The 72,089-nt window shown below is 37.5% G+C and overlaps 1 pseudogene; it reads left to right on the top strand.

The window, feature by feature from the left end:
- The first annotated feature begins 42,588 nt into the window (after positions 1-42,588).
- On the top strand, positions 42,589-50,976 carry LOC140502516 (heat shock cognate 71 kDa protein-like; annotated as a pseudogene).
- The last annotated feature ends 21,113 nt before the right edge of the window (positions 50,977-72,089 follow it).

Raw genomic sequence — 72,089 nt, 5'->3', positions numbered from 1 at the left:
GCTTACTTCCCTTTTTATCAATTTACATATATCTTTCCATGCTTCATTTCTTACAGCACAACAATAGTTCACTGCATTCATGTACCACAATATCTTTAGTCATTCCCCAGTTTTGTTTCCACTTCTTTGTTATTACAAAAAAAAAAACAAAACATGCTTCTATGAATATCATGATGTATATGTAGACTTATTTTTTATCAGTGGCCTCCTTGGAATGTAGAGTGAGTAGTGACATCTCTAGTACAATAGGGAGGAATATTTTAGACTTCAGTGTTAACTCTTCTGAAATTATGATATCCCACGGTTTTCATCAATAACGCATTACTAGAATACCAGAAAGTTTTAAAAAAAAGTAGCTTTAAAGTAGATCTAAATTCACAAACGCCAAATTCTCTCTTTTCACTTAATTCTAGACCCAGTCCATTTTCTGATAATAGCATTGTCTTGTCTTGTCTAAGATGCATATATTGCAGTATTTATTTAAGGGAATTTTCATCCAGTTGCATGCATATTGTAATATGAGAAATATGTATTCATCTATCACATTGTTTTTATCTCCCCCCCCCCCCCCACCAATTTGGATAGTTAAATGGTTCTCTTTCTTAATGAAATTGATTTCAGTGACACTTTACTGTTTCCTGAGGCTTGAAGTAATGGACACGATCTCATCTAGGGCCTTTGGAGAACATCTTCATGAATAGGAAATCCTTCTTTTGTCTGAGTCTTATGCAGAACACCTTTCATGAAACAGAGAAGCATATTTCCCTGCTTAATATCTTGCTACCCCGAAGTTATCTCTATAGTCGCACCTGTCATTGTCTTGTGTGATATTCAGCTATGTATAAGAGATATCTTGTTTGTTTCCATTCTTCATTTTACTTTTCTGAATCAAATATTTTCTGTAAAATCAGTAAACAATAAACACAGTAGGAGCTTTTATTCTCTGTACCTCATATAGAGGCAACTGTGGGCTGCTGTAGAAAATACCTACAAATGCCTGCCAGTTCCTTTTGTATGTTTTCTTTTAAGATGCCCTCATTATATATAGATAGATAGATAGATAGATAGATATAGATATACATATATAGATATAGGTATACATATATAGATATATAGATATATATATATTCTATATATTCTCACAAGTAGTTGTGAGAATATATCAACAATACGGTTGATGAATAATAAATGTTTCTTGAATTGGTTTGAATGGATCCTGGAGCAGAAGCAAGAGTATTTTTTAAAATCAGATCTTGAATCTTTGTATACTTTTAATGTGTAAAATATGCATGTGTGGGTTAGGCTGCATTGTACACGTTGTAAAAGAAACCAGTAAATGCTGCTGTTATTTATAACTACTGAGAGCCAACAGGGAAAGAAAAGGGCCATAACAATTTAATTTTATTACAAAAATTAATACAAATTACAGTTACTTATGTAAACCACTTACCATTTATGTCCATTTTAAATGTAATACCATAGCAAAAAATGTGTATCAGATTGAGTTTTTGCAAATATTACTTGATGACAACACTAAGCTGCACATGTAGCATTATTTAAAAGGTTGATATCAAATCCAGATTTTATACACACACAGAGCATACACATGTGTGTATATGTGTCTATGTGTACATAGATACATATATGCACATGTATACACATATACATGTATGCATATGTATATATGTACCTGCATGTATATGTATGCATACATATAGAAATACACTGTGTGTTTTACTTATATATATGTATGTGTGATATAACTATAGGTTATATAAAGTTAATATATATAATTATTAAGAAATAAATACTGTATTATATAAATACAAAATACATTTTAAGTATAAAATATGGATTAGAAATATATATATGATAATAACTATTTAAGATTATTAAGAAAAATTATGGAAAATATGTTTTGGTGATCAGTATGAAAACTTCAAGGGTGGGGGCAGAAAAGAAAACAAGTATTTGTAACTGTACCTCATGTATCAGCCACTTTGCTAAGCTCTTTTACAAATGTCATCTCAGAACCCTATAAGGTAGGTGTCATTTTTATTCCTTTGAGGAAACTAAAGCAAACAGAAGTAGGTGACAATCCCAGGGTTAAATTGTTTCTAAGTATCCAAGGCTTATTTTGAACTCAGGTCTTCCTGGCTCCAGACTCAGTGCTTTACTCATTGTACAACACAACTATATTTCTCTCAAATTCTAGAACTTGGGAATTCATTTCAAAAGAATAAAAGAATATTTGGCCCTTCACGAATAGTTTGATATACATCAGGTATGATTATGCTTCTATATGTTATATTCTCTCTTTTCAATAGCTGGTCATTTAGTCAATCAACATTTATTTAGGACCTACAATATTTTAGATGTTGTACTAAGTGCTGGGTATAAAAAAATAAGGAGCAATCCTTATTCTCAAAGAGTTTACATTTGAGTCAGGTATGTTAGTTTGGTTAGATTTTAGGGTGGCAGGGTAAGAGTATCAAATGATGCTTGAAAAATAGGCTGGGGCAAGGTTGTGAACTTTTTATTTTATACTAGTGACAGTAGCATGACACTGGCATCTATTGAGTAAAAGATTGATAAGTGTCATGCATTTGAACCCACAATTAAAGAAAATCACTTTCTCACCAGTGTAATGAATGGGCTGGAATGTAAAGCAATTACATGAAATAACCTATTTAGGAGGATGCTGAAATAATCTATGTGAAAGATGACGTACCCCTGAACTGAGATTATATTAGTAGGAGTCAGATGGGGGTCAGGTCAAAAGATATTAGAGAGGTAGAATAGAAACATTTGGCAAATGATTGGCTATTTGAAATGAGTGAGGATGAGGTATTGAGGAACTAGTGCTATGAATCTGGAAGAATTGGATATTTATGTTACTTCAACAAAATAAGGAAATTTAGAAGAAGACTAGGTATTGGTTGGGGGAAAGAAAGAAAGGTAGCAATTATTTATTAAATACTTTCCTACCAGTTGACATGATAAACATAGGGGACACAAGTACATGCAAAAAAGGAAGACTATTCCATACACTTCAAAAAAGCTCAGAGACAATGTGGCTAGGAATACCTACATGGAGGCATGGTATCAAGGTCTGGAAAATCAGAAGCAGAGCAAGGAGGAAGATGAAGTTTGGGTCAACCCAACGTGGAAGCACCAGGAAGAACACACCAATGGGATCATGAAATGTAAAGAAAGAGCTCATTGTGAATGGCCTGATTTTTTCCTTAGAATAAGAATGAGAACTGGAATGGAAAGGTGGATAAATGTGAAAAGCTGAGGAGGAAAGAGAAGGTTTGGAGTACCTGCTTTGGGAAGTAAGGTGGGAAATAATTTATGGAGGACAGAAGTACTGTACTTTTTTAATGGTGCTTATTTGTTTTGTGATGTTGTTGAGCTTCCATTCTTTTTTAAAATTTTAATCCTATTTATTTATTTTTAGTTTTCAACATTCATTTCCATAAGACTTTGAGTTGCAAATTTTCTCTCTGTCTCTCCCCTTCCCTCACCCCAAGACACCATGAATTCTGCTTACCAGTTACCTCAATCTACCCTCCCTTCTATCATACCCCTCCCTTACTTTATCCCCATCTTCTCTCTTTTCTTGTAGGGCAAGATAGATTTCCATAACCCATTATCTATATTTCTTATTTCCCAGTTGCATGCAACAATTTGTTCCCAAAACTTTGAGTTCCAATTTCTCTCCCTTCATTCCTCCCCATCCATCCCCACTGAGAAGACAAACAATTCGATATAGACTATACATATGGAGTTGTGCAAAAGATTTCCATAACAGTCATGTTGTGAAAGACTAACTATATTTCCCTCCATCCTATCCTGCCCCTCATTTATTCTTTTCTCTCTTTTGATCTTGTCACTACCCAAAACTGTTTACTTCTAATTACTCTCTCCTCCAATTTGCCCTTCCTTCTATCATCTCCCCACACCTCCCTTATCTCCTTCTCCCCTACTTTCCTGTAGTATAAGATAGATTTTCATACCAAACTGAGCATGCATGTTATCCTTTCCTTAAGCCAAATGTGATGAGAGTAAGCTTTACTTTTTCCCTCTCACCTCCCCCTTTTCCCTTCCATTGAAAAAGCTTTTTATTTCCTCTTTTATGGGAGATAATTTGCCCCATTCCATTTCTCCCTTTCTCCTCCCAATATATTCCTCTCCCACCCCTTAATTTTATATTTTTAGATATCATCCCTTCCTATTCAATTCACTCAGTGCTCTCTGTCTATATGTATATAATCCCTCAAGCTACCCCAATACTGAGAAGTTTCAAGAGTTACAAATATTATCTTTCTTTGTAGAAATGTAAACTGTTCAACTTTAGTAAGTCTCTTTTGATTTCTCTTTCCTGTTTACCTTTTCATGCTTTTCTGTTGAGTCTTGTGTTTGAAAGTCAAATTTTCTATTTAGGTCTGGTCTTTTCATCAAGAATGCTTGAAAGTCCTCTATTTCATTGAATGACCATTTTCCCCCTGAAATATTATACTCAGTTTTTCTGGGTAGATGATTCATGGTTTTAATCCTAGTTCCTTTGAATTCTGGAATATCATATTCCAGGCCTTTCAGTACCTTAATGTAGAAACTGCTAGATCTTATGTTATCCTGATTATATTTCTGCAGTACTCATATTGTTTCTTTTTGGCTGCTTGCAATATTTTCTCCTTGATCTGGGAACTCTGGAATTTGGCTACAATATTCCTAGGCATTTTCCTTTTGGGATGTGTTTCAGGAGATGATTGGTGAATTCTTTCCATTTCTATTTTACCCTGTGGTTCTAGAATCTCAGGGCAGATTTTCTTTGATAATTTCATGAGAGATGATGTCTAGACTCTTTTTGTGATCATGGCTTTCAAGTAGTCCCATAATTTTTAAATAGTCTCTCCTGGATCTATTTTCCAGGTCAGTTGTTTTTCCAGTGAGATATTTCACAGTCTTCTATTTTTTCATTCTTTTGGTTTAGTTTTGTAATTTCTTGGTTTCTCATAAAATCATTACTTTCCATCTGGTCCATTCTAACTTTTAAATAACCATTTTTCTTCAGTGAGCTTTTGATCCTCCTTTTCCGTTTGGCTAAATTTGCTTTTTAAAGCATTCTTCTCCTCATTGACTTTTTGGACCTCTTTTGCCATTTGCATTGTTCTCTTTTTAAGTATTATTTTCTTCAGAATTTTTTAAGTATCCTTTAGCAAGGTGTTGAGTCTTTTTCATTATTTTCTTGCATTGCTCTCATTTCTCTTCCCAATTTTTCCTACACCTCTCTTACTTGATTTTCAAAATCCTTTTTGAGCTCTTCCATGGCCTGAGACCATTGTGTATATTTTGGAGGTTTTGGATGCAGTAGCTTTGACTTTTATGTCTTTCTCTGATGGTATGATTTGTTCTTCTTTATCTGATGGGATGTAATAAAATACCTGACCACCAAGAAAGTAACTTTCTCTAGTCTTATTTTTTCCCTTTTTTTCTTTGGAATTTTCCCAGCTAGTCACTTGACTGAATCCTCTGTCAAGTGGAGGGTATACTCTGGGAACTTGTACATTCTCAGTTCCTCCAAAGTGGCACAATCAAGGCAGAGGAATTTACTCCTCTCCTGACCTGCACTCTGGTCTGGGAGCAATGACAAGCATTTCTGCCCAGAATCTGCAAGTAGATTCTGGGCAGAAATCAACTCCAGAGCCTCCATCAGCTCCTCCAGGCCAATGCTCCTCCTCACCCTAGGGCTGCCCCTCAGGACTGATACCCAGATCAGCTGCTTGATTACCCCAGGGTATTTAGGCCAAGGGCTCTAAAAATTAAAACTACTGCCACCCTGGGGCCGGGGCTAGGACAAGACCCTTCTCCCTCCTCACCCAGGTGAAAGAGTTTTCTGACCTTTGAAGCTGTCTTTGGTGTTTGTTGGTTTAGAAATCTGGGAACTGCAGCTGCTGTCCATGATTCTGACCCCTGAAGCCTGCTCCAGTCCTGTCCCTGCCATACTAGTTGGCCAAGGCTAGGCTGCACTCCCCTCTGAGTCCATGAGATAAAACTTCCAGACTGCCTTGGACTGGAAATCTCTTTCACTTTGTCTTTTTGTGACTTCTGCTGCTCTAGAATTTGTCTGGTGTCATTTTTGCAGGTATTTTATGGTATTTGAGGGGAGAGGTTCTACAGGTTCATCCTACTCCATCATCTTCTTGAGCTTTCATTTTTTAAGAGGGCCAATGACATCAGAAGGCTGATGTCTTGACTTCCAAGTTAACTGGATTTTAGTGAGGCAGGATGAGGCAGAGTCACCTTACTCTCTCCTCCAGAGTCATTGCAATCCTGTGGCAAGACATAGGTTAGATGCCTAGTGATGGTCTTGGATACAATGGGAGACCTTGGCCTTTCGAAGCTAAGGTCTTTCCCAATTCTCAGCTTATCTGAGACAATGCCCGTTCAGTCATTAAAGGCTAGCTAAGAATTGAGTCAAAATGTGACCTAGTTTGTTTTCACAAAGGAACTGATCTGAGAGAGCAAGTTCTATTTGAAGTTGGAGACTATAAATTTTGATCTCCTTGAGGAAAGGGACTATCTTTGGCCTCTTTTTTTATCCTCATAATTTAACAAAGGACGTGACATATTTGGTGCCTAATAATCTTTATTGACTGAGTATCCCATCAGAATAGTTGTGTGACTTTCTTCCAATCGTTCAGCAACAAAGAAGTAAAAACAAAAGAGGTGCATGGTGAGAGGTAATCCACATTTGGGAAAGCATAGGACAAAGAGACAAGGTATTTGGAGTAAAGGAAAGTACTGACTTGAATTGGTTAACTATAGGGTTAAGATTTTTATAAATAATGGATAGATGGATGAGTAAAACTGAATTAATTTTACTCCTACTACATGTTAGGTACTTAGATAGGGAGAAAAGTTAAGTCAGATAAGGGGTAATGATCTGAGAAATGATTGTGGGGAAGAGGGATTGGAGGTAACTGATGAGGATGAAAAATAGCATTAGGAAGGTTAAGTATAGAGATAGAATGATGGACTACGATCAGGAAGGGGAATGATATATTTTTTTAAGAAGAGAATAGTGAAATATAAGGTGTGACTATGCATATGTGACTGAGGTGGAGTAAAGTAGTAAATCATAGGATTTAAGATTGAAGAACTGAGAGGCTTGAGGTTTTGAAGAAACAACTTTCAAGCATTAGGGTAAGACATGAGGAAACATGGTTTATTGACAGTACTTACAAACTCAGCTTCACAAATGATTTAAATTTATACTACAAGCTACTATCACTGAAACAGTTTGAGAGTGGATAAGGGTAAATACATTCCCACTGGTGGGAAAACAATTAGTATGAAGCATATTTTGTATGGGTAAAAGATAAGACATGTCGAGCTATTTTATTATTCTATTATAATATAACTGTAGAAGAAATAGTTTCAAAAGAGTAACATTTGTGGGGAAAAGAGCTCCACTCTTTGAGTCAGAAGTTTTTATTTTCTCTGGGCTTTAGTATTCCAATGCATAAAATGAAGTCCCTGGATTAAATGATGTTTAAGGTTCCTTCCAACTTAAATCCTATGATTGTATCATTATAACACCTGTTTTGGAGAACTGAATCTGCTACTTACAAGCTGTATGACCTCGAGCAAATTAAGAGAGTCTCTGAGGTTCACTTTCTTCAATTATAAAATAGACATAATGTTAGTTATTATTTTGGGGAAATTTATATTATGATTATATGATATATGACATGTTATATAAGCATAATACATAAAATATTATTTTGGGGAAAGTATGTTTTACTTCTTAAATAATTTTTAAGTGTGAGTTATTAAGTCTTCATGTTATATTTACCTATCCTAATCAATCAATTCAAAAACTCTGCTCTTTTCATGTGGAATTTACTGTATTAGAATATTAAAATAATGTCAATATTATCTTATATTTCATATTTAGGTAAATATCTATAAAATTTTATTTCTATAATGTCTTCTCTAATTATTTTAAATATAAATTTAAAATGAATATCAAATTTCATATTATATCACCAAATACAAATGATTAGATAAATATTTGAATGTTTTAGCATCCTCAGTAATCTCTCTGACTGCCTCTGTCACTCTCTCACACACATACTCACATAAACATTCAATGTAAGATACATGAAGTTAAAAAAATTGGAGAATAATGCTTTCCTCAAAAAATAAAACTCCTCACATTGATATTTTTTAAAAAGATTATATTTTTCTCTCCATTTCAGAAAATTTGGGGTATACAAAGTATGAAAGAAAAAATCTGTAATAATTAACTCCTTGAGTTCAACAGGTCTGCAAATCCATTGTTGGTGTTAATCTTTTTCAAATAAGTGTGCTGATAGCCTGCCTGGAAATCCTAATTCTTGCTGTCACATCACAAAGAGGGGGACAAAGTGATGTTTATCCTTTCCATAAGAGTATGTTCCCATACAAATTGTTTGAATCAGCAATTTTGATAGCATTTTCACTAGGGAAGGGGAGAGTGGTTAAGGATCTAGTTATTATATGAGTAAGACTGATTAAGTTATATGATGCATATGAAATATTATATGGAAGACTTAAATGTATAAAACCCTTTGATAGTAAAGTAGAAAATGGGGCAACAGAGAAAACCAAATACTGAAAACACGAAATAGGACTTACAACATGGCCAACCTGAACTCCAGTTCTCTACACAATGCAACCACAAAGCAATAATGTCTTGTAAAGGTATGAAATGAACTACAAGTGGCTGCACTGCAAATCTGAAGTGGAAGGAGTGACCTGAGGCTGATGACTGGCCCTGCTATGGCTCTGGTTGAATGAGCTCTAATTTGACCCTCAAGTGACAATGTCCCTGAAGAACAACAATGAGAAGTAAAGGAAGATGGCCATTTCATCACAGGGCTTTTAGAGATACGCTGACCCAATGTCAAAATCAAAAGAAGGGGGGAAAAATTGAATGCACTTTCAAAAAGGTGTAAAACCAGAAACATTTAGGATTGAGTTTGTGGATATCCAGTCAAAATTTTCAGTGGAGAAAAAAATTATCAGTGTGAAAAAAGTCTTGTGGTTATCAAAACAACCTCCATGGATGTTTTAAATTTTGCATTTTCTACTCCAGTGATATTGAAATTCATTTTCTTACTTTTAAAAATTTTATCATTTTTAAATTTTGTTTTCATTTTATATAAACTTTATTCCCTCTCCCTAGAAAGTCATCCAAATTAAAAATAAAAACAGTTTTTCAAAAGTAACCAACACATTGAGTTAGAAACTGTGCAACATTATGCACTCACCTCTTTAAAAAAAGAAAGGAGTCACATTTATTCTTATCTTTTCAAGGACCACATGTTGTCATTACTTTTTTACAGTATTCACTTTCATTTCTTTTTTTTTCTAATTTTCATTATCATAAAATTCAATAGATACTTATTATACACCTATTAATATGGAGCGTCATGCTAGGCACTTGGCAAGTCAAAACAAATAAACAACAAACAAGAACATATGTTCTCTGACCTTATAAAGATCACAATATTGTTGGGAGACATAGAAATAAATTATTTTACAAGTGCTTTGTTTGAGTTGTGCCAGGTTATGAAGGTTTTTGAATGCCAATCCAAGGAATTTGCATATTGTTAAATATGCAAGAAGAAAACAGTCAACAATTTATTCAGTAAGAACCTACTATATACCTAATACTATATACCAAACTCTGGGAATTATGAAAAAAAAGGCTGAGAAAAGTTTCAGAAGTTACAAATATTATTTTTCCATGTAGGAATGGAAATAGTTCAACTTTACTAAGTCTCTTATTATTTCTTTTTCTTGTTTAGCTTTTCATGCTTCTCTTGATTCTTGAAGCTTTTCTCAGTGTCTGGATAGCTGGTAGGATTATATACATACACACACACACACACACACACACACACACACACACACACACACATATATATATAGAGAGAGAGAGAGAGAGAGAGAGGCGGGAGGAGAGAGAGAGAGAGCACAGGGTGAGTTGAATAGGAAGGGATGATATCTAAAAAAATAAAATTAAGGGGTGGGGAATATATTGGGAGGAGAAAGGGAGAAATGGAATGGAGCAAATTATCTCTCATAAAAGAGGCAAGAAAAAGCCTTTTCAATGGAGGGGAAAAGAGGGGAGGAGAGAGGGGAAAAGTGAAGTTTATTTTCATCCGTTTTGGCTCAAGGAAGGAACAATACGCACACTCAATTTGGTATGCAAACCTATCTTACACTACAGGAAAGTAGGGGAGAAGGGAATAAGCAGGGTGTGGGGAATGATGGAAGGGAGGGCAAATTGGAAGAGGGGATAATTGGAAGTAAACACTCTTGGGTAGGGACAAGGTCAAAAGAGAATAGAAGAAATGGTAGGTGGGGGGTGCTTTGTTTAGCTCCTTGCTAAATCTCAGGCCTGCTACTTTTGCTCCCAAAGGCTACAGAGAAGTTCTAAGTGAATGCATTCATATTTTGAACTGGCTCTCCCATATCTATCTCTTCAACATAATGGTACTGAAACCCAGGAGTCCAAATATTAATTGGACTCTGATGATCTTCTCCTAGCTACTGGGATAAGAGGTAAGCATCCTTTCCTTTGTTCCCTTCCCCAGACCTTTCTGCTCCCACTGTCTCCCGAGCAGTGAGACCCCTGGAGTGACCAGACACTGCTAGGGGCGTCTGCAGCTCCACTGACTTCTAGGCAGTCAGTTGGACTGTGGACCGTTGTATAAGGAGATGCCCTTGTGCTGGGTCAGTCACATTTTTTTTCTTCCCTGAACTTCTTGAGAGCTGGGATAAGTGGCCAGAGGATATTTCGAGACTGCTGGGAGGGGAATTGTGGGAGGAGATCTTGAGGAAAAGCAGCTAGTGTTTCATTGTACCACAGCTTGACCTCCATATAATCTAGAAAAGTAATTTGTGAAGGGGGTTTCTAAATAAAACAAGCTTCGTAGGAAATTTGGTCTCCAAAACTCAAAGAAAAGGCACCTTGCTCTGCTTGAGCAGACTTTTTACCCTGTGTTGTTCCTTCCCCTTCCCTGTGGGACATTGAGGGAGGTGAGTAGGTAGGCCTCTACACCTGGTTTTCTTTGTGCTCTATGGGCCCGTGCTCCTGATTTACTGCCTAGATGTAAGCCATCTCTCTGTCCCTAAATTTTTTTTTCCCCTCTCTGAGGGATATGCATTTTCTAGTCTGATAAGTCACAAAGGTAAAAGAGACAACCAAGTACAGCTCTTCTACAGACAAAACTGGAAGGCTCTGGGTCCAGGAGTTGGAGGTCATGGACCTGGGCACACCTTTGAAAGACCTATCTGGAAGGATAAGTTCAATTCCCTCATTTCCCTCATTGCAGGGAACTGGGAAAACTGCAAGTGCTCCCTTCCCTCTGCACCCCAATACTCCCTGTCCCCATGCTCATGCATACAGGATTATCTTTCTCTCTGGGCCTGCTGATCACTAGATCTTTGCAGCTGGACTCAGCAGGACTTCCCTGAGAGTTTCTCCTAGGTTAACAAAAATGTGAATTAATGGATAATAATATTTTCTCTTAAAGTGCTAAGAGTATTGTACTTTAGAAATTAAAATGTCACCACTAGTGATTATGAATTCACATTTGATTTGCTCATTCACCTAAGTTACGATCACCTGATTGATAATTAATTGGTTCTGTTTCAATACATGCTTATGGTATGGTTATATTTTTGTATTTTCTTATTGTGTAATTTTGTATTAGCTAGGTTAGAAAAGCAATTTCTCTTATAATCTATATGTTGTTAGATTATTATCAGATTATAAGATTCTTAACTATCAGAATTTTGGAAGCATCTAGTCATAAAATCTAATCAAGCCTGTATAGTCTTCTGTGTAGAAAAGTTCCTACTGGGAAAATTTTTAAAGACTTCATATACTTATTATGATAAGGCCAGTTTGATTGCATATGTTCTTGTCTTAGGAAAAAACTGAACTTCCTCCCCAAGGTAAAACATTCTTTGGCACCTAGGAATTTTTGATTATTGAGAATTTTGGTCTTATGGCGTTTTGGAGATTTGTGATACTTAAAAGATATTTGGCACCAACTTGGTTTCCATAAATCCCAATCTTTGAGACTTCCAACTAATTTATTTTATGAAAGTTTAGTCCTTATCCCCTTTAGCATCGGGATGAATGTGAGGATTTTTGGAAAGGGAAATACTTTTTACAAAAAAATGCTCTGCAAAATCTCTTTATGTAATTTTAAAGGCCTGCTAAATTCCATTTACAAGCTAATTTGTTTCGATTATTTGATACTGATAACAATTATATCCAAACCCACTGTGAGTTTTCTAAGTTTCACTCCTAGGTTTGTTGTATCCTTAAATAGATGCTTTCAGAGAAACAGGTTCATGCTTCAGGCATCCTAAGAAAGGGCACTCTTGTGAATGTGGGGCTGAAAGGTTCAAAACCCCACTCTAAATATATAAGGGGTGAACATAAAAGTGAAAAGTTAGAATCTTAGCAGATTCTGGAGGTTAATTAAGGGATTTTGAAACTCATTAAGGAGTTTTGAAATACCTCCTTACCACTCTAGTCACTCTCTTACCCCACTCCCTTCCCTTGAGTGAAGAAGGGGAATGAAGGAAGATGGGTCAAGAAAAAGAAGCCAGTTAGTCACTGTCTGCACTTGGTAAGATAGCCCATTCTTATAATTTTTATATGATCTGAAAATGCAACTGGTGTCTTCTGAATTTTATTGTTTGTGTTTACAGCTAAAACAATTTGGTTCTCATTTAGGAAAATTTTAAGTTTGCCAGTTATAGTTCTAATGCTAAAACCTATATACTTTGTGCATATGTGTGGAAAGGAAAAAGGACAGCACCAGCAGCTCTATAAAATTTGTTTGATTCATGGAGTTCCTAAAGAAGGAACTTATTTTGGTGAGAATTTGAAAATGTATACAAATGATCTCTAGCTATTGGCTTTTGAACCAGGACTAATTTAAAATTTGAGATGTGAGTCCTGGTAAATTTTTGATTAGTGGAGCTACTACATTAAAGAGTATGTTTAAGATCTGGGCTATTCAGCCTAAGATTATATTCCTTTTTACGTTCCTTAAACAAGTTAGTAAGAGGATATTTGGCCTAGTAATCTGCCTGTTACTAGATATATGTCTATATGGAATAAGGTACTTAAATGTTTCAAAATGATGTTACCATAACATACAACTGATTGAGGCACCAGCCTGCTACTCTATTAAATATTGAAAAAAAACACTAGATCAGAAACATCTTCAGTTTGAGGAAAAGAATTTCAGTACAATTTTCTTAGAGGGAGATAACATAATATTTTTGTATTAATAGAAAAGTCAACTTCATTCAAAGTTTGTTACTGCTGTGGAAATAATACCTGTTTATATTGTGTGTTCCATGTTCTGTGGTACAAACATGTTTTATTATCTTATTGATATGCACTGTTTTGGAATGAATTACTTGTAGATCCTCCCAACTCTTGTATGATAACTGGAGTTAAAGTCAGTCTCTTATAAGTAAATTCATCTATATAACTATTAAGCTTAAGGGTAGAAAGCTTCTACCTGCAAAATATCGTTACTTATATTTACATGTATAGAGTTAGATCCTCAATAGCGTCTGATCCTCCAAAAGGAATTGGAAAAGGAGTGGAAACTTTTGAGAAAATAACAAGATCAGAAAATCCTGTATGTCAAAAGTAAATAATAATATTGTGGGACTCTTGGTTTCTTTGTTTTTCCTCTTTTCTGACATCACATTTAATGCTCCTTCTATTTGGGAACTGTATATTGAACTTGCTTGTCAGATTTATGTCTCCTGGACTATACCGTCCACCTGCAGATGGTCATGCAACAAGGATACCAGTTCCACACTCTCCTCATCCCCTGGATGCTGCTTCAGCTTTATTTTACTCTTCTCCCCAACCCTACTCAGATAGGGCCAGTGCCTTTGTCCATCTCCCAAAAGCATTTGGGTTGGATGGTAAAGCAGACAGAGAGGCAAGCAGGAGGCAGGATGTGAGATAAGATGCAGAACGTGACTATCCAGAAAAGTGATCAAAGAAGCCTTGAAGCCCCTCACCTTGGGGACTTGCCTGAGTGCCTTCTAGCTATGCTGTGTTCTGGACCCCACCTTGAATCACTTCTGTTTCTAGCCTACTGATTCCTAATGCCCACCCTGTACCAAGGGTTAGGCCTACTTCCTTGGGACTGGAAGTCTAATGCCTTAATTCAAATAGGGAACTCTGTGGGGTGGGCAGAGCACATGATTGCTGGAGACACTAGCTTACTCCCCATAGCTCTCCCCCTATATTCCCTGAAAGTTCTACATGAAATTTTTTCCTTTGAGCACTCAAAAGATATTACAGGCAATTTCTTGGATGGAAGACATCCACTCCAGCCTGATATCTCCCCCTACCTCCTCCTGGGGATTGTGGTTTCTCTACTTTCCTTCCCCTCCTTGTGACCCCATTATTTGTCATTTTACTTGCTCTTATACTTGGTTTGTGCTTTTTTAACCTCCTGGTTTGCTTTGTGTCTTCTCACCCACAGTAACTTTTAGGATTGCCCAAACCTGCCCTTGATGTCACCAAATGGCTTGCCTCTCTCCACCCTGCACTCAGTTGGCACTGATTTCTACACTCCATGCTGATCACCCCCCTCAACCAATTTTGGCCCCTGAAGTGGACGCTTCACGCCTGTTCAGCGGAAAGCAGCTACTGAAGACAATGAACTTCACCCCTTTTCCCTGAAACAATTCTCCTACCTAGTGGTTGAGTGGGGAAATGATGTGGATAGAAACAGTGCCTTGAGAGTTAAAATAATATTGACTGATTTTGGGGAGCCCTTGGTGCCCTAAAGTCTCCCCTTACCACACCTTCCCCTTATCCTGGATCATAAGATTCCCTGTCCCCACCCTCCATCCTGGCATATGGGATTTCTTTATCATGTGTCATTCATACTCCTCACATAGTCCTATGTCTTTATCTTGCAAGAGTTACCCTAGATCTCCAAACCCCACAAGGAAACCCTAAAATCATCCTGTATAAATCTGGTCCTTTTCCTATACCATTGCCTTTGTTTAGCTCCTTGCTAAATCTCAGCCCCGTGTTTTTGCATCACTAAAGGTCCCAATGGCTACCAAAAAAAAAAAAAAGAGAGAAGAAGAGAAAGAAAGAAAGAAATAGGGGGGCAGGATAGCCTGGAGGAAAATATAGTTAGTCTTATACAACATGACTATTATGGAAATCATTTACAAAACTACACATATATAGCCTATATTGAATTGCTTGCCTTCTCAGGGGGGTGGGTGGGGAAGGAGGGAGAAAGAGAAGTTGGAACTCAAAATTTTAGGAACAAATGTTGAGAATTATTCCTCCATACAACCAAGAAATAAGAAATACAAATAACAGCGGAGGCAAGATGGCGGAGTGAGAGCAACGACTCACCTAAGCTCTTGGACAAACTCCTTCAGATACCTCTAAAAGGAGAATCTGACCAAATTTTAGAGGTGCAGAATCCAGTGGTAGACAGACTGTGACGGATTCGGACCCCAGGTTAGACTGGAAGGTCTACAGGAAGGATTTGTTCCTTGGGGGTGAGCCCCAGTGCACAGCACAGTATGGCCAGCACAGTGGGGCAGAAGGGAACCGAGAAAACTGAGAGCGGCAGGTGGAACCAGCAGAGCAGCACCAAGGGTGGGAGACAAGCCAAACTGAGCCAGTGAGAACCGCTGAGTGCCAGATATCAGCGCAGCAGCTCCTGAGGCTTTCAGCCCAAAGATTAAACCTCAGTTAAGTCACCTCCTTGAACTTCTGGGAGACAGGATGGCAGAGTGATCAATAAATGCTCTCTCCTCCCTGCTTGATGACTGTGAAAGAACCATAAAATATTTCCCCAGAAAAGTCCTGGATCAGTGGGAACAGTAGAAGGGACCAATAGTCTCATAACACCTGAGGCTAGGAAAATAGCTAATGGGGATTCCTCCTACTGTGGTGGAGGCAAACCAGAAGGACAGAGGACCCAGGGCAGAGAAAACTCCCACTAGGACCCAGGCAAGCCTCAGCACCAGGAGAGGAGCCCCAGGAGGGGGCATTAGCATCTAGGTGTGCCTCAACACTCCAGGGGAAACAGGAAGACAATAGGGAAGCTGGGATCACCATCCCCTGAGCTTGCCTTTGCCTCAGTTCAGCTGAGAAGATCACCTGTGACCAGACCACTCCTCCCCCACACTTAACAAGCCAACCCCAGGGTTGATCCGGGAAACAAAAAACAAAAACCTGCTTTTAGCTTCTTCACACATGAGCTCAACACAAAGTTCTGTAGCTTGTGACTGAAAGAACCAGAAATCACAACACTCAGTCAACATCATGAACAAGAAAAAGCAGATGAAGGGTGAAAAAACCGTAGAATCTTTCTATGGGGATAAGGACCAAAACACAAACACCAAAGAGGTCAGAGCTGACTGTACTTCCATCTGAAACTTCAGAAGGGACTATGAGCTTTTTGCAAGCACAAGCAGTTCTCCTGGAACAGCTGAAGAAGGAAATAGAAGAAAAACTGGCCAATGATTTTCAAATTTTAAAAAAGGAATTCACTGATGAGAACATCTCTTTGAAAAGGAAAATTGAACACATGGAAAAGGAAGTTCAAAAATTAACTGGAGAAAATAACTCCATAAAAGGAACAGTTGGTCAAATGGAAAAGGAAACACAAAACCTAACTGGGAAAATTGGTTGAATGGAAAAGGAAATACAAAAATTAACTGGAGAAAATAACTGCTTAAAAGGAAAAACTGTCACAGATAGAAAAGGAGATGGAAAAGTTAACTGAAGAAAACAATTTGATAAAGATTAGAATTGGGCAAGTAGAAATTAATGACTCAATGAGACAGCAAGAATGAGTCAAACAAAATCTAAAGATTGAAAAGATAGAAGAAAATGTGAAATATTTAATTGGAAAAACAACTGACCTGGAAAATAGATCCAGGAGAGAAAATTTAAGAATTATTGGCCTGCCAGAAATCCATGATGGAGAAAAGATTCTGGACAATATCTTTCAGGAAATCATCAAGGAAAACTGCCCAGAAATGCTAGTTCCAGAGGGCAAAATAGTCATCAAAAAGAATCCACCGTTTTCCTCCCATAAAGGGATACCAAACTCAAAACCCCAAGAAATATTGTTGCCAAATTCCAGAGCTATCAAGTGAAGGAGAAAATGCTACAAGCAGCCAGAAAGCAACAATTCAAATATCAAGGAGATGCAGTCAAGATCACACAGGACCTTGCAGCTTCTTCATTAAAAGATCGAAAGAACTGGAACCCAATATTCCATTAGGCAAAGGAGTTGGGACTACAACCAAGGGTCAACTACCCAGCAAAGTTCAGCATAACATTTCAGGCAAGTAGAAAGTCATTCAACTAAGCAAAGGATTTACACAGCTTCCTGACCAAAATATCAGAACTCAATAGACAATTAGATCTTCAAATGCAGGTCTCAAGAGAATCATAAAAAGGTAAACAGGGGGGAAAAACAAAAAACAAAAACTTGTTACTCAATTAGGGCAAACTGTTTACCTCCCTACGAGGGAAGATGATACCTGCTAATCTTGAGAACTGTGCAGCTATTATGAAATATAAAAGGAATATACATAGAGGGAAAGGGTATAAAGTAAATGATGTCATGTTAAAACTATGATTTAAGTATGAGAAGGGATTGTAATAGGAGGTGTGAAAAGGAGGAAGCAGATAATGGCAAATTACATCACAGGAAGAAGTACAAAATTATAGTAGAAGGAAAGAGGGGAGGGAGATGAGCATTGTTTGAGAGGTACTCTCATCTGATTTGTTTAAAAGAGGGAACAAAAATAAACTTAAGTAGATAATCCTAACTAGCTCTATAGGCAGTAGGAGGGGAAGGGGGAAGAAAGGGAAGAGAGGCTAAAAGGGAGGGAAGAAGCAATAAGAGTAAAGGGGAGTAAAAGGGAGGGAAAAGATGGGAAGGGGAAAATTGTAAAAAGTTTTGAATGCAAAATAAAGTATACACACACACACACACACACACACACACATATTTTTTCGACAACCCATCCTCCAGCACATATGATTACATATTTGGAGCTGAAAAATACTTTAGATGTCATCTAGCCCAACTACCATATTTGATAGATAAGGACCTAAATTCCACAGATTTTAAACAACTTCGTCAACTTTACGCTGGTACTCCATGTCTAAGTTAGGATTTGAATTCAGGCCTTATGACTCAAAATCTAACCTTCATTTCATGGGACTGTACTGACCCTTGAACATCATAGACCCTCAAGAAATTATTATTTAATGCTTAGTTTTATGGAATATTAAAAATGATTCTATCTTTATTCGTTATTGATTATAATGAAGTAGAATAAAAGTCTCTGTAGATTTTAATCAGTCAATACAACAAACATTTGTAGAGTTTCCCTGTTTACTTAAGTATGTGCAAAGTCTATGATGTATATACAATCAGTGCAAGACTTTTGTAGTCTGTGAAAGAGCTTAGAGTTCAGAGGTTACATATAATTTAAATAAATAAACAGAAATAAGATGTGCCACTCTCTTAACTTATCCTTTTATTTAAATTACCATCATTGAATAAGCTGCAGGGTGCCTGGCATACATAGGCTGAATCATAACATGAGATATTGGCCAGATGAAACCAGAATGATCTAGCTCCCAGACCCTTTTATTTGGTTTTCTGATGGGTCACCACTAGATTTTGTGCCTTATGCATGTTTTATTGCCTTCTTTTCTTGTATTTTTTGTTCCTTGCTTTTCACAGATTGATATTATTCTAAGAAAATTTGCAAAAATTGCAAAGCTTAAGGAGACTCTTAGTGATATTTTTAATACCTATTGGCATGGCAAAATCTAGTGCTTCAAGGATTGCCCAAGTTTCCAATGAAACAAAACCAAATGCCCTGCAGTACAAAAGAGAAATTCTAATAAAAATAGAAGAAAAAAAACCCCAATTGCTAAGAACTAAAGAATTATTGCTGGAGGAGGAAATGGCAAACCACTCCACTATTTTTGCAAAGATAACTCTGAATGGATTCAGGAAGAGTCTGACACAATTAAAAAATGACTGAGTAAAGCCACTGCCACCAACAAAACAAATAATTGATGCATAATAGCTCAATTAACTCTTAGAAAACAAGTAAGCACTTTAAAGGAATGATACATTTAGAGGTTGTTATCAGTTCCATTTCAGTGTAGAGCAAGATTCTTGAAGTTGGAAGAACAGAGATCACTTTGAAAAATTACTAACAATTGCTATGAAGACTATATCATAAAATGTAAAGAGAAGAATATATCTGGACTTCTCCATCAAACTGCAAAATGGTCCTCCCCTGAAATATTTTGGGGGTGATTTTAATTCTTTGGCTTTGGAGGTCTTGTCTCCATCGAGGGAAAGATGGATGCATGTATGTATGTATTATGTACATATATTCACATATAAATGTGTGTATAAAACTCTACGACACATATATGTATATAAACAGAGGTATAGACATATTGATATGTTGACATAAGAAGAATTATTCTAGAATTCCAGAAATTCCTAATTGGAGATTGAATACTGCACCATGAACTTGCACAATGTAAAAAAATTAAGAAATTTATCTAGGAGTTGAAAATAAACATGCATCAATGGTCTAGTAACTCACTAGATTTAAACTCCTTTGAAAACCTATGGAACATGAGCCAGGTTGGTATTGGGAAAGTACACTGTTAATCAAAGGTACAGTTAATTCCTGATGTGAATAAAAGTGTTACTTCATAATGAAAAATTTCAAAGTATGTTACAGAATTTAACGAATCCTATGCAAATCATGTAAAGCAAGAAATTGCAGAGAAAAGGAAATAGTTGCCTACTAAAAGCTTAAAACTGAGGATATTGTAAGGCACATTATTTATCAACAATTTTAATTAGCTTATTTTTCTCCAGCTAATTTGTACACCAGTGTAAATGAGCCACATCTATCTATCCATGCATCTATCTATCTATCTATCTATCTATCTATCTATCTATCTATCTATCTACCTAATCTATTTACCTACACATATGCATATATATGCATATATGTACATATATGTGGTTATGTGTGTATTTTGTGCAGAATCCCAAATTCATGAGATCATAGAATCTCAGAGTACACAGGGATCTCAGAAGTAATTTAATTCAATATGTATGAATGTGTGAATATGAATATGTTCTGTAAAATTCTTTAAAAAACTGATAAAGCATTTTCTTAAAGGTAAACTTCACATTATAAATGAAATATGTTTTAAGAATCTTAAATTGCACTTTCCCATAGAAACATTGATAGGCACAATGGTCAGGCTGGTAATTCTACCTAAGGCCATATTTTTAACAGCATCATAAATTCAGATATGGGTAAGACCACTGAGATCATCTAGCTGTGACTACTTGGTCTGTGTCAAGAGCTCTAGTAAGACAGAGATGATCAGGAAAAGGCATCCCAATGCCATTATGGAAGTCTGAGTCAGCTGTCTGTTTTAAGCCTATTTTTTCCCTCACTCTCTCCTAAAACTTCTGGTTTTCTTCAGGCTGGTTGATTCAGTTATCCCTTTTCTTCTTTGCTCAGGGTCCATATTTTCTATGGCCACCACAAAATTTATTCTAACAAGAGTTTCTTTCCTTCTCTGGATGACTGAAGAATTATTCTAGGATCTAATTTCGCCATAATCTCTTCCAGAAAAAAAAAATGTCATTTTTCTACCAATATTTATTTTGAGTTACAATAGAAAATGGACAAGATTAAGGCATTTTTCACCTTTAAATTGTTTCTCAATCCTATGCTAAGATAAAGTCAATGATTTAGACATAAGGGATAACACCATAAGCAAATTTGGAGAGCAAGGAATAGTTTATCTGTCAGATTTATGGAGAATGGAAGAATTTATGACCAAACAAGAATAAGAGACTATTATGAAATGCAAAACGGATAATTTTTATTACATTAAATTGTAAAAGTTTTGCTCCAACAAAACCAACGCAACCAAGATTAGAAGTAAAGCAGAAAACTGGGAAACAATTTTTACAGCCAGTGTTTCTGATAAAGTCCTCCTTTCTAAAATATATAGAGAACTGAGTCAAATTTATAAGAAGATGAGTCATTCTCCAATTGATGTATATGGTCAAAGGATATAAACAGAAAGTTTTGAGATGAAGAAATTAAAGCTCTCTGTAATCATATAAAAATGCTCTAAATCATTAGTGATTAGGAAAATGCAAATTAAAACAACTTTAAGGTATCACATCATACTGATCCAATTAGTTAATATGACATAAGAGGAAAATCATGAATGTTTGAGAATATTTGGGAAAATTGTAACTCTAATGCATTTTAGTGGATTTGTGAACTGATCTAACCATTCTGGACAGCAATTTGGAAGTGTTATAGAACTATATATACCCTTTGATCCAGCAATACCACTACTAAGTCCGTATACCAAAGAGATCATAAAAAGGGAAAGGGGATCACATTTAGAAAAAATATTTATAGCAGCTGTCTTTTGTGGTGGCAAACATTTGGAAAATGAAGGGAAGCCCATCAATTGGGGAATTACTGAACAAATTGTGCTACGTGATTATGATGGAATACTATTTTGCTGTAAGAAATGATAAGCAGGACGCTCTCAGAAAAACTTGAAAGGACTTTCATGAGCTGATGCAAAATTGAAATGTACTGTGTACGAAGTAAAAAACATATATTTTAAGATGTTCAGCTGTAAATGCTTAGCTATTCTCAGTAATACAATGATCCAAGACAACTCTGAAGGACTTACGATGAAAACTGCTATCCATCCCCAAAGAAAGAACTGATATTGTCTGAATACAGATTGAAACATACTTTAAAAAATCTTTTATTTTTTTCTTAAGGTTATCCCCTCCCTTTTGATCTATGTTTGCTTTCACAAAATGTCTATTAGGGAAATCTTTTGCATGACTACACATGTATAACTTATGTCAAATTGCTTGCCTTCTCAATTTAGGGGGGAGTAGGGAGGAAGAAAGAGAATTTAGAACTCGGAGTTTTAAAAATGAGTGTTAAAAAATTTTTTACGTGTAACTAGGGAAAAATAAAATGCTAAATAAATGAATAAATAGATTTTTAAAAGTGAGGGAAAAAAAGAAATGATGAGTAGGCAAACTTCAGAAAAGCCTGGAAAAATTTACATGAACTGATGCTAAGTGAAGTGAGCAGAACAAGGAGAACATTGTACTCAAGAACAGCAATTGTGTGACAATGAACTATGATAACTTAGCTCTTCTCAGCAATATAATAATCCAAGACAATTCCAAAAGTATAGTGATGGAAAATGCTAACTACATCCAGAGGGGGGGAAAACAAATATATGAAGTCTGAATGCAGAGGAAAGCATACTATTTTTGTATTTTGTTTTTTTTTCTTTCTTGCCGTTTTTCCCTTTTGTTCTGATTCTTCTTTCACAACGTTTTATTTCCACATAATGTGGAAATATGTTTAACATTATTGCATATATATAATGTATATCAGATTGTTTGTCATCTTGGAGAGGTAGAGAAAGGAGTGAAAAAGGAGAAAAATTTGGAACTCAAAATCTTATAAAAATGAATGTTGACAACTATCTTTACATGTAATTAAAAAATAAAATACTGTTCAGAAAAAACCAAAATATAATGAAGATTTAAGTGGTAAAAAAAATTTGCACCTTGAGGTCAAGGACTGTATCTTTCCTTATTGTGCATCCTCAGAGCTTAGTAAAGTGCCTGGCACATAGCAGATGCTTAATAAATGCTTACTAACTGACTGATTTCTCATGTCCTTCACCTGTTTTCACTTAAGTTAAAAAAAAAAAAACATGTGAATATGAGTAGTTATGAAGTATAGTTATAAAGAAGTATAAAGAAAGATCCATCTGTCTTTGAGATTCAATGACCTTGGTTATTTCCTTTCAAGAGCAGGTTAGAACCATTTTGGTAGGGAGAGCATAGGTTGGTTATTCTAAGTATGGCTACAAATTGAAGGGGGAGGAGGAGAAAAGTAGAAATTAGGCTACCTTCTCCAGTCTTGTACCTCTCTTAAGCTATCTTCTATTAAAACACACATAAAATTAGGCAGTATTTATGAGAAATATGCTCTCTCTCTCCCTCTCCCCCTCCTCCTCCTCCTCCCACTTCCTCTTCCTCTCTCTCTCTCTCTCTCTCTCTCTCTCTCTCTCTCTATCTCTCTCTTTTTCTCTCTTTCTTTCTTTCTCTGATTACACATGTACATAAATACTTGGCAACCTTATATGAAAACAATAAGTCAATGATTTACATATCTGTTTATAATGTTATCCTCAAAACTCTGTTTTGGCTAAGATGTCGGTCTGGCTTAGAAATGTAAGTGTTGACTGAGTCTGATCTTCTTGTTTTGAAATACGTGTCTCAGAGACTTAAAATTGGAGAGATAGCTTGTGAAACTAGAACTTACCTATGAAAAACACTATTTCAATAAGGCTTGCAATCAAGTTAGGAGCTTTTAATAAAATAATTGGCCAAGGGAATAAAAGTGTCAACAGAAACGTTATTCATGAATTGCTAATTAGTCTTTCCTGACTCATCTATGACACAAAGCCTTAATTTCCCACTAAATGGCCAGTCAAGATTTGAATACACACGGGTTTCAAATTAGAAAGGGCACAGAAATTGAAGGGAACCATTCTAGAGTCTATATTTCAGCTTTTGCATAAATTATAAAATATGCTGTTCCACCAAAATTTCGGGACTGAAGTCTACTCATTTTCTAGAGTTTTATTTAACCACTTTCAGCTCTCAGTAAAATCACTATTACAAAAAATCTGAATTACTTCTTTGCCTCTACGCTGCCTATTTCTGCTTTATTTCTTAGTAAAATAGAGAATTTGCATTTAGATATGTGAATTTTTACTCTTCCAGAATTCCATAAAAGGAAACAAGGTTGGTACAATAGAGTATCATCCTCTTTTTCATTTTCAGGAAGTAAAATAAGAGATAACAATTAAGACATAAGAAAAATATCACTAACCAATTCTGAAAGATATTTAAAATATCAGGAGGATGATAATTTTATTTAATAGATAAAGATACTTTTTATAGTATATTATTCACGGAAAGTTAATATTTGCAAATCTTTGAGCCTCCTATTAAAATGCAATTACTCCTTCAAGGTTTACTAATGATAGTATAGGTGTTGGATGTATGTTACGTATACAGGCTAAATTGCTGTGGCAAGAAAGGAATAGTAAGGGAGTTTATTAAAAGGCCAATACAACATTCTACTGGAAATATATCACTTAGTTTCTTTAATTCTTCACACATTTATTAGGTACCCACCATATTCGAAGCACTGTGGCAGTCACTAAGGAAGATGCAAAGATGATCAATATATGGACACCGCCCTTATAGACTATACAGTCCAGTGAGGCAGATACAGTGCACCTACAAATATCAAATAATCATATGTTAAATACGTAACAATGAAACAATTACATGAAAATAAAAGTGATATCAGGAAGGAAAAAATTATTTCCAAGTACACAGATGTCTATTTCATTGAATTACTTATGTTCAGCCCTGAAAAAATTCAAGATACATATCATCCAGCAAGAAGGGAAAAATGTAAGCAAAAATTAAAAAGCTTGGCTTGTATGGAGTAGAAATAGGTTAATTCAATTTGATTAGTGTGTGGTAGACAAAAAGAAACTAGAAATAAAAGAAGAAAGGCAAGGAGGGACCAAACTGAGAAGAACTTTGAGTGCCAGGTTAAAAATTTTGTGATTTATTTAAAAGTAAATACGAAATTACTAAAGAGTTCTCAGTAGAGGGATCTCACAAAATAAGTGTGAGAGTTGACTTAATTGAGTAAATCGAATCACTGTATTCCATTTAAAGTGAATGATCCTTTAAGGAGGAGAGAATATGTCTCAATAAATCAATCAAAAATTTAAACCAGAGGTTTTTTAAATCTTCTGTGTCATAGATCCCTTTTTCAATCTGGTGAAGCCTATGGAACACTTCTCAGGGGGATTGTTTTTCATTATAATAAAAGGAAATGTTAAATTTTAATTAGAGGTTAATGAAACTTTTTGGAATATTATTTTTCCCTCATCTAAGTTCATAGACCTTTTATAATCTGTCCATAAAGCCAGGATCTTGTGATACCTAGGTTGAAAACCCTCACTTTTAACTAAATGATACTTTTTAAAAACTGATCAAAAGATACCTGTTGGGATTAGACAAAGGAACTTGGTCATGCTTTAGGGGTCATTTATAAAATATCAAGTCATTTGGAGCCTGGGAAATTTGGATTCAATTCAACTCAATAAACAATTACTAAGTCTCTATTGTGTACCAGGCACTGTGCTATAAAGTGGGGTTACAAAGGAGAAAAATAAAGATAATTCTTTTACTCCAGGAGTTTACAACCTAATTGAGGAAGATAATGCAAAACAAGAAGCTGAAAAAAGTGGGAAAGGGGCAGTAGAGGGCCCAGGGCATCGGGGTATGATGTTCCATGGAATTGAAACCAAGCTAAACAGTTGCTAGAAAATGGAGAGCAGGGACCATTCTTCACCCCATATCATGCCACCGTGGAAGCACAAAAAAACCTTCCAAACCTGGAGAACTGGCCCTGAATACAGCTGTGTGAAAAAGCCTGAATCTTCCCATTTACCACATTGGGAACAGAGCCCAACCTTAATATGACACAAAAATCAAGCAATAGGGTGGGAAAATGAGAAAACAACATAAAAATAACTTCACTATAAAAACATTACTATCATGACCAGAAAGATCAAGATACAGACTCAGAAGATGATAAAGTCCAAACAGCTACAAGTCTCAAGGAGAAAAAGATGTGAATTAGACCGAAGCCCAAAAAGAATTTCTGGAAGAGATAAATATTTTTTTTGTCAGTTGGATAGAACCAGCTCCTAATTGTTGGGTGGCTAGAACCAATCAAAGCAGGCTAGAGATAGGAGAGTAAGAAGTTTAATTTCAAAATGAGGGAAACAGCTTGTAAGCAAGGACGTATGTGCCAGAACCTCACCCCTACGGGGTGGGACCTCCTTTAATATGGGGAGATATCAATACTTATACCTATAGCTACACAGTGAGCTGTACCTGACATTCAGGGGTAGCAGCAACAATGTGACAAGTTTGATTCATAGCAGGGCAGCATGACCACAAACAATTCTGGGATTTTGTTGTGGCTGAGATCATCCAGAGGGTCAGTAAAAGAATTGCTGTCATGTCAAGCTCAAAGCACATCCTGTTTATTGGGCCTTAGCTCTGGAAAACAGCATGTCTCCTAATATCTTTACATTTCCCCATTTTGACCCATGGGAGTTGGGATCTGAAAGAACCATATTACCCTTATGGTTAATAAAGGAGAAGCAGTTATAAGCCAAGATTCCACAAGAGGCCAGTTGGGCCAGGACAAGATGTTGCCCAGGGGGTTAGTTCCTTAAAAGGAACTCCTAGGGAAGTATGTTCTAGGTATCATTGTTAGCCATTTTTTGCTTGCAAATAGAAAACAGGTGGGGCAAGAATGTTGAGAAATAAAATGCCAACACAATTAAATCAAGGCCTTGATGATGGGACATATAACAAAAGGGAAGAAAAAATAAACTAGGACAGTATACTCAGCACTCATCTGGAATCTTGGGATAGATGTCTCATCTGGATGTTGGCTGCTTCTGGGTCCATATTAGATGAACTTTGTGGTCCCTGAAGGGTTTTGCATCCATTCAGGAGTCAGAACTTTCTTCAGATGATCAAGGAGTCCACATCCACAAGTTTGACAGCTATAGGACTAGTCAATAGGACTTGGCAAGGGCCCTTAGAGAAAACTTGCATTAATCTTTGAATCTGAGTTTCTGGTCAGTATAACATGGGTGTTCAGTTAAGAGTCACTTAGCAACATATAGAAATCATCTGGTTTCCAAATCACACAGGTCTAGGTTCAAACAATACAATAAAGTTTTCTCACAATTCCCTTAATTACAAAATTATATTGTTAGGTAAAGGTCAAACTACTTAGAGTGCATACAATGGGGTGGTTTTGAGAAGGGAGATTTACTTGTCACCAAGGTAATCAAGAAAACATCTTAAAATAAAAGACCAAAACAATACAATTGTTATCACCAATATTAAATACCATCATCTCCTTTATCCTAGTACCCCATTTTCTATATCCATTTAACCAGCACATTTTGAGTCACAGATGTTTCCTGTAGTTATCTGGTCCCTATATATCTTTTCTTGGATAATTAGACTTTATTCTCAGGACAGGTCTAAAGGGGGCTCTGCTTTTCTGGTTTCAAATCTAGAGGTTTTTAGATAACTCAGACGAATTTAAATTTGGTTCTCCAATTCTGAAATTTCAGAAATTTTCAGGTTATATACCATTTGCTGTTTCTTTCCTTTCCTAAATCCTTTACTTAGTATAAGAATCTTTCAAAAATTTGTGAGGGTAACTGCACAATGAACTCTTCTGCCCTTTAAAATTATCAGACACATACCTTAAAAGTGGGAAAATAATTTCACTTGTTTTATAATTATCAGGGCCATGCATGTGTAAGATCCTTAATGAATCCTAATTCCAATTTTGAGAAGTTATTACTAAAACATACTCAATTCCTGCATTTCCATGACAGATAAATTTTGAAGCCAATCAAATACCATTATAAGTAACTCAGAAAAGTTCCAGTATCAATCCACTATAGAAATTTGGCATAAAAGGAAAAAGAGTGACATAGTCATAACAATGTCACAGATCATAGCAGTGGGAAAAAACTCCCTTAGCTCTGTTTGATTTCAGACATAAGTCATATCTGACAGTCAATCATGTAGTCACAAGTGTTAAAAGTGAGACTCAGGATTAACCAGGTGGGAATTTTCCTTTTTGGAAAGGAAATAGCACAGTGGGAAAACAGAGTGAAGGCTCTTACCTAGTCTGTGTCCAAGTTCATCTCCAAAATTTTTTCCAGGCATAGATATCCACCTTTAGCAGTTTCCTGAGTGTTATTATTCCAGACTGCTTCTATTATTGACTTCATTACAATTCATACAACTGTCCCCATAATCAAAGCTCAGAACAACAGTAAATTACAATCTCAGGAATTTTTACCTTAAGTTGCAAAGTTTCACTAACCACAGCCTAGGGCTTGAATATCTTTCCTGATATTTCCCTAATAGCTAACATTCCAATTATCCTTTATTAATACATTAAAACTACCCATATTCTGAAGCATCAGAAATACAGGAAATGACTCATAATTAACTCATCATTAATATGTTGAAGCTACATCTTTAAATCACCCTATATACTTTCACAGTAGCTGAGAATTTCAAATGAAAATATGCTATTACATATTATTGTTAGCTACTTTATAACAGCATATCTCATTAAATATTTAACAGTTTTCAAATATCTATTATTATCAGAACCTTTTAAAAACCCAATTCATGTGTAACAGCATTAAAAGTTATTTTGTCTGACAGCATTTCTGTTACAATGGCTTCTCAAATTTTACAATATGGGAGAATGAAAAAATACAATAATAATACAAGCAATAAATTTCATATGATATCAATTGCATTTCCAAAAATATCACATATAAAAATCATTGATCTTATTACTTTTAGCATTTTAAAATCACTTTTGAGTTACTAGGTATGGAACAATTACATTAAACTAAAATAATAATAATAACGCAATGCTTAGCGTTTGCCAATGACTATATTAAGCACTTTACAATCATTATATTATTTTGATCTTTTTAACAACCCTGGGAGCTGGGTACATTATTTTACTCTTTACAGATCCAAAAACTAGGGCAGGGATAACATACCTTCCCTACAATTACACAGCTAATAAATTTCCTCATCTAGGACAGAAAAGGGTGGACTCAACAAGGGCAAAGGCTGGCTGCTCCCACCTCATGCTGCCACACTAGGTGCTGCCAGGGGTACCTGGATCTTCCCAGGAAGCAGCTGGGCAGGGCCTGCCAAGAGCTGGACCTGCAATGGGGCCATTGACCAGATTTTGGGGAGTGTGACAGAGGGTACTGTCAGCAAATGGGAATTACAGTGTCTGGAGTGGCTGCTTCTAAGAACTTACCATTGGTGGTAGTTCCTTGGTATCAGGGTGAAGTGTATGCAGGCCATGGGGCCTAACTCTTTGACAGCTATAGCTTTTGGGCTAGGCACTGGTTGGCCTGAGGCCACTTGTAGCTTCTGGAGCAGAGTGAATAGGATGTACTGCACCTGATGTTCCCATGTTTGCCTAGAGGGGTGAGCTGCAAGATGCCCATGGGCATAGGGCCTTTGGGGCTACTGCCAGTGGGGAACTCTGCTGCAGCTGCTATGCCACCACCAGTTGGGCCCTGAGCCATGAACTGTATGACTGGAAGGTAGAATGCAATTCAAGTTTTTCTGTATTTTTTTAATAATTCCTGTATTTGGGAATCTGATATGGGATGTTCATTAATCTTTTCCAGTGTTCTAAAAACTCTGGCTATAATAGCCCTTAGGAATTTTTTTTTCTGGCTGGTAGTATTTTACATATTTAAAAGTAATAGAATCTAGCTCACAACACAAACATGACACAGACATTTCACATTTTACAAAGACACAAACACAGGTAATATGACAATACAATACAGACAGTCACAACAAAGCCTAACAAAGTGCTCAATTGCAATTCTAATTTTAATAAGTCTGGCTGAGATGCACAAGTTACTGAGGCATGAAGTTAAGTACACAGTTGAAATTTTACAGAGGTATGCACAGAGGCCAATTAACAAGGATATTTTTACCAGAGTGACCTGGGACAAACTAGGTCATGGGAAGGGTCCTGGGGTTTTCTTCACAAAGAATGTCAAGTTCACCCAAGGCAGAGTTTGGAGGATTGGCAAAGCGACAAGGACAGAGGACTCACCAGGTAAGGATCGGACTGCAAAGAAATAAATCTCTGGTGGTGTCTAGTCCATGACAATTGGTACTGGAGAGTTCAATGACCCCACTCTATGTCCAATCCTACTTCTGACACCAATCAATGTCAACCAGATGCAACCAGCCTCCACCTTGTGGGTGACTGGAGCCAAACAAAGTTGGTTAGAGTTAAGATAAGCAGGGATCAAAGAGAAGTTTAATTGCAAAGTGAGGGAAACAGCTTGCACGTGTGCCTGAACCCTACCCCAATGGTTAGAACCCACTTTAGTGTAAGGAGATCTCAATTCTTATACCTATGGCTACACAGTGACTCCTGACAAGGAGGGGTACCAGCAACAATGAGACAAGCTTGATTCATAGCAGTACTACATGACCAGAAACAATTCTACGATTCTGGCTGAGATCATTCAGTAGAAGAGTGAAAAAGCTGAGCAATAGAGAAAAAATTAGGTGAAGAAAAAAGAGGGAAGGAAGAAAACTATGAAAAAAATCCCCCAATACTTTGGGAAAAGAAGCAAAAAAAAAATATTGAAGGAAAGCATGCCTGAAAAAAATGGAATTGGCCAAATGGAAAGAGAAGTACAAAAATTCCACAGTGAAAATAATTGCTTAAAAATTAGAATTGGGCAAGTAGAAACTAATGACGCAAGAAACAATAAAAGAAAGTTGAAAGAACAAAAAAATAGAATAAAATATTCAATACCTCATCAGAGAAACATTTGACCTGGAAAATAAATCAAGTAGAAATAATTTAAGAATTATTGGCTGTCAGCCATGAACAAAGAAAAAGCATACAAATCATATTTCAAGGAATTATCAGGAAAACCTTCCCCACTATCCTAGAATCAGAGAATTAAATAGAAAATCAAAGAATCACTGCCTGAGATTCCAAAACGAAAACTTCTAAGAATATTATTGCTGGGGTGCCTAGGTCAAAGGCAAGGTACTTCAAGCAGCCAGAAAGAGACCATTCAAATAATGTGGAACAATAGTCAGGATCACACAAGATTTAGTACCTACTATTTTTAAAAAGCAGAGTGCTTAGAATATGATATACTGAAGGGCAAAGATATGATTGCAAACAAGATATAACCTATACACAAAACCAGTATAATCTCTCAAAAGAAAAAGAAATGATGTTTAATGAAACAGAGGACTTCAAGCATTACTGATGAAAAACCAGAGCTGAATAGAAAATTTGACTTTTAAATACAAGACTCAGATACTAACATAAAAAAAGAGAAATCATGAGACTCAATTAAATTAAAAATTTCAGAGAAGTTAGAAAGATTCTACATAGATAGATGGCATACAAATGAATTGATTAGGTTGAGATGATGTAAAAAATGAGTAGATAAGAAAGAGGAATGTCTTGGGAGAAGGGGGAAGGGAGAGGAAGAATGAGGAAAATTATCTATCAGATATCACTTCACACCTGTTGGATTGGCTAATATGACAGAAAAGAAAAATGACGAATGCTGCAGAGAAATTGAGACACTAATGTACTGTTGGTGGAGATGAGAAATAGTCCAAACATTCTGGAGACAATTTGGAACTATAATCAAAGAGCTATAAAACACTTCATACCTTTTGACCCAGCAATCCCACCACAAGATTTGTATCCCAAAGAAATCAAAGAAAATGAAAAAGGACGTATTCATAAGTGTATTTATAGCAGCTCTTTTTGTGGTGACAGAGAATTGGAAATCTAGGAGATGGCTATTAGTTGGGGAATGGCTGAATAATTTATGGTATATTATTATGATGGAATTCTATTATGATATGACATGATAAGCAGGGTGGTTTAGAAAACCCTGGAAAGACTTACATGAACTAATGAAAAGTGAAGTGTTCAGAACTAGGAAAATATTATACAGAAGAATAGCAATATTGTTAACAATGATCAATTGTCAAAGACTTAGCTACTCTGATCAAGACAATGAGGTATTACAAATCCAAAAGACCTATGATGAAAAATTCTATTCACCTCCAGAGTGAGAATGAATGAACTCTGAATGTAGATCACAGCATACTTTTTACCTTATTTGTTTTTATTTTATTCTTTTGCAATACGGATATTATGGAAATACATTTTGCCTAACTCCACATTTATAATTGATATCCAATTGATTCTTTTCTCAAGGAGGGGGAAAAGTTTTTTTAAAAATGGGAAAAGTTTTTTAAAGGGAGAGAACGTGAAACTTAAAATTTTAAATAATGAAAGACAAATATTTTCCACATAATTGGGAAATGTTTTTTAAAATAAATAAAATATATTTAAAAAGTAAAAAAAAAAAAAAGATAAACTTGGAAGACTGATGAATTTTAAAGGAAATATATTTTGTTTTGGACATGTTTAGTTTGAGATATATGTGGGAAGTCCAATTCAATAGATCTAGGAGGCAGTTAATGATGTATAACTATAGCTCTGCACAGAAACATTAACTAACATGTAGACAATGGAGTGGGGAGGGGGGTGACTGGACTACTCAATAATTCCATTTCTTACTTAGCATACACACCATGCATGACTGATACAATGACCATACAGACTTTGGAGTATGCAAACTTTCTGTAAATGATTTTCATCTGCCTTCCATGTAATGAAAATACAGAATTTGGATGGACTGATGGTCTAGAACTGAGATGCATTCAAAAGTATTCCTAGTCAAAGTAAGCTTCTTGGTCAGTTTTGTCTAGCTCTGCTCAAGTGAGAACACAAGGACTAATATAAACTCTCAGTAGAGAAAGATATAATAGACCTTTATCTGCCCACAAGAGCTACCACCCAATGGCCTATGAACACATTCCTCTGTTCCTAATACTGTGTCTGCTGTGTCCATTCTTCTTTGATTTTAGGTAATGGAGTATTGGTGATAGCTTTGAACTTCAAAAAGTGAAAATACAAAGGGACAGAAATGATAAAGCTAGAGTCCATACAAAGCTTTTCTAGTGCCTAAGCATAGGTGAAACAAATGCTAAGGTTCTGAATGGCAGTCCAATTGATGCAGCCCAATGGTGGAGGAGATCTCATCAAATGACTTTGTGGAATTTGTAGGATATAGTAAAAATGATGGAATGAGAATTTAGCAACCTTGCCATAGCTCCCCAGAAACTTCTGCCACAATAGCATAAAGAATATGCCAAATCATATATTGAATGGGGAAGCCAAGAAATACTTCATAGTGAGTCATTTTCCACCTGAAGATAACTTACAAATGTATATAGAAAACTTTTGTGACACTAGGCTGGTGGTTGTCCAGAAACTCAGTGCAGCAAAAGAGGCTCTGGGTTGTGGTAATGGCAGCAACAGTGAGGAGCAGTCTAACACTCAAGGATGGTGAGGGGACTGAAATCTCAGGCAGAAAGAAGTCCTATGAAACCATAATAGGAACAGAGTGTACAAAATCATGTGCCACTTATGGTACTAGGAATGAGAGTGACAGTCTGAGTCTAGCTTGGTTGCCCATTACCCAGTTGCAAATTAAAATTCCATGAAGGAGGACAATTGCAGTTGTGAACAAACACCCTACCTGTGTAAAGACCAGACAGTGCATTAGAAGGACAACAAATAGATCTCTCCCCTGATCACACTACTTAGGAAACACTGCAAATCGACAGGACCCCAGATCAGTCTGTGAAAGCAAAGAAGAATATGAAAGATAGAAACTCAAATTAGTAAACCTTCCTCCACAGAGGTGAGCCAAATACATCTCTGACATAAAGTCCAAAGTTAAGAAATAGTCAAGGAAAATGGACAAAGAATAGTAAAACAAACAAAAAAAACAAACCGGACCACAAAAGTCTACCTTGGTAACATAGAAGTTTGTGTCACAAAATCAAAAGTCTTAAATCAAAAGATTGCAAAACATGATTTCCACAAAAAGTGTAATACTACATGTAAATTAATTGAACATGACATGTTTCCTTTTATATATACGGAGAGTAGAAGAATTCATAACCAAATAAGAAATTAAGAAATAGAGAGGTTCATGGAAAGTAAAATGGAAAATTTTGATAATGCAAAATTTAAATTTTTCATCAGAACAAACTATGCCAAAAGACAAAAGCAAAAAACTGGGTGGGCAGGAATCTTTTCAATGAGTTTCTCAGATAAAGATCTCATTTCTCAAATACATAGGGAATTGAGACAAATTTATAGAAGTTAAGCCATTTCCTAATTGATAAATGATGAAGGGATATGAACACACAGTTTTCAGAGGAAGAAATCAAAGTTGCCAATAATCATATGAAAGATGCTTGAAATCAATAGCAATTAAAGAAATTCAAAGGAAAAGATGATAACAAGTGGAAAATGACAAATATGGAATGCCCGGGGCGACTCCCGGGCCTTCGCCTTCTACTTACCTATCCCCGGTCTTCGGACGTCTCCGGTCCCTCTTCCGGTTGGGGGAGGGCAATAAACAGGCAGAGCACCCGAAAGGAGTTGCAGTCAGCAAGCTTTATTGCATTTCTTCTCTTCCTCCAGCTCTCGTGGTCATCCCCTTTTATTATCCCCTGTCTCCTCCCCCGTACCTCCCATGGGCAGGCGAGCTCCTCCCAAGTGCCTCCCCGTGGGTGGAGCCAGCCTGTTACCAGGGCCATCCCAGTACCCCACAAGGGGGCAGGTTCGGACCCTCAGGCGTCTCACGGTCCTCACGGGGGACCCCGGTCCAGAGCTGTCCCCCAACATCTCCTCCTTTTTGTTTTACACGGGTAGGTTGGGCGATTCCCCCCATGGGGACCTGCCCTCGCGGTGTCTCAGAGACAAGACATCGCCTTTAAGACTCTCCAGTGCCCGTGTCAATAACTGCAGGAGGCACTTCAGGAGGCACGGCAGGACGAGACACATAAGGACAAGAACTGCAACGGAGGAGAGCACTCCTGGCAGCCAATGCAAGTCCAGGATTCGTTGTAACCAATCGAAGATGGAACGCTCTTCTTGTTCACGCTTTTCCTCAAACGTTCTGGAAAGGTTATTCAGCTGATCAATAAGCAAGTCCAACTGATGGATGTCATTTGTGGCGTTGTAAGCCAGCATAGCCCCCTGGAGGGCTTTGCGCACCGCCGGCCATTGATTGGGGAAGGTTGAGGAATCAATTGGGAGGTTAAGCACGCAAAGTGGGCGATATTTATAATGGCATTGTAACATCTCATAGCGTTGATGTAACGCCATTTGGTCTCCTAGCCAAATTACCGTGTCTTGCAGGGCGGCGATTTGGCTTTGGAGGAGATGGTCTATGTGGTCCTGACGATGCCACGCTGCTACCTCTGAATTCATGAAAGATTGGAGGGTGGAAGCTAATAACTGTCCTTCCTCTATTAGTTGTTGAATCTGAAACTCTTCATAAGGCGGGGAGTCCCTGTGCTAATGCCCAGTAGGTGTCGCCCCTTTGATCCGCGGCTCGCTGCTCTGCGGGGGTGGCGTTGTACCATTTGGACTGGACAGCCTCGGACCCAGGAAGGAACTGTTGTAAGGCCATCAAAAGTGTGAGCATGGTTATCTCACGCTGTTTGCACACCCGCTTTGGACGGTGCCTTCCTCTCCGCCCTCGTCTCCTCCTTGCTTTCGGCTTCTCGCAGCTCAACTGCCCATCATGTGGGGATCCAGATCTCAGTCCCTGGGTCGGCTTCATCTGGTTGGACACAAAGATACCCTTGACCTCTCGCTATAACTACTCCAGGGCCATGCCATTTGCCTTCTTGGTCCCTCCACCGGATTCGAGCTCTGGTGAGGCAGGCAGTAGGGGCCTTTAACGGCCTTTCCCTTCTGCCTCCCATCTCTTGGAGATAAAATCTTTGTGCGGGGCATGTGCCATCGTCTCGGATTTGCAAAAAATTGTGAGTGAAGACGGCTTGTGCCAGATCACCTCGGGAGAGGCGCCCCACCACCCTTACTCCCCCTTTTTGTTTTAACAGAAGAGTTTTTATAGTGCGGTTAGCATGCTCAACAATGGCCTGACCTGTGGGATTATATGGGATGCCAGTAATATGAATAATAGAAAATTCTCTACAAAAGGTGGCAAAGGCAGAGGAAATATAAGCTGGCCCATTGTCTGTCTTTATGGCTCGAGGCACCCCAACCATGGCAAAGCAACCATAGAGGTGGTCGATCACTGCACGGGCTGTTTCCTTAGGCTGTATAGAGGCCATAATAAAATTGGAGGCCGTATCAATACAAACATGTATAAGAACTTTACCAAAATGTGTTACATCCATTTGCCAAAGATCGTTAGGGAGATCACCACGGGGGTTAATTGTGGTGTCTCGGGCAAGAGGGCGAAATGGGGCACAATTGATACACTGTTTGACTATTTGGCGAGCGTTTTCTCTGGACAATCCATAAAGGCGTCGCAAAGATCGGGCAGATAGGTGATACTTATCATGGGCTGCCTGTGCTTCTAAATGCAGAGGGAATATAAGGGCTTTATCTACAATATCATTACCCTGATAAATGGGTCCTATGGTGGACATATGTGAGCGAATATGCAATACATAAAGAGGAGTAGAGCGTTGTAACATGGACTCTTGAATATCATATAGGATTTGAGCTATAGTTGAAGCACGGGGATTAATGAGGGCAAAAGGTAAAGCAGCAATAGCATTTGCACAATACAAGCTATCAGTAACAAGATTAAAGCTCTCATTAGGTAATATGGAGAGAGCATATTGTATTGCCAGCAATTCATTTTTCTGGGCTGAGGAATGCTTGGTGGTGTACACCTTAAGGAATTGCCTGGAAGGGATATAAACCGCAGCCCTATGGTTTTTAGTAGCATCCGTAAAAACAGTGGGTCCCGTAACTGGCTGTAGAGATACAATAGTAAAAGGCATATGGATAGGAAGGACTTCCCATCCTCTAAGCGCTGGGGGGAGCGGAAGCTTTATGGTATTACACATACATAAAAGAGAGGCCCATTCTGGAATCTCATCGGAGAAGCACCTTAAGGCTTCCTCTGATGCCTCTAAATTCAAAATGGGAAATCTGCCAAAAGCCAATAGGCAGCGCTTGGCACCTAAAAGAAAAAATTGGGCGACCATTCGCCATTTATGTGGAAGGGCCTTTTTGTTGCGAGGGGGTACAGCCACTCCAAAATGCCATGTGATTGATAGAGGCACCCAATGAAAGTACTGGCTTTTAATATAGTGGCATAAATGGGTTGGTTGGGTTCCTGCCGCACAACAACTGTGGAGTATCTGTTGAGGATGCTCTTGGCTGCCATTAAGGCCTCGGATGTCCAATGTCTGGGTGAAAGCAGAGCGGGATCCCCTTGCAGCAAATCATACAATGGGTATAATTCACCATCAGGGATAGGGGTAACTGCCCGCATCCACTGTATAGCGCCAATCAGCTTTTGAAAATCGTTGAGAGTGGTGAGCTGAGAAAGATCAATGCTCGGAGGACAGCGAGCAATCCGTCCTTGTTTCAATTCATGGCCAAGATACTGAAAAGGGGGTGTAGTCTGTACCTTGTCTGGAGCCACAGTCAGCCCGTGGGCAGCTAAGGTATCGACCATAAGTTGAGTAAGCGCCATCATGGAATCCTGACTAGGTGAGGCAATAAGAATGTCATCCATATAATGAATGATAATGGCCTTGGGGAAACACTGTCTGAGTGGGGAGAGGATGGCGTGGACATACATTTGGCACATAATAGGACTGTTTGCCATCCCTTGAGGGAGCACGGTAAAATGATACCTTTCACATGGCTGCTGGCGATTTTCCGAGGGAATGGAAAAGGCAAATTTGACTCTATCTTGTGGATGTAAGGGAATGCTATAGAAACAATCTTTGATGTCAATAATTGTCATACTAAAATCTCGGGGGATCGCAGCAGGGCTAGGGAGACCAGGTTGTAGCACCCCCATAGGCAGCATGCATTTATTAATCTCTCTAAGGTCTATGAGCATGCGCCAAGATCCATTTTTCTTTTTTATAACAAAAACAGGAGAATTGTAAGGGCTTGTAGTGGGCTCAATGCGGCCCTGCTCCAAAAGGGAAGCAACTATAAAGCGTAAGGCGGTGAGCTTTTGAGGGGTTAGGGGCCACTGCTCAACCCACACAGGGGTCTCGGTTTTCCATGTTATAGGCGGGCTGCTCACCGTCACAGTGGCCCCGGAATGTTTAATTGAAGGTGTTCTGGGGTGGTAAGGTGTAACCCAAGTTGCTGAAGAAGGTCGCGCCCCCAAAGGGCATAGGCAAGGTCGGTCAATTTCAAAGGCCTAAAATACCACTGATGATTCTCAAAGGTCCAATTCAAATGTTTAGCAGCCCGTAGTGCCAAACTGGCACCCCCTACTCCAGCAACCTGGGCAGCACCATCGTTCACCGCCCAACTGGGGTCCCACTGGGATGCATTGATAACTGACACATCTGCTCCAGTATCGAGCAGACCCATGATTGGACGCCCTTCAACCAGAATCTGTATCATGGGGCGATCGCCTACAATGGGAGAGCACCAATTAATTTGATGGGTGTTCTGCTCAGGCTCTTCAATACAAGGCAGGGAGATACCCCTCCCAATGGGAGTCCCTGGGGCAATATTTATAGGATAACAATGCGGGTTAGTCAAATAAATCGTGGAGGACCCGCTGGACAACAATTGAGTATGGACTATGAATGGCACATAGCCGGAGGGTCCCACCACCAAGCGGGGAAAGGGAGCGGGGGGCACATCAATCCCTTCAGTATGCCAAGGCCTTATAACTAAATCAGTGTCTGAGGGATCCGTGGCAGATGTGCATACTAAGGTTGTAATTTTTGGAGGGCTTGTTGGTACTGCTGCGGATATGACAGGGGTGCAGAATTCCCGGGCTGGGGGGCAGGGACAGGGCCTACAGCCTCCACTGGGAAGATCTGTTTCTGGGGTCAGGGGGCCCCCCGAGGGAGGACCCCTTTCCCATTTCCCGACCGAGGTGGTTGAGGCTGCTGCTTTAGATGGCAATGTTTGGCAATATGGCCCGGTTTCCCACAGCGAAAACAGGTGGGCAATGCTCCCATTTTAGCGACAGGGCACTGGCTCTTAAAGTGCCCCATTTGGCCACAGCGATAACATTGTTTCTGGGCCTTGGTACCTTGAAGGACCTGAGTCACCCCTTGGGCCACCGCCATCACCATGGCTTGGTGGGTGTCTTTAGGTGGAATGTCTAACAGCCTCTCTACTATCTCCTCAAGGGAGGCGAGAGGCCCCAAGCCCGCTAGGGCTTGGGAGCATTCAGGACGCAGGCCATCTCGGACCAGCTGAGTTATCAGGGAATCCGTTCCTGGTCCCGAGCCAAGAGACTGCTGGACCGCAAGCTGGACCCGACTCACAAAATCAGTGGGGGACTCGCTAGCCCTCTGCTTTAGCCCTACCAACTTTTCCCTCATAGTCCCCGGGGCGTCAATCTTGGCAAAACCCCTAATATGACAATACTGAACTGCAGCCATCACCCGAGGATCGAATTGGAGCTGGTCAATAAGCTGCGAGTATGGCACTGCCCCTGTTATCATATTCACAGCGTCCTCTGTCTCTGCAATATTGTGTTCCTTGACATATCTGAGCGCCTCTTGTCTAACGGCGGCGCCATAAGCCACTACCTGCCCTGGTGTAAGAATAGCCCCCGACACTTCCTTCCAATCAGCTGGGGCCCACGGCCAAGTGGCTGTGGTATTCGCAAGGAGATGTTTCACATAAGGTGATGAAGGGCCGTATTTGGAGATGGCCTCCTTCAGTTCTTTCAATAATTTGAAGGGCACCGGTCGATGGAAACGGTTCTCGTTTCCCATCGGATCCCGCTCCACAATGACAGGGTAAGAGCCGGCCCCCTCCCACTCCTCTAAATCTATCTCCTGTCCCTCCGCCAAAGCTGCGGATAGGCTCTGAGTGAGTACACTCAGAGGCTCCAAGGGCCCAGACCACCCGTAGGTAAATGACCGCGCTCCTTGTGATGATTGTGACAAGGATGTGGCGGCTGGGGAGAAGGAGAGGGCATTCAGCCCGACCTCGGGAGGACTGGGAGTTCCCAAATTCCGTTGAAACTTCTTCCTGCGAGTTCCCCAGCCCTCTCTTGCTGTTTCAGGGACTTCCCATTCCTTCTTGAGTGTTCCTCCCTCATTGGACTTTCCCTTTGTCTTGGGAACTTTCCACTCCCTCTTGGGCGTTCCCTCCTCATCAGACTTTCCCTTTGTCTCGGGGGCTTTCCAGGGGACCTTCCACTCCCTCTTGGGTGTTCCCTCCTCATCAGACTTTCCCTTTGTCTCGGGGGCTTTCCACTCCCTCTTGGGCGTTCCCTCCTCATCAAACTTTCCCTTTGTTCTTCCCCTTGGGGCTCTAGAGTCCCTGCCTGCACATTCTCTTAACATACCCCATGGATATAAAGGCTTGGGGTTGGGATTATCCTCATTGGATTCCTCTTCTTCTTCTGTCGTCCCTTGAAGGGACTGCCCTGTCTGGGTCTCGCCGTTTGATCGCCAGGGGGGACGGGGATCCGAGCACAAAAGTGCGGCGATCACTTGAAAGAACGTAAAGTCCTCCTCTGTTAATACACCCGGGTTCACCCTCTCATAGGCAACCATCTGTTGTCCCACTATGCCCCATTTAGCTGGGCGTAACCCACAATGCTCTAGCCAAGGGGAGACATCCCAGATCTTTTCCACAAATGCTCTACAGTCCCGAATGTGGGGCTTAATCCCATAGATCTTACAAAGCTTATACAGCTGACAAGCAAGTACTCCTTTATCTTCGGGCTTTAAACTGGGAAAACTATTTCCCTGGCCCATCCTGGCCACTTCCCAATACTGAGACTGCCTGAATCTTCCTGCAGTAGCGGAGCAAGGCTACTACTGCGGGGCAAGGCGGATTCTCCTCTCCCTAAGGCAGTCCCTGTTCGGGGCACCAGATGCCCGGGGCGACTCCCGGGCCTTCGCCTTCTACTTACCTATCCCTGGTCTTCGGACGTCTCCGGTCCCTCTCCCGGTTGGGGGAGGGCAATAAACAGGCAGAGCACCCGAAAGGAGTTGCAGTCAGCAAGCTTTATTGCATTTCTTCTCTTCCTCTAGCTCTCGTGGTCATCCCCTTTTATTACCCGCTGTCTCCTCCCCCGTACCTCCCATGGGCGGGCGAGCTCCTCCCAAGTGCCTCCCCGTGGGTGGAGCCAGCCTGTTACCAGGGCCATCCCAGTACCCCACAAGGGGGCAGGTTCAGACCCTCAGGCGTCTCACGGTCCTCACGGGGGACCCCGGTCCAGAGCTGTCCCCCAACAATGGAATAAAAGGTGAACCAATATACTATTGGTAGAGCTTTGAACCAGTCTGACAATTCTGGAGAACAATTTGAAGCTATGCCCAAGGGACTATAAAATTGACCCTTCAAATATCACTATGAGGTGATACTCCTAAAGAAATGAAAGAAAAAGGAAAATGCACCAATTATGTGCAAAAAATATTCACGTTTGTTCTTTTTGTAGTGACAATTAATTGGAAGTGGAAGGAAGACCTTTCAATTCAAGAAATTATGTTATTGGAATGTGATGGAGTACTATTGTGCCCTAAGAAATGATCAAGTGAATGATTTCAGAAAAACATTGGAAAACTGGTATTTGATGCAAAATGAAACAAGCAGAACTAGGAAAATAATGTACACAGTAACAGAAATTTGTAAAATAGGCAACTTAGAAGGATTGAGTAACTGAACAACACAATGAGCAAGCACAATTCAAAAAGATTTATGATGAAAACTGTTATCAGTTTACAAATAGAGAACTGAGTGTCTCAGAATCCAGATTGAAGCATATGCTGTTTTTTCTTTCTTTTTACTTCAGAAAATGGCTAATGTGGAAATATTTTAGTGTGACTTCATATGGGAAATGAATAATAAATTTTTTGCCTTCTCAATGGGCAGAAGAGAGATGGATGAAGGGAAATAATTTGAACCTTAAAATAAAATTCATCTTTAAAAAAAAAAGAACTTGGTGAGGAAAATGCTCTTCAGAAATTGCTTTACATTGCATGCATCACTTTCCAAGGACTAAATTAAAAGATGGGAGAAAGTTGCCTCTCCAGTTTGGTGTAGGAATCTTTCTAATTTTTGATACATCAGTTCAATAAAATTATTGTTGAATAGTTAAATTACACTATAATCACTATTAATCATTGGCAGTTAACAACAAGGAAAAATATGCCTGAATGGGGTCTTGAGCTGGTCAGAATTGAAGACATATGGACAAACAGGGTGCCTTTAGAGCTCTGAAAGGAAAGTGTAGCTTTGTGTGGAGATCTAAAAATGTGGGTGGGAATTGGGCAAAAGATTGTCAGAATTTTATAACAGCTTCATGTAGACATGGAAATCATTTTTGTGGAGATAATACTTAGACCTGTGGGAGATGATGAGATCATCAAATCAAACAGTATCCATAGAGGGGGCAGAGCCAAGATGGCAGAGTGGAAACACACACCTGCTCAAGTTATCCCCCTAAAGTCCTTAAAAACCTGAAAAAATGACTCTAAACAAATTCTTGAGCAGCAGAAGCCCCAAAATGACAGAATGAAACAGTTTTTGAGCCCAAGACAACCAAGAAGGCCGACAGGAAGGGTGTATTGCACCGAGCTCAGAGTGGAACACAGCCCAGTATGGGTCATGCTGGCACAGATGGAACTGGAACAGGTTTCAGGGCACTGCATCATGGGCACCTGCTGTGGTTTGCAGATTTCACAATCCACAAATGCCAAAGATACCTTCAAATGTCAGTGAGAAAGGTCTTTTACCCAGGTGAGAGGGGAGCTTGATCAGGACCCACTTCTGGCCCCACAATGGCAGTAGCTACTGCAGCAGCAGCTTCTACTTCTGGAGCTTTCCACCTACAGACCATGAGAGAATCAAGTGACTAAATTGGGTCTCAGTTCTGAGTGAAGGCCCTGAAGTGAGGAGGAACACTTGTGTGGCAGAGCTGAAGGTGGCAGTGCAAAGGGAATCCTACTCACAATTCCAGGGCAGAAAAGTGTTCTTTTAGTTCCTCACAGACCAGAGCACAGGCCAGGAGAGGATTAAACACCTCTCCCTTCACTATGCCACTTTGGAGGAACTGAAAACTTTAGAGGTACCTAGAGAGATCTCCAAGAACAGCTGCACAAAACCTCTGAAGTCTAGAGTAGTAACCCCTCCATTTGACAAAGGACTCAAAGTTCAAGTAATTGTCTAGGAAAATGCCCCAAAGGGGAAAAAAATAAGAGTGTAAGAGGTTATTATCTTGGTGGAAAGGTTTTTCTTCCATTCTTTAGGGATGAGGAAGAGTAAATCACACAATCAAAGGAAGACAGCTAGGTGAAGGCTCCTACACCCAAAACCTCCAAAAAAAAATATGCAGTGATCTCAGGCTATGGAAGAGCTCAAAAAGGATTTTGAAAAACAAGTAAGAGAGGTAGAGGAAAAATTGGGAAGAGAAATGAGAGCAATGCAAGAAAATCATGGAAAATGAGTCAACAGGTTCCTAAAGGAGACTCAAAAAATGCTGAAGAAAATAATTCCTTTAAATATAGATTAAAACAAATGGAAAAAGAGGCCCATATAGTCAATGAAGAAAAGAATGCCTTAAAAAATAGAATTGGCCAAATGGAAAAGGAGGTCCAAAAGCTCACTGAAGAAAATAACTCTTTCAAAATTAGAATGGAACAAATGGAAGCTAATGACTTTATGAGAAATCAAGAAATTATAAAACAAAATCAAAAAGTGAAAAATAGAAGGCAATATGAATTATATCACTGGAAAAACAACTGAACTGGAAAATAGATCCAGGAGACATAATTTAGAAATTATCGGTCTAGCTGAAAACCATGATAAAAAATAGCCTAGATATCATCTTCCAAGAAATTATCAAGGAAATCTGTCCTGATATACTAGAACCAGAGGATAAAATAGAATGAAAAGAAATCACTGATCACCTCCTGAAAGAGACCCCCAAAAAGGAAAACTCCTAGGAATATTGTAGCCAAATTCCAGAGTTCCCAGATCAAGGAGAAAATAATACAAGCAGCCAGAAAGAAACAGTTCAAGCACTGTGGAAATAAAACCAGGATAACACAGGATTTACAAGCTCCTACACTAAGGAATCAAAGGACTTGGAATATGATATTCCAGAGGTCAAAGGAGATAGAATTAAAACCAAGAATTACTTACTCAGCAAAACTGAGTATATAATACTTCAAGGAAAAAAAATAGAATTTCAATGAAATAGAGAACTTTCAAGCATTCTTGTTGAGAAAAGCAGAGCTGAATAGAAAATTTGACTTTCAAATACAATAATCAGGAGCAACATGAAAAGGTAAACAGGAAAGAGAAGCTTTAAAGAGCTCATTAAAGTTGAACTGTTTACATTCCTCCATGGAAAGATGATAGTTGTAACTCATGAGAACTCATGAGGAAATATATATGTGCATATGTATAGATATGTAGATACTTAATTATCAAGCCAGTACTACACACACACACACACACACACACACACACACACACTCACTCACACACATATTTGTGTATGGGTATGTATGTATGTGTATAGCATATATGTGTAGGTTTGTGTATGTACATGGGTGTTTCTGTGTATGTATGTATAGAGAGAGGGCACTGGGTGAATTGAATATGAAAGGAGAATACCTAAAAATAAAATTTACTGTTGAATGGAACGTACTAGGAATGAGAGAAAGGAAGGGGTAGAATGTAGCAAATCATCCCACATAAAAGAGACAAGAAAGAGATTTTATAATGGAGGGAAAGAGGGAGGAAATGAAAGGAAATAAGTGAGCCTTACTCTCATCGAATTTGGCTTAAGGAGGGAATAACACACTCAATTGGATATGGAAATCTATTTTGCCCTGCATGAAGGTAGGAGGGAAGGGGATAGGAACTGTAAGATAATAGAAGAGATAGCAAATTGGGGAAAGGGATAATCAGAAGCAAATGCTGTTGTGAGAGGACAGGTCAAGGGAGAGAATGGAATAAATAGAGGGCTGGATAGGAAAGAGGGAAATATCTTTCACAACATAACTATTATGGCAGTGTTTTGCATGGCTACATATGTATGACCTGTATTGAATTTCTTGTTTCTCAATGAGGGTGGGAGGGGAGGGAGAAAAGGAGAGAATATGGAAGTAGACGTTTTAATAATAAATGTTAAAAATTGTTTTATCATGCAACTGGGAAATAAGATATACAGGCAGTAGGGTAGAGAAATCTGTTTTGCCCTACAGGAAATAGAGGGGAAAAGGATGTAAGAAGGGAGCGCAATAGAAGGGAGGACATACTGGAGGAAGAGGTGGATGGGGTGCATGCTGTCCTGGGGTAGGGGTGGGTAGAGATAGTGAGAAAATTTTGAATTCAAATTCTTGTGGAATTGAATGTTGAGAATTGAAAAATAAATTTTATAAATTTTTTTTTTAAAGAAATCATATGCAGAGAAATAAGAAGCTGTTGTGTAAAATCTTCAGTGCCTCTAATTGCCAAGTCGAGTGATTTTTGTTGTTATTATTTGCTTGCTTGGTTGCTTGAGTTTTTTGACCCCATTTTCTTTGGTCTCCCTTCCCCTCTCAAAATAGTTCGCCATCAGCTTCTACTGGATACTCCATCCCCTCTTAATATCAGAGGCAGCATATTATCCTGGTTTTCTTCCTTTAGACACACAATTTTGTCTCTTTCAGTAGCCCATCAAACTGAGTAGTTATGAATCAATTTAATTCTTTACCACAGTTGCTAATTACTATTTCTCATTAGGTGATTTATTTGCTATAGATGCACTTAAAATCTTTGCACTATTTCAAGCATTTATACATTTGTAGGGAGAAGATGGGAACCCTACACAATGCCTGGAAAGGAGAACTTTGAGGAGATCCCATTAGAGATTCATTGGCCCTTTGTATACCTCATGTAAAGGATGTCTAGTCTCTGAAGTTTAGTTGTCAGAATCGTGAGCATTTTCATCTTAAAAATTAATGGCAGTGTGCGAGAGTTTTTTCTGGTAGACTTGGAATTTTGTAATAACGCAAGAACTTCTTAAAAAAAAAAAATAATAAAATCCCAATGGTGGTTCTCTAAGGCAAAATGCCTTCCACACTCAGAGAAAGAAATATGGAAGTCATCCGCAGAATGTAGCAGATCATGTTTGTGTATGTGTATGTTTTTGTGTATCATGTTTTGATTTGTTATATGATTTCTTCCGTTTATTTTAGTCCGACTACATAGCATGACTATAGTGAAAATGTACTCAATAGGAAAGTATATGTAGAACCTATACAAAACTGTATGCAGTCGTTGGGAGGGAGGGGGGTAGTGGGGGGTAGGTGTGGGGGGGATAAAATCTCAATTGTATGGCAGTGATTGTTAAACATTAAAAAATAATTTTAAAAAAATTAGTGGTACACCTTCTAACATTGACATGTTTCAATGTCTCTAACTTATCTGACATAGAAAGAAAAGAAAACAAGTTGGAAAGCTGTCTGTACACACACACACACACACACACACACAGACATACACACATACACAGTCAGAAAAAAAATGAACTAAAGGTTGGAGTAATTACCTGATTAGTTCATGTCATGAGAAAAAAATCCTTAAAATATTCAAGTCCTAAATTTCTGATTCTCTCTCAAGAATTAGAGTCTTAAATGATGAACAAGAAGACTTCAGAGAGGCCTGGAAGGACTTATATGACCTGATGCTGAGTGAAAGGAGCAGAACCAGGAGAACTTTGTGCACAGCTACGACCACAGTGTGCGAGAGTTTTTTCTGTTAGACTTGGAATTTCGTAATAATGCAAGAACTTCTTAAAAAAAAAAAAAATCCCAGTGGTGGTTCTCTAAGGCAAAATGCCTTCCACACTCAGAGAAAGAAATATGGAAGTCATTCGCAGAATGTAGCAGATCATGTTTGTGTATGTGTATGTTTTTGTGTATCATGTTTTGATTTGTTATATGATTTCTTCCATTTATTTTAGTCCGACTACATAGCATGACTATAGTGAAAATGTACTCAATTGGAAAGTATATGTAGAACCTATACAGAATTGTATGCAGTCATGGGGAGGGAGGAGGGTAGTGGGGGGTAGGTGTGGGGGGGATAAAATCTCAATTGTATGGCAGTGATTGTTAAACATTAAAAAATAATTAAAAATGAAAAAAAAAAGAATTAGAGTCTTAGACTGCTATCCTAAGTGTGGTCCTTTCAACTAATACTTGTAAGAAGGTCAAGTGGAATAAAATAAATGGGCCAGAAGGCATATATTTGGAAGGATGCTCTAACTAACCACTCTTCTATTTTCCCCACGATAGGACACAGCAATATTTTAAAAAGAGAAGAAAAAATGCCTCTTCTCCTCAGGGCCCCCTCAGCTCAGCTCTGCTGATGATAACAATTAAGAAGTTGAGACAAGGATGGGTTATTTGGGCTTAGAGGCAGCCTTGAAACTACTCATACTATATAGGTCAGTTTGCATGGGTAACTAGAAAGAAAGAAAAACAAAAGCTAGTTGGACTATAAATTTGTGCTTTCTCATTTTATCATGTAACCTTTGTGTTCTTCTAGTGCAGTTTAGCTTTTTAAAAATTAATTAACAATAATTTATTCTCCCTTCAATTCTCCTTCCCAACTAAAAAAAATCTCTGTAGCAAATATGCATAGTCAAATAAAGCAAATTTTCTCATCAGCCATGTGCAAAAACATATTTTCCATTTTTCATCTCTCTGTCAGAAAGTGAGTAGTATGCTGCTTCTTCAGTCCCTTAGGATCACATATCCTTGCATTGACTTTTTTTTTCTGCTTGTAATGTTTTCAGTAGTATACAAATTACTCTCTTGGTTCTTCTGCTCACTTCATTTATTAGTTCACATAGGGTTTTTTTTTTCTATTTTCTCTGAAACTATCCATTTCTTCATGTCTTATGGTACAATAATGTTCCATTGCATTCTTATACCATTATTTCTTTAGTTATTCTTCATTAGGTGGGCAGCCCTTAGCATCAGATTTTTGTCTACTAAGAAAATAACTGCTTTAAATATGGATCCTTTTTTTCCTCTTTGATATCTTTGAGGTATAGTCATAGAAATGCTGCAGCTGTATAAATGGATATGCAAAATTTAGTGCTTGCTGAGGCATGGGTCAAAATTGCTTTTCAGAATGTTTTGATTAAATTACAGGTCCACTAACAGTGCATTAATGCTATTAAAAAATCTGTTGTACATATTTTTGATCATTTGGCTATTGGGGAGTAATTCTTAATAACATACATTTAAATCACTTGTTATCTATCTTGGATATAAAACATTTATCAGAGAGCCTTGATACAAAGGCTTTTCTTTTCCATTCAACTGTTCCTTTTCTATTTTTAATTGCATTACAACCCATTTGATATGTGAACTTGATTTTGAAAATTTGATGGTGCTTATACTTATGTGAACCACTTTCCATCTGTGAGGTCTCCATCTATTCAGCATGCCAAAATTTAACTGAACAAATTCCCCTCTACTTGTAGCAATGGGGGATTGAGATTTTTCTGGAAAATATTGAAAGAAAAAAAGAACTTTCATGTGTATGGCACATTCTTCTACTCAAATAATTACAAAAAAATAAGTACAAAAATAGTATGTCTCTAATGACTTCCAACTGAATAGCATTAAATTTCTTATTAATAAAACCAACATTCCATATCTTTTAAAAATATAATTCCATGTGATGCAAGGACTTCCTATGCATTTTGGGAACTTCCAGTCTATAAAGTCACACTTTCCATATTTCTTTTTTTCATTGGAAAGAAAAAAAATTGAAATAGGAAAGTGAAAAATGAAAACTAAATTTATCAATTTGTCTATATTCAGATATATATCTGTATCTATAACCAGTTTTATAAAGGATTTAGTAATATAGATTAAACTTTCAATTTTTACCCAGTGCAGCAGCAGCCCTTCTTTCTTCACAGCAATCAGCTACTACTTCTGACTCCTCAACAATCATATTGAAAAGACCCGCAGGTGGCATTTATCTTGGCACCACTTACTCCCATGTGGGAGTCTTCCAACATGGGAAAGTGGAGATCATTGCTAACAACCAAGGAAACAGGACCACTCCCAGTTATGTCACCTTTGCTGACGCAGAATGTTTAATGGGTGATGCTGCAAAGAATCAAGTTGCAATGAACCCCACAAACTCAGTTTTTGATGCCAAACATCTTATTGGTCACAGATTTGATGATGCAGCTGTACAATCAGACATGAAGCACTGGCCTTTTATGGTGGTGAATGATGCAGGCAGGCCTAAAGTCCAAGTGGAGTACAAAGAGGAGACCAAAAGTTTCTATCCAGAAGAAGTATCTTCTATAATCTTGACCAAGATGAAAGAAATTGCTGAAGCTTATCTTGGGGAGACTGTCACAAATGCAGTAGTCACAGTATCAGTCTATTTCAATGATTCCCAACATCAGGCTACTAAAGATTCTGGAACTATCACTGGTCTCAATGTGCTCCAAATCACCAATGAGCCTGCTGCTGCTATTGCTTATGACTTGGACAAAAAGGTTGGTGTCAAAAGAAATGTGTTGATCTTTGACCTTGGAAGTGGTACTTTTTATGTCTCCATTCTTACTATTGAATATGACATCTTTGAGGTCAAGTCTACAGTTGGGGACACCCTCTTGAATGGAGAGGACTTCAACAACCAAATGGTCAACCATTTCATTGACTAGTTCAAGCAAAAGCACAAAAAGGACATCGGTGAGAACAAGAGGGCTGTTCACCATCTTCACCCCACTTGTGAACATGCAATATGTACCCTTTCTTCTAGTACCCAGGCCAGTATTGAGATTGACTCCCTCTATGAAGGTATCAACTTCTATTCTTCAATCACCTGAGCCTCTTTCAAGGAGCTGAACCCTGATCTCTTCTGTGGCACACTGGACTCTGTGGAAAAGGCCTTAAGAGATGCCAAGCTAGATAAATCACAGATCCATGACATCGTTCTGGTGGGTGGTTCCACTCGAATTCCCAAAATCCAAAAGCTGCTGCAAGACTTCTCCAATGGCAAGGAGCTCAACAAGAGTATCAATGCTGATGAGGCTGTCACTTATGGTGCAGCTTTCCAGGCTGACATTTTGTCTGGAGATAAATCTGAGAAAGTGAAGGACTTGCTACTGTTGGATGTCACTCCTCTTTCCCTTGGAATTGAAACTACTGGTGGAGTTATGACTGTTCTGTTCGAACATAATACCATCATCCCCACCAAGCAGACACAAACCTCTACCACCTATTCTGGCAACCAGCCTGGCATGCTTATTCAGGTTGATGAAGGTGAGAGAGGATAACTAAGGATAACAACGTGCTTGGCAAATTTGAGTTCATAGGAATCTCCCCAGCTCCCAGAGATGTGCCTCAGATTGAAGTAACATTTGACATTGATGCCAATGGCATCCTCAGTGTTTCTGCTGTGAATAAGAGCACAGGCTAAGAAAACAAGATCACCATCACCAATGATAAAGGACATCTGAGCAAGGAAGATACTGAGCATATGATCCAAGAGGCTGAGAAATACAAAACTAAGGATGAGAAGCAGAGAGACAAGGTGTCTTCTAAGAATTCTCCCTAATCATATACTTTTAACATGAAGGCTACTGTGGAGGATGAAAAACTGCAAGGCAAAATTAATGATGAAGACAAACAGAAGATCCTTGACAAATATAATGAAATAATCAACTGGCTGCATAAGACCCAGACTTCTGAGGAGGAATAATTTTAGTATCAGCAGAAAGAATTGGAGAAGGTCTGCAACCCCATCATGATTAAGCTGTACCACAGAGCAGGGGGCATGCCAGGAGGCAAGCCTGGTGGGTTCCCAAGGGATGGAGCAGCCTGAACTAGAGGTGCTTCTTCTGGGCCCACCATTGAAGAGGAGGACTAAACACATCACAAGAAAGAGCATTCTATACTACTTTCCACAAATTGAAGCACTCAAATTTGTAACCAAGGCAGTAGCAGTTTAAAAGTAACATTTAAGCTACTGTGTAAATCTCGGCATTCTGAATACTTCAATGTGTGCACAGGAAGAGAAGTGAACAACAATGCACTTTATTAGTACCATAAACAAGTTGAAATGCAATTCTTGTCCTGGAGAATAAAATCTATGTAAAATTGACACCATATAAAAAAAAAACTTTGAATTTTATATTGCTTTTATTTAAGAGCACTATCTTTGTCTCACATCACAACAAGTTATCAATTGATCTTTTCCTATTTCTTCCAATTTTTTCTGATCCTGTTTTCAGGACACACCAAGAATCACTAGAATCTGAGATACAAGAGACCTCTGAATTCATATAGTCTCACAGGTAACTTTATCATTCTCCAGCATACCCATGAAAAATGCCCAGGGATGGAGAACTCACTACCTCCTGAAGTATTTGACTATACTTTTAGAGAGTTCTTTTTGAAGTGTTTCCAATGTACTGAGACAATATCTGCCTTTCTTGAAATATCTACCTATTATTTCTAATTCTTTCTTTTGGTAGAAAGCAAAAATATCGTTAACTTTTAGTAGGTACAAATTTATGCAAACATACTCACATGTATACACAAACATAAGAATTCCAGGTGGTGGGCATTCAAAGACAAAAAAAATGCAATAGTACATCTAGCATTCTAGCACTGGCTGAAGCACACCCATGGATTGAACATTGGCTGCTTCTTGAGTTATATCATTCCACTATTAGATTCCTCTAATTGAAATCACTTCTTCTTCTAAGACAATATTTTTCGTTAGACAACTCATTATTATTAATTCAAACCCTTCTTAAAGTCATTCCCCTCTTAATATTCTCTTCTTTGTGTTAAATGTCTTTCAATTAACCCTGTTATGTTTTGGTTTTGAGTGCTTTCCCATATAATACATTAATCATGAATTGTAGCAAATTGAATTCATATTTTTTCATGTGCTATCATTGTTATAAGACTGAAGTCCTTTTCACACCAGCCACTTCTTCCTGCTAAAAACACACTCATTCCTTCAATTTACCTTCCTATGATATGGTTTCAAATCCCTCATTATCGTCATATTACATCAGCCTTCCTCATCATAATACTGCATTGTATCTCTTTCTCTCTATCTCTTTCATACTCTTTCATTTATCTGTATATATACATATACTTGTGTGTGTCTCTGGGTGCATATCTGTGTGTTATCACTCTACCAGATTACATACCCCAGGGGGACAATTTCAAGTCATAGAAACAATTCCTCTAGCGTCGTGTTGTGCATATATCAGAAACTTAATAGATGATGAAGTCAATATTTTTAGCTAAATCCTATTCACCCTGAATAATGATAAAATAATTTGGCAATATTTATCCTTTCAAAATATGGTGCCCATAAATGAACACTGCATTTCATATATGGTTTAAAGAGAGTATATTATTGTACAATGATGTACCCCTGGGCATTATAATTACATATATAAAATATATACATATATGTGCATATATATTATACACACACATATATATATACATATACATATATATATTTAGTGTAAGATTGAATTACTTTGGGAGGAGGTGACAAGAAGTAAGGTAACCATCCCAATCAAATGTCTGCACTTATGGGACATTAATATGTTGAGTCTCCTAGGAGTGGGAGGCTCCATGTTACCTAAGGAGGGGTGAACCAACCTATGTTTGAAACAGAGCAATTCAAACCTCCCATGCTCACTAGCAGTGAGATCTGGCCTGAGATCCTTTGCACTTCTAGCTCAGTTGAGATAGGGAGACAGTCTTTAAAAATAAAATGTACAAAAAAACCCTGCATTGGTTGGTCCCTGTCTGTTCCAAACCACTGACCCCAGCCACTGGACAGGCCTGTTGGAAGTCATTATAGACTTCTCAGACCCAGGACCAGAGACATATATCAGGTAAGGAAGGAGGGGAAGAGAGGGATAAAAGGAATGTAGGAAGGCTTCCTAGAGTGAGGGAGTGTGGAGCAGAATTGGAAGAAGTAGGTTTGGGCATAAGTCAGCGGGTGGGGATAGTAATCTTAGTATGGGAAAATCCCAGAAGCAGCAGAGGATGAAGCCTGCATGGCAGACTGAATCCATTCCACCATTCCCCACCTGAGGAGCTGACCAGGGCAGCACCCTAGAACACCATGTGATTAAATGCCTCAGAAAGAGGTACCTCTTCTCTGACTCCATGCTGGGAAACTTCTATTACTTGGATGACATAACCATTCTTGATTGGTCTAAGGAATGGGGGTGGAAGTGGGGATAGGAGTGGGAGGGGTGAGAGCTGAGAATGGAGATGGAAGGTAGGCAGTAGAGGAATGCGGGGAAGGAGAATGGAAAGAAAAGGGAGTTGTGATGATTGACTTAATGGGTACCAAAAAGAAACAGAATTCAGCAAAGCACACTGAACATCCCTCAGCGAGTTCAGTCAATCAAGCAAACACTTATTTTGTGTCAAATACTGTGCTAGTCACTTATGACACAAGGTAAAAATGAAATGATCACCGTCCTCAAGGAACGTATATTCTAAATGGGGAGCCAACATGAACATATGTGAATGTAAAGCCCCCTCTAGAGATTGTAGGAGTAGCCTGGATCTTCCAAGGCTGCTGGGTTTGGAAGTTTTTGCTCATCTCTTGAGGCAAGACAATATTTCAGAGTTTGGGGGCAGGACTAGGGAGAGAATTAAAACTTGGGAAAGAAGAAGAAAGAATACACTGAGAAGAGAGCAGCATGGTGGAAATGGGGTGGTGCCCAGAGCAGGTATCTGGGGTGGCAGTTTGAACAGAAGCCATAAATGTGGGTTTCTTTCTTCCCAGGCTTCTCTGGGAAAGGAAGGCAAGACAAGAAGAGATGGTCAAAGAGGTAGAGATTACATTATTCAATGGCAGATTGTAAAATGAACCTATTCCCCATATGTTCATGTAGGGGTGACCTGTTCCTAAGCTGCATTCTCTTATCAACAGTGCATTTGTTTTTCATAAGAAGCAGTCACATGATACATTGCATAGAACACACTCAGGAAGACTTGAGTTCAGATTCAGTCTCAGACACTACTTACTAGAGATGTGACCCTGGGCAAGCCATTTGACCTTAATTTCTGCCTCAGTTTCCTCAATTGTAAAAGGAGGATCCTAATAGCACCTATCTCCCAGGGTTATCAAATGAGATAATATTTGTAAGTTCTTAGCATGGTGCCTGGAACATAGTAGGTATTTAATAAGTGCTTGTTTTTTTCCATCCTTAATAAACAACTGTGGTCAACCCAGACACGTAAAAAAAAAAAAATTAAATTAAAAATAAAAATTAAAAAAAAAAAAAAGAAGTTAGGTAACTCTTTGAGAATGATGGTATTGACACAATTACATCTGAAAATCCCTAAAAGAAACATCATTTTCATCAGAATGATTATCTGGCTACATCTGTACTTGACTTACATACTTGATTTTTTTTTAATCCAAATGCAGGATTTACTTCCTGAAAGAGCTTATACAATGGCTAAGTTCCAAGATTGGAATAAAAAAAATCTTTCAATGGATGATAGCCAAATAGACCTAACCAGAAATATGTTGACCAAGAAATAGATGCCAGACAAATACCTAAGTCATGTGTATTCATTTGTAGATATAAAGGGTTTTATTTTAGCAATGCAAGATCAAGTCATTATCATCAGAAATTATAGGAAGTTTTTCCTTAAGTAGCCCAGATTTAGTGATTCTTAGAGATGATGCATATCAATAGTATATATTGTATAAAACATAAATTGTAAAAAAAATTTGTCACCTAGCAAATTCTCTGTGCCTTAGTTTTTGAAACTATGAAGTGAGAGATTTTGAATCAAGAGCTGCTAAGGTCTGTCAAGATCCACATATATAATCCTATGATTTAGAAAGATATGGCCTGTTAGTGAGATTTATACATCAAAAGCTTGCTATCTGTCATGGACTATGAGACAACAAACTTCCATATGACAATATAGACTTCAAAATTTCCTGGAAAAAAAATTGACCAATTGGAATTGAAATCAGATCATTACCAGAATTAAAATATTGCCCACAATTTCGTGGATGTAACTCATAGCCAAAATTTTTAATGGATGTTGCTATGCCAAATACTTATAATCTCCAAGCTATAGGGACCAAAATCCATGTCATTCCAATTACACATGTTATTATTATCCCCATTTTATAAACGCAAAAATTGAGACATAGAGACATGAAATAACTTGCCAAAGGTCATATAATCAGTAATGTTTGAGACTGAATTTGAACACAGGTGTTCCTGTCTTCAAGTTCAGTCCTCTATCCACTATGGCACACTCTCTCAATAGGTATGCTATGTCTAGGGCACGAAATATTGGCTAGAGATTTGGTCATCATTATAAAGGCTTTTGTGAAGTATGTGAAAAAGGAGGTTTCTCTCCAGACATATAGAAAATGAAACTGGGTTTGGCATAATCTTACCATGCTTCCATTGTTTAAAAAAGTAAATAAAACAAAAAATACACACCAGTATTCATTTACCCTAACAAATATCTAAATTAATAAATGATTTCCTAAATAGATATGCTATTTAGTAGCATATGCTTCAAATACACATGAACATTCTTTTATAAGGAGAGCCTGAATCTCAAAGTTACAGAGTAGAATTTCTGAATATGAAACAAAGGAAAATTAACTCTGATCTTAATTTAATTTGATAACACACCAAGGTTCATAATATTGCCCATACCAGAAAGAAAAGAAGTATGCTTTGGGGATTAAGAAAGGGAAAATGGAAAACCTTAATATTTGAGACCTAAGATATTTGCATACTTTTCACAACTGATTTGAGAATAACAAGGCTTTGCACATGTTTTTTATATTAAAAAACAATCTCATTTGCCAGTAGGAATGTTTGTAATTCCCATACCCTCATAGGTAACGTAAAGCTGCTTGGAAGAGACCGAGGTAATCTCATTGTGTTTTTTAATCATTACAAAGTCATATTACACAGTTAGTTTTCCGCAGCACTTTACCAGACTATATTCTTCCTAAAATAAGGTCAGTAATAGTGATTCAGTAGAAAAATAGACAATGCAATGGCGTAGCTCTTCTTCCTCCAGAAATCTCAGAACTATATATATATATATATATATATATATATATATATATGTGTATGTATATATATATACATACACATATATATATATATATATATATCTCAGAATCTTGAAACTGTTTGTGATACTAGGAAGGCTCTATTTAGTATTATGTAATGAAAATGGAAAATCTTTTCATCAATTCTAACTGATATATAACTGTTGTATCTTATAATTCTCTTTAAAAGAAACTACCATCCGTCTTAGCATGTTCACCTTGCTCTAGAAGAAGAAAAATTATTTTTCATGTAAAATACTTTCTGACAGCTGTGCTTGCAATCACTCCTCATTGGGACACCTTATGGAGAGAATATATACTCTGGTTCTCTAATAGCTGTTTCAGTTTTAGGTTATCTTCTGGAAGGAGTAAGTGGTCTTAGTGTATCTGTTCCTTTGAAGAGCTAGCATCATTCTTGGAGAAGGGTTTTTTGTGACTGTTACTAACATCAGCCCAATATCAGGACAGATAATATCCTTTTCCTATTTGTTGAGATACAAAGGATAAAATTAGAACTGGAGAAGAAAATTCCATCGTCTAGGATCCAAACAACTGGAATAGCTATTTGTTGTTCTGGTTGTTGTGACCTATTAAAACAAAAACATACAGATTTTAAAAGAAAGTCATGGCAGATTGTTCCAAGGCTGCTGAGATGGTTTCACCCTAATGGATTCAAGTTCACAAAAATAAAATTATTACAAACATTTGATCCAAAAGGATCTCATTAGCCAATATTGGGATCAAGGTTCAGAGTGATATTGTCTTCTGGGTTTGTGTGACCCAGCAGGCAGGTTGCCATAGTCTGTACTGAGTGAAATTTGTGTGGCTTTATGAGAATGTAAAAAATGTTATTTAGTGAAGTTGCATCTTGTATTGTTTAATAAGTTCTCCAAAGCTGCCTGTACTGGAAAGCTCAGCCAAAGACAAAATGAAGAGACTTGGGACCACAAATATGTGATGTGACCAAGAGACTTTTAGTGAAAATCCAAATAAGATACTGAGAAATTGTCTCTAATTAGAACAAGGAAAGGAATTCTAGACATCCATTTGTTAATCTATGTGCAGTGTTCAGTGATGAAAATGTAGGAGAGATAAGAGATATAGTGGAGAGTTCAAGTATCTTCTGATTAAAATACAGTAATAACAATTTCCATTATCCCAGGCATCATGACATTTAAATGATGTTTATTAAGTACAGAGTGCTAGTAATACATTGAAGGAGGCTAACTGACAGTTGTTTTCCTCTGTGAGTTTATATTTCAAGATAGGTAGTGATGAAACTACCTAAATGTGACATGGAATACTAATGAATCTAACCCATTTGCAATCCCTCTAAGTAATCTTATTTGGAATCAGGGAAAGAAGAAAAGAAGTATAAAAGTCTAGAAGAGGATGGTTAGAATAAAACAAACATACCTAGTGCTGAATTACTAAATTGGTAGGCAAAAATTTTCTGGGTCATAAAAAAAAAAATCAAAGGATGTGAAGAGAATATTCAGTTCATTTAAATGAAGAAAATTCTCCTCATGGGGACCCCTTAAGGAGACAATATACTCTCTGGTTCTCTAATAATAAATGAAACCATGTATTCCAAATGATAGGCTCCATTCTTTTAAAATCTGCAATTGATTATCACATGGCTACAATGGCAGCCTGGACAGTCAGAGAAATGAAACGGGGTGAAATAGAGTTTCCTGCCTTCCCCATGTCTAAGGAGAGGAAAAAAGTATTCTCTCTGAAAGCAAAAATGTCTCAATGAGACCTATTAATTTATGAAATTGTGTAGTCTAAATTTAGAAATATTTTACATGGAAATATTGAAATACCTTGAGAGCCACGCCATTTTTCCTGTACTATTTTTAAATGTGATATTAACATTCACTTCTTTAATTAAGACTAATCATCACATGCTTTGAATTTAGTGCGAACTTGATAAATGTTTATTAAATTGAATTTTAAATTCAAACATATTGATCATTTTATCAAATTACATTCTTGCTAAACCAAATTATCAGTGAATAACAACCATAATTATATCAGTAAAAATAGAACATGAAATTTGTATACCATATGACAGGTTATAAATTGCTTTCTCATTTGATTTTTTGCAACAAACTTGTGAGCCAGTTAAGCCACTTTAATGACACAGCCCATATTTTTCAAGTCATTATATTTTCCCCAAGCTGATCTACCCTACAAATTTCCCCATTATTATCTATGCTATCACCATCTTTCTAGTCACCTAGTTTAACCATCTTGCAATCATTTTTTAACTCTTCTTTCTTCCACAAGTAATATATACCAACAGTGGCCAAGTCATGTTGATCTGACTTCTATATTGTCTCTCCCATCTTTCTGCCTTTCTTTATTCATACAATTTCTATCTAGTTTGGGCCCTCATTGTCTCTCACCTGGACAATTAAAAAAGCCTCTTAGTTTGTCCCCTTCCTTTCATTTGCTCTCTTCTCCAATTTATCCTCCACATAGCTGCTGAATTAATATTTCCCCCCATCTCAAAGAATCTCTATATCTTTAACCACTTTCTCCTGAACTTGGTAAGCTAAAAAGTTGAAAGGCCCACCTTTCTTGCAAGGTTAACCCTTCCGTTTGTGTGAATAATGCCATCCCATTACATTCCCTGTCATCCCATCCCATCCCATCTTATCTTCTGTAGGAATTGTTTCCACAAATCAGAGAATTATTGAATCTCATTAGGAGAGAATATTTCATCTCTCATATTCAGTCTCTTCTTTTCTATGGCTCCTTCTCCATTGCTGCGAACAGACTCACTATTCCCATACCCTTAAGAAATTTTCTGGCCCTTCCCTCACTTCCAAATATCACTCTACATTGGTTCTCCCCTTTACTTCTAAGCTTCAAGGAAGAACAGTGCGTACTACTCTTGCTCATCATTGACACAATAAGACAAAAATATCAACTGTATACCACTCAATACAATGTTGTAGTGCCTTGGATATATAAAGATAAAAGGGAAAATAATTCCTGCTATAAAGGAACCTATATTCACATGGAGGAAAATAGCAGTGCAAGCAAATACATACATGATAATTTGAGGAAGAACAAGCTCAAAAACTACAAGGCATCAGGAAAATCTTATTTGAGATGGAAAATAAATTGAACTTTAAAGAAAACTAGATATTCTGAGAGGGGAAGTTGAGGAAGCAGTGTGTTTCATTTATGAAAAGTGAGTTTCAGTTATGGGAATGGCATATGCCAAGGCACAGTGATAGAAGATGTAGCAAACCATTCAGGGAAGAGAAAGTAGGAGAGAGTGGTTAGAAGTTAGTTGGTTGTTGTCCTTCATTTTTGAAGAGGACCAAAATGACATCACCACGATAACATGAAGTTTTAATGTGTCTGACTGTGGCTGATTAGATCAACATGAGCTTGGAATGCTCTACCATAAGTTGGGAAAAGATAGTCTGTATGAATTTTGGGGGTGGATACTCCAAATTAGCGCATTTTACATTTACTTTGTGCTTTCTCAATTCTGCTTTGCTCACAGAACACAGCACACTTTCTGATGTAGGCCCACCGTACTGAGCTGTCCTGTGCCAGTGTCTCCCATGTTGCACAATCAAGTCCAAAGTTCTTGAGAGAAAGTAAGGTATAGAAAACAGTATTATGGGGAGGGTAGACTGAAGTATGCTGTGAAAAGATTTAAATGTCTAAGTGTGGAGTACATTGAATGAATTGATCAACCCATCTCACTTAAAGTAACTATCATTCTCAGATGGGTTAATCAATCAGAAGAATAAACTAAGTGTAAACTAGGCCTAGACATCTCTGTTAATCAATCAAGTATTTGATGGAATTAAACTGAATGCTATCAACCTAGCTAATCAGTTTGGAAGGAGTGAAAGCTATTAGATGAAATGAAATGACTTTACAGAAAGTATATTTGCATTGGCTAAAGAAATTTGATCACACTATGTAAATTTTATATAAAATATAAAAATATTAGATCAGTCAAGTGTCTCTTAGCTGAGAGATCAATTCTGAGTCCCTGAGAGTAAATTGCTTGAGGTAGGGTAAAAACCTCTCTCCTAACTTTGACCTTCTGAACTTCAAAGGCTTAGAAGATTTGCATCTGTCATTGGCATGCAAACAGAATCACAGGAACAACAGTGATTGGTAGCAGTGAATGTACTGGCAGCTAAGGAAAAACTAGACACATTGAGGAAAGACATCTTCAGGACTCTCTAGTAGCCATAACAGAAAAGTACACCTGCAAGGAATATCTTGAAAACTAAAGCAAAGAAACTGTCAGGCACTGTGATTTAACTCTGAATTTGAGATCATTTCCTCCTAGACTTTGTTAGTACTTATAAGAGAGTGTGCCCCTTGGTTTGAGTAGACATTTATGCCAATCATTCTTAACATAGCACCTTAGTAAAGAGCCCTTCCTAACAGCTAACTTTATTTGGCTAATTGATATCAATGTATTATCAAAGAGAGAAGCATAAAGGTGATTTAGGCTTATGGGAAATAATAAGGCATCCTCAGATTCTCAGGGTCAATTGGATTCCTGAGGAGAGAAGAAGCAACTGCATATACCAGTGATATGTTAGTGAAAGTAGAAAGAATTTGGAGAGCAACTCAGGAACACATGCTACAAATGCCAAGCTGAATTGCGTGTATTTCATCCTAAAGGAAAACCAAGGAAGTTTAATGAGAAAGGTGATAAGATGGACATGCTTGTAATTTGAAAGTAATATCTGTTTAGTTATGTGAAAGTTGAATTAAATATGAGGGACAGGAAGCTAAGAGTCTAGTTAGAAGTCTATTGAAATAAAACAGATAAGAGGCCATGAGAACCTAAACTAAGGTCGTAGTCATGTGAAGAAAAAGCAAAGGATGGATTCAGAAGATGCATGTAAAGACACAATGTGGAGTAAAGGACCAAGCAATATTCTTGGCATCACTAAACCCTGGTTTCAAGCCCCATTTCCTACATCTACTATGTGACATGAACATTCAAACTTTTGGTGCCTCATGCAAGTCTCTAAGACTCTAAGTTGCAAAAGAAACATATTTCTACACTGATTGAGATGTAGACATAATACATGAATGAATGGGAGCTAATGATACAACCAAGAGAGAGTGTAAACAGAAAAGAAGAGGTCACAGAAAAGAGCCTTAGAAAACGTCTATGGTTAGGGATTGAGACAGGAACAATTAGTCACAAAGGAAAGTAAGAAATATTGGTCAGAGAATTTGGAGAAAAATAATTTAAAACTCACAATGGAGAAAATATCACAGAAGTGTTTTACAGAAGGTAGATCATGAAGAATGAGGACTGAGAAAAAAACACAGGATTTCACAATTAAGAGATGAATGGCAATCCCGAATTTAAAGAATTTCAGTAGACTTGTGAGGACAGAAACCATATTGCAAGCAGTAGAGAAATGAGTGGAAAGAGAGAAAAAAGAGGCAACAAAAAATAATGGCCTTTTCTAGGAGTCTAGCTGTGAAAAAGATGATAACTTGAAAGAAAGGCAGGGTCAAATAGAGGATTGTTGATATTATTGCATTAGCATGAAAGTCATAACACAGAGTACAAGAGGCAAGTAAATAATATGAAGACATTGAAAATTAATGAAAGAAGAAAATGGAAACTGATAGGTATCAGAGGGGATGGGAAGGAATAGATCAGGGACTGAAACAGAGGGACTGACTTTGGTTAGAAGGGCAACCAGTTCAACAGAGACTGAAGAGAATGTAGGATTATCTTTAATGATTATAAAGTATAAAATGAGTAAGAAAATAATGTCAATTAATGGCCTTATAATTGAACATGTATAATATATGAAGTAAAATTCTCTGCTGAATTTGTGGCAGAAAAAGTGGTCAGGGATATTTTAGGAGATAAGAAAGCACATAGAGCAGTCAATTTGTGGAGTTCAATAGAGGATCAAGCAGAGAAAAACTGTCATGCAGCAGTGAGGGTCCTGTTGAAATTATATAAAATTTATGTTAGGTGTCTTATCTAATGCACATATATTTGACATATGTGTGTATGTATATGTGTGTGTTTGTGTCTTCTATAGTTGACCATTAGGTGCAATTGTGTAACATTCTCCAGGGCTGTTCTGCAACATCATGTTAAGGGAAAAGAAAACAGATTCTGGGAGCATTCCACACTTGAGGTTTTTATAAGTCAGAAGTGACAATAAAACAAATGGGAAATGGGATTCCAGAATTGAAAATAGTATATAATTAAAGAAGTTATTTATGGGTCAAAATTTTGAAAGTTGGAAAATGACACTAGATCAGTATTAATGATCTAGAATCTAGATTCTAACAAATCCTTTTATTAAGGGGACTTGTTCTATAAAGTTTGGATTCAGTCAAAGCGTCATTCTTGAAGATTTAGAAGGCCTGCCTTATCTAAGGGAATTAGGGAGGCATGGAGTGACTGGAGTAGATGGTGAAGATAAAGAATAAATTTAGAAGGGATAAGTTGCTGAAAGATACAAAAGCACAGGAAATTGGAATTTCAGAATGCTAGATTTTGGTAGAAGGACACTTATGGGTAATGAAGAGATTAGAAGTACAGCCATGTCGGAGTGTAATTAAAGCAGAGTAAAGGTGAACATCTTGGAAAATGAAATGATTGGTGAATTGTGAAGCCAGAGATGTTTCAGAAAGTACTAATACTCATATAAAGTCAACAAGTATAATTCAAGTTTTGAAACAGATAGGAAACTACTGATCAGGTTTATTAGATCCCTTGAGGAAAGAAAGAAAAATCATTTACTGGCTGGTAAAAAATTATTATCAGAATATGGATATGATAGAATGATATTTCTGGATTGAATAAACATCAAAGAAGTTGGGGACTGATGGAAGTAGAGTGGGGTAGCTGGGGAGAGAAGGGCCTTGAAGTGGAAGAGATAACCTAGGGTGTATGCCTAGTTCTCTTCTTGGCTGTAGGGATTCATTCTTTTCTGAGAGGAGTCACATTTCCATTCATGCATGAAGATAGATAGCATGAGAAAAAAAACTAAGAGGAAGTGATATTTGTTGATAATAGAATGGATGTTCCAGAAAGGAGTAAGAAATCAGGAAAGGATCATAGAGGAAGAGTTTTTCTTGTTTATTTGTTTGTTTGTTTTTTATTTTGCTTGTGGGTTTTTGTTGTTTCTTTGTTTTATTGCATTTTTTCCTACATGGTATGAGTCTCTGATTTACAAAAAAAGTGGAGTCTCTCTCCTCTATCCCTTTCGTATAAATTCTATCTCAAGTGAACTTCTAAAATCCCACTCAGAGGATACTGATAACTACTTCGTTGCATGATTAAGTGGCATTTGTCCATCCTTCAGATTTCAGTATCATTGAATCATTTCTCCTTCTGATGTTTTCCTATCTTTCCACTACTCAATTTTCTTCTACATATCTGAGAATCTCCTCCATATAGTCCTAATCAAACCCAAACAAGAATATTTCTGGTAAAATTTATGCATGATACTTTCTACCCCTATGACATTGGGCAAATAACAAATAGGAGACCACTGAGTTTCCTATCACCCAAAATCTGAGTAACAAATTACATCGATATATGTGTATTACTCTGATAGTGGATTCTCTGAGAAACTTATTCAACTCATTGGCAAACATTTTTTGTTTGGTTTTTTAGTTTTATTTTCTTTTAAAGCAATTACTATGTTCCGAATGCTGTGCTATATACCAAATATATAGACAAAAACAAAATGGCTTACATCTTGCTGGAGCAATCCAACACATAACCTCAGAAATAAATATAAATATATACAAAGGTAATGCAAAGTAGTTTTTTAAAGGGCTACTAGCATTTGAGGGAAGGGAAAAATCAGGAAATCCCTATTTAAGAAGGGACACATGAGATGAGCTTTGAAAGGAAGGCAGATAATCAAAGAAGGAAAGGCATAAAAACAATGAAGAAACACGTTTCAGCAAGTGGATGAGACCTCCACAAAAGTATGGAATTGAGTGAAGGAACATTGTACAGGAAGAGCAAGGAGGTCAATTTAGGGGGAATGTAGATTAAGTAAAGGAGACAGTAACATGTAATAAACATGGAAAGGGAGACTGGAACCAGGCCCAACTGTGAAGGGATTTAATCTGACAGGACAAGCCTCCTGGGAAACTTCTATCTTTAAAGGGGAGAAATAACTGTAACTTTAAGTTCGTAGCTTGCCAAGGGGCTTGGCCCCTGCAGAAACTATGTGCAAGCAGCACAGACAGGAACCCTTAGGCAATATCTGAAGTGTATATAATCCTGGGGTAGAAGGAAGGGATACCATTTGCTCAGTTCTCTTCCCCTTCTTATAGCCAATAGTCAAGAAAGGAATTACAAAGATCACAGGAGAAACCAGATAGACTTAAAGACCATGACATTTATGGAACCTATATTTTATCCCAGGCAAATATGAACATGTTGGAGAAAACCAAATAGCCCATTATGTGATTACTTCTGACATAGATGAATATTACCTGAAAAGTTCTAAAAGCCTGGAGGGAGAAGGACTGGTTAATTCCCAATGGAGGTGAAAAGCCAATTTGACAAGGTAGTAAAACAAAAAAAAGTCTATGAAGGCATGAAACCTCTTCTAAATTTGATATTAAATTACAGGAACATTTGAGTAGGACTGCTAGGTGTTGATTTCTGAAGGAAATTAGTCTAATGACTTGGGGCAAAAGAGTCCCCAGAGAGTGGAGGTGTGAGAGCTGTACTCAACATGGTTCCATTACAGATGTCTGTATAACTTGCCTTCGATGGGAGCCAAATGGTTGTGGAGTTTGTATTCCAGAAGGGTCCATGTAACTGCACAGTTGACTATGGCAAGATAGAGAATTAGAAATAATGAAAGCAGCTATTAGTCCCATTTTCTATAAAGCACATTTAAAATTTCATTCTCAAAAGTTAAGTGAAATCCAGGCTTTAATCATATGCTGCAGGAGTATTAGAGTTGTATGTCATTATTACCAAAAATGTCCTCACAAAATACTAGCTAAAAACAGTATCTGTTTCCTATGCGCTTGGTGATCAAGCGTGACTAATTTCCCAAGCACTGAAGAAATGTGAAACCCTTAGAGTTCAGGGTTGTTAGGGTCTTGACAAACCATAATGCTTCCCTGATTTTTCAGCCGGCATCTATGAGGCAAAATAAAGTGGAACATTAAAGCAATTATACAAAAAAATGCAATAATGTATATTAATGTACTTTGATAAAATATAAAAGAAAGGAACAGTGAAAGTATATATACAAACTGCCAAGGTCAGGGGAAGGAGACAGAATACAAACACTTACTGTGATTGACTTGACTTATCACTTATTACACACATTTCACACCTTGTACTTATGAAGTCTAAACATTCAAAATACCAACAACTTTATACCAACGCCCAATTTGCAATGCTTTTATTTTCATGCTATTAACTTAGACATCTTAGTTTTAAGTTCTTTAGGGACAAGGACTGTTTTCTATTTAGCAAAACTCGCGCGCGTGTGTGTGTGTGTGTGTGTGCGCGCGCGCGTGCTGGGATAATGCTGCCCTTTAATTACATGAGTTCAAAGATCTCTTGGTTTGGAAATGATTCCAAAGATGCAGGTCAGCACCTCTTCTGCAACTTATAATCTCCAAGGGTTTCCTGGATACATTGATAAGTAAAATAACTTGCATCCTAAACTAACATAAAATTATATATATATATGTATATATATAACATCATATATTATAATATAATATGTAATATATTATATTATATATAATGTATAATATAATATACATTATATTATATATAATGTATAATATAAAACGTGTATATCTCAGGAAAGACTTAAGCCTAGGTCTTCCTGACTCCAAGCCAAACTTCTCTACAAGGCATTATATTGTTCTCTGCTCATTTAAAAAGCTCTTTATGAGTGTTACTGAAAGTGAATTAAGTTGAACTGAAGTGTGAAGAAAAGCTTGATAGTCATACTACATGAAAGTTTCTTGGTTTTTAGAGAATTTTAGTGAAGTTTTTTCTTCATTCTTTAGCTCCTTCTGGACTCAGAACAGCAACTATTTGAATTTCACTAAATTCTTTTTGCTTCCCTGAATTTCCTAAAATTTTGGCACATAAATGTTCACTTTATAATAGTTTTAACATAGCAGCAAGCTTCTCAGCTGTTAAAGCAATCAACACATTAGTTGGTAGAATAATAGTTTAGGTCCCTCTTTAGAGGTCCCTACACCATTACATTCTGAGAAAATGTTGTATGTTAGCTCTCATGATGAACAAATGCCTTCATAAAGGAGGACAACACGTAGAAACTAGGCATCCAGAAGCATGAGGGAAATATCAGCTTGTGCACCTACGAATTTAGACAAAAGGCTAAGCCTGCTTGCTTCAGCTTTAGGGGGATTTTTTGACCTTTCCTAAAGGGCAAAGCCATTCTTTGTTGAGATTAGACACTGGACAATGCAGCAGGGTCTGAAATGTGGAGCACCTGTGTTTACCTGTTGATTTGCAATATCCCAAGCAAGTTATTGATGATGTTGGAAAATGGAGCATATCCATTTCCACAAAAAAAAAAATAACTCTTGATTATTTGGGAAACTGTCCATTTATCATAGCATGAACCAGAAAGGGAAGGAAAAAAAAACAATAACCTTGGAGAGGTAGATAAAAAAGAAGCATGGGGTAAGTTGAAAAAATGCTCTTATGAATGGTTTAATTGTTTGAGGCCAAAGGAAATGAAATCAGATTTTTTTTTTTAAAAAGACCCAATTTTATTCACTTTTCTTCTTTGATCCACTGATTAACATTTGTAACCACTAACTCACTTTCCTGATGGAGGCGACTGTCAGTTCGTGCTGCTTCCAGAGACTGGAGCAAAGTTTCCAGCTGTGGATGCAGACAGATCAAAGCATGTGATGGACTCCCTAGAACACAGTCTATCTGGAATACTAATAATAGTCTGGACTACTTGTAAAGAATCAAGTCATTTTTCTCCACTCCTTCAAATAATCAGGGTTTCCTTGTACATGCTATTAATTGATTCAATATGCTAGAAGGAATGTCTGAACTTTTCCCACGCCTTACATTTACCGTTTATTATAATATACATTAGTCTACCTCCAGAGGTTGTTTTAATTCAAATCAGGTTTACTTTATAAAAATGGAATGGCTTCGACTTGTTATGTTTTACTCTAGTAAGCATGTCCATTTTTATATTTTATACTGCCTGTATGTCTGTTAGCCCACAGTATAATGTCACTTAACCTGCCCAGTCTTCTTTACGATAGAATTATGATTATCTTTCCTAATACATGAATAAGCCCTTTCTGTCAGTCCAGTAGTATGGTTGCTGCCTCCTACTATGCCCTTGATATGGTGCTGACCTGACTCACACCAATTTACAAATTGTAAGGCACAAAGTTGCTCCATATAGTCAAAGAGATGTATTTTGCTCTCTCTTCTATATTAGCATCCTTCCCACTTTATCATTTAATAAATTAGGAGGAATTTTTTTAAAAATAAACTGTTTTTCCCCTTTTGTCCAAAACCAATTAACAAGCATTTGTTGACTTTGAAATCGTTCTTTAAAACTAACTTTGGGTCCTTTGAGAAGCATTTGAGTAAAAAATATCCTTCAGATTTAAGGGTCCAGAATGCTTAAAATGCAATGTAATTCTTATCATGATCAGATAAGCTAGTAAAATAAATTTATTTTTAGTACAGTTCAACTAAGCAAATATAATAGGGAAAAATGACTCAGACAATGAATGTCATGAATTAATGGTATTTGAGTGAACTCCTTTGTTCAAAGACTGGACTAGATAATCTCTGAGTTTGCTTCCAACTTTAAATATCATAATTTTGTGACAGTGTATTTTCATCTCTAATATGCTTTAATCCTCCTATACTATTGTCAACTCTTCTATCTTCAGCAAGTTCTCATTTTCTTGATGGTTAAAAAAAAGTCATGAGCTATAAGCTTTCTTTTCTGCTTTTTCTATACCTCACCTCCTCTCTATACAATTCCCTATTTTTAACAAAAAATAAAATTCTCTCCCTCTCCCTATTCTTTATCCCACTCCTTCCCTTCAGGAAGATACTATTCTATCGTCTTCTCAATGTCTTCCTGTTTATGGGGTCTCTCTCTTCTATCTACAAACATGCCTATGTCTCTCATCTTTAAAAAATAAAATAAAACAAATCAACAGCAGCAGGAGGAAACTCATTTAACTCTGCTATTTCTCAAGTGGGCCATCACTGTGGCAAAATATTCCTTCTACGCTTTCCTAATTAATTCACAAGTCTACTCACCACAGGAGCTTTCTAAACCTTTCCATCCCTCTTCAAACTAAGAGCTTCCCCTGCCTCTAGCCTCTCAGCTGAGAACATTGCCTCATATTTCAATGAAATACTCCATTCCATTCACAGAGAACTCTCTCTTCTCCCCTGTTCCTTATCTCAAATTATTCAGATGGCTTCTGCAATTATCTCCTCCTTCATCTCAGTATTATATAAAGAAGCTGTACTCCTTATCAAAACAAATTGCTCTACATCCTCAAAGTGATCCTATTTGATGACATATCCTCCACCATATTGTCCCTTCTATTACCCCCAATGTCAAACATATCTTCAGTAAATCCCTGTCTACTGGATGCTTTCCTTTTTGTAAACATATCTATTTTTCCCCATTCTCCAAAAGCACTTATTTGTTCCATCAATCTTTTCTGCCATCCTATCTGTCTACTACTTTTTATTGCTAATCTCCTCAAGAAGGCCACCTACAAATAGGTCCTACTGATGCTTTCCCTCTCATTCTCCTTTTAATTCTTTGAAGTCTGATTTCAAAACTCATCTTTTTGACCAAAATATCTGTCTCTAACATTGCTAATGATCTCTTATTTAGCTAATATAAAGGCATTTTCTTAACCTGCATCCTTCTTGACCTTCTTAAAGCCTGGGGTACTATAGGCCACTCTTTCCTCTAGGTTTTTGTAGTACTCCTCTACACTGGTTTTCTTCCTTTATATTTGACCATTCCTTCCCTGATTCCTTTGTTGGATCTCTATCTATGTCATTCCCTTTAACTGTGGGGGTATCCCCAAGGCACTTTTCTGGGTCATCTTCTTTATCTATTCTATTTCACTTTTTGACCTCATCAGCTTTCATGGTCGTAATTATCATCTATATGCAAATACAATAGTATAGAATCAAAATGTATATAATGCCAATTATGTACCAAGCACTAAGCTAAGAGCTTTATAAATATCACAGCTTTTGATCCTCACAACAACTTTCTGAAATAGGTTCTATTACTGTCCCCATTTTAGTCTTGAGGGAAGAGTCCAAGTGACTTGCTAAAAGTCACACAAATTAGTAAGTGTCTGAGGCTGTATTTGAACTCAGGTCTTCCTGAAACTAAGCACAGAGCTCTATCCATTCTTCAATCTAGCTGACTCTCAGATCTATATTTCTAACCCTAATATCTCCCCAACTTCCAGTTTCACATCTTCAACTGCCTATTAAGCATCTTAAACCGGATGTCACATACACATCTTAAGCTCAACATGTCCAAAACTGAATTCTTTCCCCACAAAACTCTCACTTCTTCCTGACTTGCCTATAATTTTCAAGGATACCACCATATTTCCAGTTACCTAGGCCTACAATCTAATTATCATCCCCAATTCCTCAGTCTCATTCAATCCCTATAGTCAAGCACTTGTCAACCTTTATTGCCTCTCTTATATATCCCCCCTCTCTCCTCTGACACTTCCACCACCTTACTACATGACTTTATCATTTTACATTTGGGCTATGGAAATAAACTGCTAGTTGGTCTCTTTTCCCCATGTCTTTCCCCATAACAATATATTCTCCTTTGCACTGTCAAATTGGGCTTCCTACAGTGAACGGGTGTCCACATAATCCCCATATTCAATAAACATCAGTGACCCCCATGACCTCAATATTAAATGTAGAATGCTTGACTTTTTAAGCCCTTCAACACCTGACATTGATGGTTGTTTAAAAATTAATGAAATAATGTCATAAAAGTACTAACAATTAGAGCTGCCAAAAATTGAAGTGGGTTGCCTGAAAGTGTGGTAAATTTTGAACATCTTTAAGTGTGAGATATCATAGGACCTGGACAGCTTGAGATCACAAGCTCTTAACACTATTTGCTTATAAACACAGTACAAAAGATACGCTAACAATGGGAGCCTGATCTACTTTTGGTGCTTATAATCTTTTCAGGATTTAAGAGTTTATTGTATCTACAATTCAGTGGACAGAAGTTGAACTTTAAACTGACCTGTATACAAACTGATAGAATGTAGGAGAAAAAATGTGATTATCTCCATTTTATGGATCAAGTAGGAAACAAAGAAATTACAAGTCTTTTTTTTCAAGCATATTCATACTTGAATCATTCACAGAAGACTGATATCTTGACCAATACTTTACCTATTCTAGAGACATTAAAAAATTGAGTGAAATAAAATTGGCACATTTCCTAAGAAGCATTTTCATACTAAATTATCATCAAGAGGAAAGGAAAAAAATGTTTACTAAATACTAAATATTATTAAAATGATCACACCACTTGACCAAGGGAATCCACTGCTCAGGATTTATTCAAAGGAAAACAATGATGAAAAGAGAGGCCCAATACTTTAAAAAAAGCATTTATACCCATACTTTTTGAAGTAGTAAAAAAAAAAAAAAAAAGATGACTGTCTTATCAAGGTAGGATCAAGCAGGATGAAGAACATGAATTTGGTAGAACACTACTATGCTGTGCAAAATAATGAATATGATGAGAATCATGTGAAAGCTTATATCAACTGATGCAAAATAGAGTAAGCAAAATCAAAACTGGCTACAAAAACATCACTAGAAATATTAGTTTGGCACCGAAGAAAGAATATGGTGCCTTCTTCCTTATAGATGTGGGGAACTATGTGTGGCATACTTCAAAAACTGAGATTTATTAAATGTCCTGTTCAGTTTGGCTGAACTGTTTGTTTTTATACTTTGTCGTTCTTTATTGTGAGGATGAGTCAGTAGGAGAGGGGTGGTAATGATGAAAAACAATGGGAAAAGTAGGTGATGCAAAACTAATGTAGCATTAACATTTATTTAAAATCAAACATATGATGTATAATCATGCATGGTTTGTAAATATATATAATCAAAATCAATAATGAGTTCAACAAGCTCCCTTATAATACAAAGGACATTCATATGATCTTAGATGATCTGCTTCCATCCCCAGATCTGTCATATGCTACATTTGTGGGTAAAAGCATGACACTTTTTTCTTTTTACCAATTTGAGTCTCAGTTTCCTTGACTATAAAATAATGGTGTTGTTCTAAATTATTCCTAAGTTGTTTTTTTAAGGAAAAAATAATCATTTGAACTTATGACTTTAAGTCATCATGTAGACTTGAATTCACAGGAAATAGTGGAGAGAGCATCCCAATTCTTACTGTGAATCAAATTCAAATGGAAGTAACAATTGTAACACCAGGCATGCAAAAAAATGAGAGTTCTCACAACTATCCTCAACCTCTTCTTTGGTTCTTTAAGACCAGTACATGCATTCATGTATTTTTTCAAACAACTGTGTAGTCTTCAAATTAATCATTCTCCTAACAAAGAATTCCATTTAATCATTTCTGAAACAACAAACAATTTAAAACCTTCAAAAATGTCTCCCCCAAAATTTGCATACTTCTTTATGTCATTTTTTAAAAATAGAGCACTACTGACATATAAAAGTTTAGATTGTAATAAGTCTTTGAATATTGTACATGGAACCTCATTCTCATAGTTGTGCTGGTGTTATGTGACACATGATGTCATATATC

Source organism: Notamacropus eugenii, chromosome 4 (genome assembly GCF_028372415.1).
Source record: "Notamacropus eugenii isolate mMacEug1 chromosome 4, mMacEug1.pri_v2, whole genome shotgun sequence".
Lineage (NCBI taxonomy): Eukaryota > Metazoa > Chordata > Mammalia > Diprotodontia > Macropodidae > Notamacropus > Notamacropus eugenii.
Note: the sequence above shows the minus strand (reverse complement) of the source record. Positions and strands in the feature narration are given on the sequence as shown.